The 70,712-nt window shown below is 53.8% G+C and overlaps 1 protein-coding gene across 4 annotated transcripts; it reads right to left on the reverse strand.

Moving 5' to 3' along the window:
• Positions 1 to 3,603: 3,603 nt before the first annotated feature.
• On the reverse strand, positions 3,604 to 57,007 carry HPN (hepsin). Of its 4 annotated transcripts, XM_075907514.1 has the most exons (14): positions 41,431 to 41,601; positions 37,190 to 37,268; positions 33,712 to 33,811; positions 19,635 to 19,736; positions 19,352 to 19,393; positions 18,805 to 18,934; positions 18,350 to 18,472; positions 11,820 to 11,860; positions 9,729 to 9,894; positions 9,256 to 9,446; positions 8,877 to 8,972; positions 6,367 to 6,509; positions 6,118 to 6,282; positions 3,604 to 5,953 (listed from the first exon to the last, which is right to left on the reverse strand). In XM_075907514.1, the coding sequence occupies exons 1-14, from the start codon at positions 41,472 to 41,474 to the stop codon at positions 5,915 to 5,917; spliced, it is 1,461 nt and encodes a 486-aa protein (XP_075763629.1). In that variant the 5' UTR covers positions 41,475 to 41,601; the 3' UTR covers positions 3,604 to 5,914. The 4 variants fall into 4 exon arrangements, with proteins under 4 accessions (XP_075763629.1, XP_075763632.1, XP_075763631.1 ...); XM_075907517.1 differs by lacking the exons at positions 37,190 to 37,268; positions 41,431 to 41,601 and adding an exon at positions 56,708 to 57,007; XM_075907516.1 differs by lacking the exon at positions 6,118 to 6,282 and having other exon boundaries at positions 41,431 to 41,846.
• Between the last annotated feature and the right edge of the window lie 13,705 nt (positions 57,008 to 70,712).

Here is a 70,712-nt window from a genome sequence, read left to right on the forward strand (position 1 = left end):
GGGATCAGGAGCAAAATTGAAGACAAGATGAAGTTTGCCACATGCAGTTTATATCCATCCCTGGTACCTTCCAAGCTAGAGCAGGTCACATGGCCGTTACCTATCTCTGGGTACGTCTAGACTACAGGCTTTTGCTGACAGAAGTTTCTGTAGACAATGAGCATCTAGACTACATCCAGTTCTGTTGACAAAGCAAGCCACTTTGTCGACATGTCAGTGTAGATGCAAAGGATAGAATAGATGCAGTTCTGTCAACAGATCTCTGTCAACAAAAAGAGTTATTCCTCGTAGAATGAGGTTTACAGCTGTCGACAAAACTGCTGAGTTCTGTCAACATTATGTCGACAGAACTCAGCAGCAGTGTAGACGCAGGTATAGTTTTTTTCGACAAAAGTCCACTTTTGTCGACAAAACCCTGTAGTCTAGACACACTCTCTGTGTCCCATGTAAGCAGATATCAGATACTGACTGGTTTGCAGGTTCCAGATGCATTCCTCAGGTATGTATTGAACACCTTGAGAGCCATTGTCCCTGGAACTGTGCTAATTAGCATAGTGATTCATTGGACATTCCTTCTTCAGGTCAGGCCCATCTCTGTCTCAGTCAGAGACCATTCCAGCACCAGCACAGAGCCCATATTCATAACTCCACATGCAGACATCACACAATTATATGAGTAGCACATATAGAATCAGTAGAACATAAGCTTTCATTTGACACCTCACATGGCCCCCTTTTTACAGACTTTGGGGTAACACCACCCCATGAGTGCTGCAGTGACCTGGCTGCTCCCCTTAAAATCCAGTAATGTGACAGAAGGGACAGGGAAAGAGCAGGCAGAGCCCACCTGGTAGCAGGGCAGACTCAGACGTGCTGGGCTGAGGGAGGCCAGATCTACAGGCCTGTCATGGTCATGAAGAATGGCCAGCAGCTTGGGGACTAAGGGGTCAACTGTACCTAGCCAGGTAGCAGTCAACCCATAGAAATGCAGATCTGAGACAAAGGAATTTTTGGTTTTTCCCTCCTTTGTCTCTGAGCCAGTTTGCTCCAGATACTAAAGCGGACAGACAACATGTCCCTATCTGTGACGAGGCAGGCCAGCCCCACACCCCAACGGGAGAACAAACTGGCCTGCTCCAACAGCGGCCCAGGTACAAAAGCCTGGGAGGCAGCTCAGTCAGAGCTGACCTCTGGAGGGGAAGGAGCTACCGCCCAACCACTGGAGCCACAGCTGCTGTTGCTGGAACAAGAACCGCCGGACCAGCCGCCTCCGCTGCTACTGTCCCCTGCCGGGCTCGACCGCAACGCCGGCCACGACGTGCAGCCCACCTACGTGCTGCTACCACACCAGACACCGAGGCACTAGATGCCGTGCTGGCCAATGCTGCAGGTGGGACCTCCGCCGGGTGGGATCTCCGCCGGCCCGTGGACTGGGGTAGGAAGCAACCCAGGGCAGGGAGCAGGAAAAACCCCAGCAGGCTTGGTATGTTTCAGGGAGGACTCCCCACCAAGCCAGTGGTGGGAAGCACTCACCACTGATAGGGCCCTGGGTTGGGGCCCAGTGGAGAGGGCGGGCCCAGGTCCCCCTACCCCTTCTTCCCCAATCCCGGAGAAAGAGCAGGACTAGGCCTCCAGGCTTGGGAGCTAAAGGACTAGGCCTCTGGGCCTGAATGTCAAAGGATGTTGCTTATGTCTGTCCCTCAGGCTCACTCCATGCAATGAGGCTGCTGCTAGAGTCTGGAGAGTGAGAATAAGGCTGGCCCAGGTAAGCGTGGCACAACATGAGTCAGAGACTATAGGAAGATATAGTTCTCTGGCAGCTGGCTGAGTTGACATAGAGCAAAGGGTGCCCAGGGGACCCTGTGCCCTTCCAGATGGCTGAGCTTGCAGCCCCTTCCCCTGGAAGAGCAGGAACTGAGGGGTTAAGGCTTTGCCACCTAAAACTTCTGCCAAGGCGGCCATGGAAGGTTAGGGAGAGTGAGGTGGCCATGGCCCCTTCCCCCTGTACAGGGGCTGGCACTTCTTCCCTCTCTCTTCTGTGATAAATTGTGAGGATCCCTTTTCTCTCCACTCTGCTCATCTGAGGAAGTGGGTTGTGCCCATGAGAGCACATAATATATAGTTAGTCTCTAAGGTGCCACAAGACCACTCCTTGTTTTTAAAGTTACAGACTAAACCGGCTCCCCTCTGAGACCCCTGCCCAGTGAATTTTAGAAAGTTCAGGTCACTTGACACTAGACAAATCCAAACAGGAGTAAGATGGACCTTTGTATGGGCGAGACTGCTACAGCAGTGAGAATGATTAACCTGAGGGCTCTACAGCAAAGGCTAATTCTCAATCAAGATAGGGTGTTTTTCTAACTGCTCCACTCTAGGAATGATTGTGGCCAGGTGCTTGGTTTTGCTGGATTAGAGCAACTTTAATCATGATTCCTGGGGCTACTTAAGCACCTGAAAATGCTAGAGGTTTTGCAGATGACTTAGAAATTAGCTGATAGGGGCACTGTATCAAATTCCTTAATTTTAAAAAAAAATTAATGTTAGGCCCACTCTAATACTATCATGTTCTCACATCTTGTTATTGGTTAGACTTAAAATTATAATGTATTTTCTTGCTTTGTTACTAACTCTTGAATACAACAAATATATTTGTTTCACCTCCAAAACTCCCCCTTTTCTGAATGTAACTTTGGCTGTGAGGGGTGTATTATCCCTAAAACACCCCTCCTCCTGGATTCCTGCTTTACAGACTAGACTTCCAGGTCCTAAATTGGTTCACCAGCCCTTTCTTCTCTCCACCCTGCTTCTGCTGTCAAACAGAGCCCTGACTCCCTGCCCTAGGGCACTGCTCCTTTGCAGGACTGACATGTCACACATATGCCTCTGATCTGAAACTCCTCCCCCACCAGCCCTCCTAAATGGCACTCCTGATTGTGAGGCCCTTCCATAGCCTGCAAGAGGCAGAGTAGCCAGACTAGCTGATTCCAGCTGGCCTTGCACTCTGTGAAGACAGATGTAGTAAACTGAGCAAGCTGTTTTAGGCAGAGCCCAGGACACAGAGTTAGCAAACTGCAATAGAGCCATGGGTGTCATGGGAACATGGCCCAGCTGCCTCCTCTCCATGCCCAACAACAAACTGGGCCCCCACTGGCCAAGGGCTCAGCTCTTAGGGGGGTGGTCTCCTTAACTGCCTGCTAACGAGTTAAGCAAAGGTATGGGGGAGGGAGAATTATGGAATAATGGGTAGCAGGTTTAAAACTAATAAAAGAAAGTTCTTCTTCACACAACGCGTAGTCAACCTGTGGAACTCCTTGCCACAGGAGGCTGTGAAAGCTAGGACTATAAAGAGAAGCTAGATAATTTCATGGAGGTTAGGTCCATAAAAGGCTATTAGCCAGGGGATAGAAATGGTGTCCCTGGCCTCTGTTTGTCAGAGGCTGGAGAAGGATGGCAGGAGACAAATTGCTTGATCATTGTCCTTGGTCTACCCCCTCTGCGGCACCTGGCACTAGCCACTGTCGGCAGACAGGCTACTGAGCTAGATGGACCTTTGGTCTGACCCAGTACAGCCATTCTTACGTTCTTATGAGTCCCAGGCAGGTCTCTAACCAGACTGGTGTTTATTTCTCATTGCAGTGATCACTGTGCACAGATGTACACGGGGAGAGACACTAATGCAAATAACTCATACAGGCAACCCCTCCCCCTGCAAAATCACAGCTTGGTCTCTGCCACGGGGACTGCAATTCTCAGGGATCCCCCCACAGGGCAGGGCTGGGGATTAGCAATGGGCTGTGAATCTGTGAGCCATTGTGTGCCAAGGATGGAGGCAGGGATGGACACTGAGTGGTTGATTGCTCTAGCTGGGTTAGGATGTGTCCCTGCTGCCAGGGACGGCCCTGCTGTGTGTGTCTGAGTGTGTGCAGTTCGCCTCTCTAAACCAGGCTTGGGCAAAATATGGCCTGCAGGCCGCATTTGGCCCCCCCCAACTCACTGGATCCAGCTCGCGGACACTGTGGGGAGCCCCAGGCAGGCTACCTTGCTTGTCAAACAGCCCAGCACACTGCTCAGAAAAGTGGCTGTAGGGCCATTTCTCTATAAAACTGAGAAGTAAAGGCTTTGGGTGTAACTCCCATCCCCAGCATAATCCCATTGGCTGGCTTCTGGCCAGAAACTGGTCAATGGAAGCTGCCTTTTTGAATAATAGGCAGCCATGAAGCACTAGCTCCCTGCTCAGTTATTCACACAAGCACATGGCTGGGCAGCCTGTGCAGGAGCAGGGCAGGCAGAGAGGGTGGCTACTGGCTGAGAAACTTTTTAAGCCCTTACCTCTGCAGGGAGGCAGGCTGGTTGGGCTGCTGCTAAGTATACTGGCCAGACCTGGCCATTGGCCCTTCCCCAACCCTCTGGCCCCCTCCTGCACCCATACCCCCTCCCAGATCTGTCACTCAAATCCTCTGCCCAGATCACAATCCCCTTTCACCCTAGGTCACAAACGAAACCCCTGCAACCTAGTCCCCTGTCCTAGGTCATATTCCAAAACCCTGCATCCCAGTCTCCTGCTCTAGGTTACAAATGCTTCCTTCACGCAAACTCCCTCCCAAACTGCACTCTCTCTCCTGCAGCCCAATCCCTTACCCCAAGCTCCCTGCTGCACCTAACCTCCATCCCAGACCCCGTATCTCCTCCATTAATATCCTGGAAAAGTGCGGCCCTCGACTGCTTTCCAAAATCTTGGGAGTGCCACCCCTCTATCAAAAATTGCCCACCCCTGCTGTAAGCCAAGCTGACCTCCCTGCCTTCCCCAGTCCCAGCATGGGGCTCCCATTCCACATGCCCTCCTCTGAGTAATGCTACGCTGAGCAGGTGTTGCACTAGTTATCACAGTGCTAGCTGGGACATGACCTTCCACAATCTGCCCCCAATATATTGGAATCAACCTGAGTCCCATCATAGACACAAGGAGAGCTCTGGTTCTTCTAAGCACCCCAGGCTGGGGATACTATGGAAGGAAGGATGGCCTGTTGCAGTCCTGGACTGTCTGTGAAGAAAGCTCTCAGGCTCCCCGAGGTTTGTGTGTCTCCTGGGAAAGGGGAAGCCTGGCAGGAGTGGAGGCACTGCTCCCTCCTTCTGGGGCCCTGCTAGTTTGGAGCATCAGCACTGGACCCAGGTGTTCAACAGCCCCATAGCTGTGTATTGGGACTCTCTTCAGGCTGTGGGTCAGTCTACTCCACCCTCACAGCTCCCAACCCCTAAGGGCTGTGCCCTGGTCCCATCCCCAGGCTGAGTCCCAGTTCCTTCTAGGGCTGTGGGACAGAATCTAGTCCCCCATGCCACTGGGGCAGAGCTACTGGTGGGTCTGGTCTCACTCAGAACAGCAGGGATTAAAAACAGACAACTCTAACCGGTTTGGCTTGTGAATGGCAGAGGGTGTGGTGTATGCAGCCACATGCCTTACTGTTAACCATTCACAGATACTCTTCTCCAGACCCCTTCCCCCTTGTCACAGCACGGAAGACTCTAGCAGGTCATGGATTATCCCTGTGCTTCTAGCAGAACCTGTTGGAGAGTAAATGAGCTAGCACTGCATTGCGATTGGTGGAGCTAGAAACCCCCAATCAGCCGATAGGCTCTTACAGAGCTGGTGCAAGTCCACCACTCGTGGGGGGAAGCTTAAAGGGCCAGCACTGCGTTGTGATAGGTAGATCTGGACCATTCTTCCACCCACACTCGCATTCCAGTAAGGCGTTGTAAAGGTCAGAAGTCGAAGGTCATCAGGTCGCAAAGCCCAATGGGTCACGTAGGAAGATCTTCCCCTTGTGGCCAGAATGGAGGGGGCAGCATCTGTTAGGCAGGGTTGAGGGGAGGGGAGGGCTGGCACCAGTGGAATGGTGCAGAACATAGGCAGCAGGGGTCAGTGCTGGGAAACGATCCCGCTGGCCAGGGAGTGAGTCTGCAGAGAGAGAGAGATGGGCATCAAGGGCTGGCCCAGCAGACTGGGAGAAACGGAACCCTGCCCCACCAATGATCCCTCCCACTGCCCGCACCCTGTCCCCGGAGGAACAGACTGAAAGGGACAGTAACTGGGGGACCATCCCAGCCCTCTTCCCCACAAACCTTCATGGCCTGGTGGATCCAGTCATGGAAGGCACCCACCCTGGTGTAGACCCCCGGCTTGTGGGGCAGGGCACAGCCAGTGCCCCAGCTGACCACGCCGCAGAGCCGCCAGCGCGGGGTGCGGGAGATGCCGTCCTCACATACAAAGGGCCCCCCACTGTCGCCCTGCCAAGAGGGAGACAAGAAAGAGTTCAGTGACCTGCCACGCACCTGAATTCCCTCCCATCTCACCCGCCCCAGCAGCCCCACCTGACAGGCATCGGTGCCACCCTCGGCATAGCCAGCGCAGAACATGCGGGGGTAGATCTGGTTTCCGTAATACTCAGGTGAGTTGCACAGCGCGGTGCTGATGATTGGCACGGAGGCCTCCTGCAGAATGCTGGATTGCTGCCCTGGAGAGGAGGTGAGAATGAGCAAGGGGTCCTGCTGCCCGACCAAGATCCCCACCTTAAACCAGCCCTTGGTCCCGAGCCCAGCCTCCTACCCTGTACCACCACCCCCAACCATCCCTGCCCTGTATCCACCCTCCAAACCAGCCTCTGCCCCTTGATCCCAGCCCCCTACCCTGCACTATGCCCCAAACCAGCCCCTGGCCCCTGAGCCCAGCCCCCTACCCTATATCCACCCTCCAAACCAGCCCCCTACCTGCACCATCCCTCAATCTAGCCCCTGCCCCCTGTGCCCAAGCCCCTGCCCTGCATCCACCCCCAAATCAGGCCACATCTGCCCCATGTCCTCAATTGCCTGGCATCCACTCCTCCAACCCAGCTCCTGGCCCCCCGGCTATTGCCCCCCCCAAATCAGAACCCCTGCTCCACATCTGTTCCCCCCTTTCCTCACCTGCTCAGTATCCACTCCCTCAACCCAACTCCTTCCCCCTGGCTCCTGTCCCACCAACCTAGTCCTTCTATCCCCCTATCTGTCCCCCCTCCTACCTCCTAACATCCACTCAAACCCAGCTCCGTTCCCCTCCAAACCCAGCCCCCAAACTCTACCTGCCTTGCACCCCCCCATCCAGCTTCTGCCCACCTGGCTATTGCCCCCCCAACCCCATAGCCCAGCCCCTGCTTACCTCACATCAGTCCTCACCAGCCAGGCATCCACTCACCCACCCCCAGACCTTGCACATCTGACTTCTGTCCCCACTCCAAAACCAGTCCCATCCTGTACTGCCTGCTTAGCATCAACCCCCCTCCCCAAAAAACTGTCCTGACCACCCTGATTCTGCCCCTCCAGACCTGGCCTCAGCCTGCCTAGCATCTGTCCCCTACCTGAATCCAGCCCTTATTCACCTGGTGTACTCCCCTCCACTCCTGCCCACTCAGAATTGATGCCCCCCACACTCAGCCCCTGACTGCCCAGCATCCACTCCCCTTGGCACTGAGCTTCCCACACTGGGCATCTGCCTTCCATCCAAATACTCTCTGTGCTCCTGGTGTCCACTACCCCTCACCCCCATCCTTCCAGCATCCACCTGCCCATTCCTGTCCCATACCAGCCCCACATCCAGCCCTGCACCCAATGTCCACCCACCCCTGTACTTGGCCCACCCGACCTATACCCAGACCCTGCCCTCCTGGCATCCACCTCCCCCCCAGAACCAATCCCCACTTCTCCAGTGGCCACCCTCCCGTGGCCCATATTCAACATGCCCCTAGAGGTCAGGACTTCTGGTCCCTGCCTGAACTCCAGCACCTGTCCTGTCCCATTCCCAAACTCCAGCCCACATCTGCCTGGAATCCACTGTTCCCCACCCCGCACCCTCGCCAAGCCCTGGTGTCTCACCTATCTGGCATCCACCCCGCCACCCAAACACTGGCACCTGCTCCCACAGGGAGCGACCTCCTGGTGTGCTGTGCCCCCATGGGGCAGACTTTCCTGAAGTTGGCTCTTAGGGGGTGGGGGGGGGGGGAAGCTGAGGGTGGAGCCCAGGCTTGCTACCCATCCAGGTTTTACCGGGTTTTGGGTTGTGTGTCCAAGAGCCATTTAGGGTGGCCAGGTGCTTGGTTTTTAGGGATCTGGCAACTGTAAATGGCACCCAGACCAAAAGCCCCATTACTGCGAGATGGCGGGAGGTGCCAGGTCATTAACCCTGCACAGCTGGGCTGCCCCTACCTGCAACCAGGATCCTCAAGATGATCCAGCCAGCACCGTGGGGTTGGGGAAAGAATGGGCAATGGGGGCAGAGCTTGGGGAAGCAGTAAACGTTGGGGGGCTTTGGAGGGAGAAACGGGGCAGTGGGTGGGGCCTCAGAGGTTCAGTTTCCAGGAATTAGAAAGATGGCAACCCCAGCAGAGCCATCCCTAGGTGGACACAGGGTCTGAGGCAACCCCGCACCAGTACCCAGGGGCAGGGCCTGAGGAAACCCCTGTTGCTGTGGTGGAGTGCAACACAGCAGGCTGGAAGAGGGCAGCTTGGCAGGGCAGAGCAGGCTCCCAAGTTGCTCTGGTTCCTGCCACTGTGGTGAGTGCAGAGGGGGGGAACCTGACCCAGCTACTGCCCCATGCCAGGCCTCACCCCTGATAATCCCCCAGGCCAGAATAGCTGAAGTAGCTGCTGCAGAACCCCCCAAAGTTTGAAGCCTATGGTCAAACTTTGACCATACAGGTCTGTTCCAAATGGCCCAATTCCTCCATCCCTGGACTCCCAGCTGTGTGACCCTGATGAGGGCCCTTCCCCTGGTCACTCACAGGGAGAGGCAGGGCCTTGTACTGTGTGCCTGGGCAGAGCCATGTCAGTGGAGGCTGTTGCACACTCACCATAGTACTGGGTGTTACCCCAGCCAGTCACAGTGCACACCTTCCCGTCCAAGAGGGGCTGCCCCAGTGCTGGGAGGCAGACAGGCTGGACGTCCTCTGAGGAGACAGAGTCCGGGCATGAGGCAGACACAAGGGGTACATATCACATGCACACACAATCACACGCACACAGATGGTAGATACACGTACAATGTGCACATACTACAGACACCCCTCACACACATAACTGCTATGCACGCCCAGACTCACTAACACACACACTCATACCACAGATCCACTCACAAAGCCCCAATGGTGTCCTCTTGCAGTGAGTGGGGTGCCCCCCAATCTCTCAGGTGGATGCCCCACACTCCCAGTGTCACCACTCGCCCACACGCACCAGTGAAGCTGAGGGGTGTAGCCAGGTGCACCAGTGCAATGTCGTTGCTGTTCTCCTCGCTGTTGGGATCCAGGAAGGGCAGGTAGCCTGCGTGGTACACTACACCTGTCACCCCCACCTGCTGCCCTCTGCTGGAGACCTGAGAGATGGCGCCTGAGAAAACCCGCCAGCGGCTCACCACCCGGTTCCTTCTGCAGGGATGGATGAACAGAGACAGAGCATCAGGGGGTAAGATGGGGCTGCCAACCCTTCCCCCACCAGGGATGGGCAGAGGGCTGGGAGTCAGGACTCCCATGTTCTCTCTCTGGACAATGGAGTCTAGTGGATGGAATATGGGGAGGGCTGGGAACCAGAACTCCTGGAATCTATCCACAGCTCTGGGAGGGAAGAGGGGTCTAAGTGATTAGAGGTGGGGGGGGCAGGGTTGGAGACGGGACTCCAGGATACTGTCCATGCTTCATGCCGGCACTCACTCAGGGAAGCAGTGCGCGGCGGTGATAACCCACTCGCTGGAGATAATGGAGCCACCACAGAGGTGGGTGCCGTCATAGCGCAGGCTGACCTGCCATGGCCACTTGCCCAGGCTGGCATCCTGGCCCCCCACGATCCGGTCAACAGACAGCTTCCTGCGCCCACAGTCTGCAGGGGACACATCAATCAGTGCTAGCCACACTCCGCCGAACCCCTCCATAGCCAACCCTGGGGCCTTGACACTCCCGGAGTCTGGTACCAGGCTAACCAATGAGGCAGCACCAATGAGCAACTCCCCTTGCACCTTGACACCAAGGGAAGTTTCCAGGTTACTTTGGATGCCACATTTTATCTTGTAGCTTCTGTTTCAGCTAAATTCTCCAGGAGCCAGGAAGTGTCGGTGCAGCAACTGGCACAATGGGGCCCAGAACTCACTCCACCAGACCTACGCTGGGCTCCATGGGCTGTAGCTCCACTGGAATCAACGGGGCAATTCCCAGATGGGGTCAATGGCCCATATCAGCCGGGCTCCATGGGCCATTGCTCCACTAGAGTCAATGGGGCAATTCCCAGCTGAGGTCAATGGGCTGTAGCTCTACTGGAGCCAACAGGGCCAGAATTCAACTGGGGTCCATTGGCTGTAGCTCCACTGATGTCAATGGAAAACTGGGTTTCTGACAAAATGAAATTTCTTGGGAGAATTCTCTGCCCTAGTTGAAAAAACAACACCCCTGTCCCAAGAGGAGAGACCAAAGTGCAACTGAGGCTGTGTCTAGACTACATGCCTCTGTCATCTGGCTAGATAGATTTAAATGATCGCGGCTTCATTTACATTTACATGGCTGCCGCGCTGAGCTGACAAACAGCTGATCAGCTGTTTGTCCACTCAGCGCGCTAGTCTGGACGCTCCCCTGCCGACATCAAAGCCTTTTGTCGGCAGTCCCGTTATTCCTCATGGGATGAGGTTTACTGGGGCTGCCGACAAAGGGCTTTGATGTCGGCAGGGGAGCGTCCAGACTAGCGCACTGAGTGGACAAACAGCCGATCAGCGCTTTGACTGTGCTTCAGAATTCAAATACTTAATAGAGTTTGAAACTTCACTAAAAATGTTATTTTTCATTGGAAATGAAAGAATAAATATTATAACCACCTCTGTTAATGGGCTGATTGTGCTGGGCACTGACCAGAGAGAAAGGGGAATGCATGGGGATAAACTCACAAATAGATATGTGTGTGTACAAGGGGAGTAAACAGGGAGTCTGGGGAGAAGGATGGATGTGAGGTATACAGATGGATAGGTGGGTACATGACTGACTGGTTGGGTATGCAGGTGGGTGGTGGATACTGGGTGTGGAGATGGACGGGTGGATGGATAGTGGCTGGGTGGGTATGGAGATGGGTGGATGGGTGGCTACTGAGTGTGGAAAGAGGTGGGTGGATGGAGTTTGATGGATGGATAGACAGGAGTTTCTGGAATGGAGATTGATGTGTAAAGGTGGAAGGATAAATAAGGGTGTAGAGGTATGGAAATGATGGGTGAATGGGCATGGAGGTAGGGGCATAGAAGGACAGGGCATATGGCATAAAGATGGATGGAAGTGGGGTGAAGATGGAGGAATGCAGGGTATGTGTAACGATGCAGATGAATCGATCAGTACATGATTCGTAAGGTGGGTATAAAGGTGGGTGAATGGAACGGAGATGGATGAAGGGAAGAGATGGAGGGTGTCATTGCAGAGAGGATGGAATGGTGGGTGGCTGCCTGGGGATGTAGGGTGGGAAGGGAGAGTGGAGATGGAAGGATGGATGGGAATAGTCATTGCAGAGAGGAATAGGTCAGTAGGTGTCAGGCTGGAGATGGAGGCAGATAGAAAGGAGTAAAGAAGGAAGGACGGATGGGAGTATTGTTGCAAACAGGATGCACTGGTAGGTGGCTGTCTGGGAATGGAGGCAGATGGACTGGGTGGAGAAGGAAGGACAGACAGGGGTGTCATTGCAGAGAGGGATGGGTCAGTAGGTGTCTGGGTGGGGAAGTAGGTGTGCCTATGGACTGAAAGGTGGTTTGGTTATTACCAGGGCTGAGGACTTCATACCTTGGCAGAGCGTTGCAAGGAACTGGCCCATCGGGCAGTCACTGTAAGACAGAAATGTGAGGGATCAGCTTGGGGGTGGGACAGCAGGGGATATGTGTGGGGTGTGAAGTGCATCTTTACCCCTCCTGAACATGTAGGGAAGGTTCCACTGTCCCAGACACAGCTCTGTATGCACACTTCCAACCCATGTGTATTCACTGACAAGAGACAAGGCTAGATAGAATGAGGGTGTGAGGCGGGGCAGCAGAGGGACAGATACACACACACACACACACAGTAGGGTGTGATGGATGGTCAGGGGATGCCCTTTCAGCACTGGGCAGGATAGGCACAGACACACACACAGCAGGGGGTGGAAAGATACAGATCGACAAACAGCAGCCCTTCCAGCGGGCGGAGGGGGGGAGGGTACAGGCACAGGCACACACACCATAGTTCCCTGTAGGGTTTGTGCTTGCGCAGGCCCACGCAAAGAATTCAAAACCTGCCCTCCTCCTCAGCAGAGCCACACAGTGGCTGTTCAGCTGCTCCATGGCAGGCAGCTGGTCCTCCTCAGGAGCAGCTGGGCAGCCACCATACAGCCCTGGCCCTAATTCCAACCCTTCACCAGTACTGGAGCTGTGGCCAGGGCAGGATGTATGGTGACTGGTGGAGCTGGAGCCGGGGCCTCGGTACTAAAAATAGCACCACGGCCCCAGCCCAGGAGCAGCTGCACAGTGGCCCCAGCTCCTGTCCCAGCACACAGGGCAGTCGCCCACCATGCAACCCTGCCCCAGACTATCCAATAAGTTCTTGGACTGCATTGAAGACAATGTTTTTATTTCCGAAGGCTGAAAAAGCGATGGGGGGGGGGGGGGGGGGGGAAGCTGTTCTAGATTTGATTTTAACAAATAGAGAGGAACCAGTTGAGAATTTGAAAATGGAAGGCCGCTTGGGTGAAAGTGACCATGAAATCCTAGGGTTCATGATTCTAAGCTAAGGCATGATAGAAGGGAGAACAGCAAAATAGAGACAATGGATTTCAGAAGGGCAGATTTTGGTAAACTCAGAGCTGGTAGGTAAGGTCCCACGGGAAGCAAGACTAAGAGGAAAAACAACTGAAGAGAGTTGGCAGTTTTTCAAAAGGTAATTATTAAGGGCCCAAAAGCAAGCTAGTCTTCTGGGTAGGAAAGATAGAGAGCATGGCAAAAGATCACCTTGGCTTAACCAGGAGATCTTGGCAGGAGATATTGGCTACGTCTACATTGGCATCCCTTTCCGGAAAAGGGATGCTAATGAGACGAGTCGCAATTGCAAATCCGCGGGGGATTTAAATATCCCCCGCGGCATTTGCATTTACATGGCTGCCGCTTTTTTCTGGCTTGAAAGTAGGAATAAGAGATCCTCCGTAAAAGGGCTTATTTTCCGGAGAATCACATCTAGACTGGCGCTTTTCTCCGGCATATCCCCAAGCCGGAAAAAAGCGGCAGCCATGTAAATGCAAATGCCGCGGGGGATATTTAAATCCCCCGTGGATTTGCAATTGCGACTCGTCTCATTAGCATTCCTTTTCCGGAAAGGGATGCCAATGTAGACACAGCCATTAAGTTTGCAGATGATAGCAAGCTGGGAGGGGTTGCAACTGCTTTGTAGGATAGGGTCATAATTCAAAATGATCTGAACAAACTGGAGAAATGGTCTGAGGTAAATAGGATGAAGTTAAATAAGGACAAATGCAAAGTGCTCCACTTAGGAAGGAACAAACCATTTCACACCTAGGGTATGTCTACACTTGATTCCTCCTTTAAGGGAGGAATACAAATGTAGACATCTGAAATTGCAATGAAGAGGGGATTTAAATATCCCACACTTCATTTGCATAATCGTGGACTGCCCCTTTTCCACAATAGCCCTATTTCGGGACAACAAACTCGGTCCCTGCGGGGTTATTTCAAGAGAAAACCCTTCCCTCGAAATAACCCTTCCTCCTCAAAAAATGAGGTTTAAGGGTTATTTTGAGGGAAGGATTTTTTCTCAAAATAACCCTGTGGGGACAGAGTTTGATGTCCTGAAATAGCACTATTGCGGAAAAGTGGCAGTCCGCGATTATGCAAATGAAGCATGGGATATTTAAATCCACGCTTAATTTGCAATTTCGAATGTCTACATTTGCATTCAAGGGCAAGTGTAGACCTAGCCCTACAGAATGGGAAGTGACTGCTTAGGAAGAAGTACTGCAGAAAGGGATCTAGGGGTCAGAGTGGACCACAAGTTAACCATGAGTCAACAGTGTGACACTGTTGCAAAAGAAGCAAACATGATTCTGGGCTGCATTAACAGGAGTGTTGTGAGAAAGAAGTGAGAAAGACATGAGAAGTCATTCTTCCACTCAATTGGAATACTGTGTCCAGTTCTGGGCACCACATTTCAAGAAAGATGTGGAGAAATTGGAGAAGGTCCAGAAAAGAGCAACAAGAATAAATAAAGGTCTCGAAAACATGAGCTATGAGGGAAGCCTGAATGAATTCAACTTGTTTAGTTTGGAAAGGAGACGACCGAGAGGGGACATGATAGCGGTTTTCAAGTATCTAAAAGGGTGTCACAAGGAGGAGGGAGAAAAATTGTTCTCCTTGGCCTCTGAGACTAGGCCAAGAAGCAATGGGCTTAAACTGCAGCAAGGGAAGTTTAGGTTGGACATTAGGAAAAACTTCCTGTCAGGGTTGTTAGACACTGGAATAATTTCCCTGGGGAGGTTGTGGAATTTCTGTCCCTGGAGATATTTAAGAGCAGGTTAGATAGACATCTATCAGGCATAGTCTAGACCAGGGCTCCTCAACACATAGCCTGCGGCCCACAGCCCATTTGTTTCTGGCCCATGGTGCAGTTTGGGTTTACGCAGGGCTCAACAAGCAGCCCATGAGCGGGATCCTTTGAACATGGCCTCCAATGGGAACACAGTCCACAATGGCAAGTCAATATAATGATCTTCTGTTGATATGCTTTTTAGTAGTTAAATTCCTGGACTTTCATTGCTCATTAAAAGTGCTGCCATATGAGTGGAAAATGGGTAAATATTGCATTTTATTAATATCAGCAGAACTGACTTAAATTGGGCCTGCATGTTGTGTAATCTTGCATTAATCTTTGTATTCATGATCGTCAGTGTGAAAGAAGTTATTTGCATATAAATTTTCATGTATATGCAACTACACTTAAGTTGTGGCCTTCGGCATGTGCTGTTTCACTGTAGCCCCTGGGGCTTCCAAAGATGAGTAGCCCTGGTCTAGATGGTACTTGATCCTGCCATGAGGGCAGGCGACTAAACTCGATGACCTCTTAAGGTCCCTTCCAGTTCTAGTATTCTATGAGTCTATGTGCCTGGACTAGAGCCCGGGGCCCCAGGGCTATTTTCAGTACCATGGCCCCAGCAGCTGCCACACAGCTCCGGTCCCATCTGGCTGGGCCACATGGAGCCCCATGTCCCTACTGAAGCCCCACTGCGGCCCCAGTTTCAGCTCCAGTGGCTGCCATGTGGTCCAGCTGGCAGGGCCGTGTGGCATACAGTTGCAAAAGTTCTCAGGAGATTGGCTGATCGCTGTCCAGACCCAGGGGGCTGTGGATTGTCTCTGTGAATGCTGCCTGGGCAGAGAGAAGGAGAGATTTAACTAGGAACTTCTCTCCCCATTAGCATGGCCCACCCATTATGAGACACACACTCGTGCACTGTTTTACACTCGGTCATAGGGAGGAATATCAAATGGTCCCTCCCCATATGGGCTGTGCAGAGCCTGGGCGGTGGGATCCTCAGGATACTCTGACCAACAGGAGAAATGAGATGACCTCATGTCCCTGAAGACCATCCGGTGGCCTGATGAAGCATGTGTTGGGGGCTCACTCAGAGAAAGCCCTCCCCCATCCCCCATTTCTCCATGGCCTTGGGATCAGAGATCTGCAAGCAGGCACCCTTGGCAGATGAGCAGAGGAGCTGCGTGTGAGACTGTATTTGTCCAAGATGAAGCTAAAACAGGATTTACCTTGAGAACTGGTAGACTCTCCATCACTAAACTATTTTAAGTCCTGGTTTGACAAAGCCCTGGCTGGGATGATTTAATTGGGGCTGGTACTCCTTTGGGAAGGGGGCTGGACTCAATGCTTCCTGAGGTCTCTTCCAGCTTTACGATTCCATGATTGTTCATAATAGGAGTCCTGACACTTTACAAGGAGCTGGTGCCTGATTTGGAGGAGAGGGGGTAACATGCTGCTGCATCTTGCTTTCTCTGCCATTCTGCATTTAGTGCTTCTACTATTTTTATTTTGTTTAATTTGTTTATTCAACCTCATGCTTGTTTTGTTCTACTGAAGGGTTATTTTGGATTATTTTCTTGGTTGAGGAAGAAAAAGCCATCACCTCTACAATATTGAATCACCCACTCTAAACTCATAACTGTCACTCTACATTTGTGACCCAAACCCATTTCATTTCTGAAAAACTCTCAAACAAATGGCCCCCTTCTAAGGGATTTTGGGACTCACTGGCAAGACAAGACAACCTGCCTACCCCAAAAATGGCAAGGAAAATAAAGCCAGAGAGGGTGCAGATCTATATAAAATGTCTGCCTATAATTTCCCTTCAGTGTCTCCAAGTTCCACCTGCTTCACTAGGTTTTAGAGTTCAGTGACATCCAAGTCAGTTTCCTGCTGTGGGGTCCATATGCTTGGTAAGAAGGGAAGTCACAGTCCCTGAGCTCAAAGCCAGTGTGACCTCTCAGAGCTACCGCTCTGCAGTGGAGCAGCCCACAGTGACCAGGGGAAGGGCCGGCCTTAGAGCTGGGCAAACTGGGCCCATGCCTAGGGCACAGTAGCCAGAGGGTGAGGGGCAACTGGGCATGGGTGTTGCTGGGCAAAGGGGATGGAGGGTACTGGGCAGAGGGGCAGTTTGGCAGGACATACTGGAAGTGCAGGGTGGAGGTTGGGGCACAGCTGGGAGGAAAGTACAGGGGTTGGGATGACAGGGGGACCTTGCGGAAGTTAGGGACAAAGGGGCACAATGGAGGGTTAGTGGTAAAGGGTGCACAGGATGGGGGTGCAGGGGCTGGGGAGCCCATGGATGCAGGAATGGTGGGTGGGTGGTTTTCAGGGTGGGTACTTGCAGGGTCCTGCACCTTGTTAACTATCCATTTTTTAGAATTTTTTCTTCCATATCAATTTAACGTATATGTTTTTTGTCAGTAACTGGTGGGGGCCATGGTGGCACACATCTGAACAAGCACACATGACCTCAATATTGGTTAGGGATATTAAATTTAGATGAATTAACTAATTGAACAGTCAACGGGATTTCTATTGGCTATTCAATTAGCCTATAAGGACGCCTCCGCCTCTCAACTGTAGCAAGAGTTCTTGTACATTTCAAAAGCAGAAGCCCCCAGGGTCTGCGGGGCCAGTGAGGAGTCCCCCTCAGATCCCGTGCTCCCTGTGGGGCTTCAGCTTTTGAAATGTACAAAAGACGTAAGGTATGTCTACACTAGCTCATTAGTTCGAGCTAGGTAGGCAAATGAGGGCAACCGGAGTTGCAAATGAAGCCCAGGATTTAAATATCCCGGGCTTCATTTGCATCTTACCGGGCGCCGCCATTTTTAAACCCTCCTTAGTCCGAACTCCGTGCCTGCAGCTACACGCGGCACAGAGTAGGTAGTTCGAATTAGGATCTCTAATTCGAACTATCGGTACTCCTCGTGGAAGATCCCAATTCAAACTACCTACTCCGTGCTGCGTGTAGCTGCGGGCACGGAGTTCAGACTAAGGGGGATTTAAAAATGGCAGTGCCCAAGAAGAGACAAATGAAGTCCGGGATATTTAAATCCCAGGCTTCATTTGCAACTCCAGTTGCCCTCATTTGCCTACCTAGCTCAAACTAACGAGCTAGTGTAGACATACCCCCACTGAGGCTCTTGTACATTTCAAAAGCAGAACTGAAACAGAAGCGGCATGAGCGGAGACTGCTTCCGTCCTCACTCACATCCTTTCCCCTGTACCTCTACCTCCCCTGCCTGCCGCGGAGATGGTGCTGGGGGGAAACAGCTTTTAAGCTGGCTTCCCACAGCACCAATTTCTGCTCCTCCTCCCTTGCTGCCTCTCTAGTAGAGGCAGCAAGAGGGGGGAAGCGACTAGTTGCATCACTAGTCAACTATCTGATAAGCTTCTGTTTATTGGATAATTGACTAGTCTCTTACATCCCTAATACTGGTGCACAAAAGAAATCTCACTCCACTCACCGATGGGAAATCTTAGAGGGAACACTCACTCACTCAGGCATGGAAGAACACAGACAGACAGACAGCAGTGCCTCCAGCAGGGGAACAGGACACACGCACACGCATAGCAGGACAGACACACACATGCACTGGTCCCACAAAATGCACCTGAGCCAATATAAGAGTAACAGGGTCCCAGGCATACAGCAGCACAGCTGGGCTGCCCACAGAGTTCCTCCTCGCCCCCTCCTAGCAGCATGGTGCCCTCTGCTGAAACACCCGCCCTGTTCCACGCACCAAATGGAGACCACCTCACTGAGTCTCTGGGCCAAGGGCAGGCGAGACTCATCCACACAGAAATATCCTGATGTCCCATTGGCACCTGCAAGCTCCACATCCAGCTCTGAGTGCCAGAGAGACCTGATGAGGAGACAGTGTCAGTCCCGTGCAGCCAGCCCCCACAGAGAACTGCCCCCACATAGTGTCCCTCAATCCCACCCTGCAGCCCCAGCTAACCCAGCCCTTGCCTCCCCACCCTGCCAGTGCCCCTCATCCCTTGCCAGCCCAGCCCTATTCCCCCTGCTCCATCAGTGCTCCTCACTCTCACCCCTGCAAGCCCAGCCTTGGCCCCTCCCGTTCTGCCAGGGCCCCTCACTCCCACCCCACAGCCCCTACCAGTCAAGCTCTACTCCCCCAGCTTTGCCAGTGCCCCTCACTCCCACCCCGCAGCTGCTGCCAGCGCAGGCTGGTACCTGACGAAGCCCATCTCTTCACAGCTCAGCGCAGCCACCAGGGCGTTGGAGGGGGTGGAGCAGATGAGGCGCCATTTTCCCTCACTCTCGTCATACAATGTGACCCGGAGGTCACCCGAACTAACCTGGACTGTGGCATGGGAGGAGGCAACTCTGAACAATGATCAAAGAATCTCACCTGCCACCACCCCCTGCCACTAGTGCCCCGGGTCAGCCTATGTCCATGTCTCCTGCCAATGGTCACTCTCAGAACTACAGCAGCTATCCCAGGGCTCCCAGCACCAAACAGGGGTCTGGGCTGTTCCCAGAGCAGCCAGTTTCCTGCCAACACCTGCAGAGTGGCAGGGGATCCAGGGAATGAGGGCTCTCCACTGGAACCGTGGACTCCTGGGTTCTATTCCTGTCTCTCAGGGGTGGGGGTTGAAAAGAGGGATTTGGGTCCAGTTCTGGTATGCATTGGGATAGGGGGGAAGACCGTCAAGTCCTCATCATGAAGGGGCCTAAGTTCCCAGTCATATGGACCTGAGCTGTGGGCTACCCCACTTACCACCATACAGCCCTTCACTGTTGCTCCCCAGCACAGCTGTCACTGCAAGAGAGAAGAGAACCTTAGCCTACATGCAGAGCACATCATGCCCAGCAGGGGGCAGCAGGATGGGGAGCTTCAGGTGCACTCATGGATTGGCGACTGGGAGGAATGGGGAGATGGCATCAGGGAATGTTAGCAGAGGGGCTGCAGGTTAGGAGTGAGGGGCACTGGACAGCTGGGTGTAGGGAGCCCAGGGTTGGGACAGCAGGGGTTTAGAGGTCCTAAGGGACCAGGCTCTTACCTATGGCCCACACGCTGGCTCCGATGCCGGCTAAAAGCAGGAAGCCACCAGTCACAACAGCCACAACCTTGGGCAGCGACCAGCATGGTACCGTAGGGCCCCCTGAAACAGGAGGGGGGTTAATGGGGTTGGGAACAACCCCTTTTCCTGGTCCTTAGCACAGGCTGTTGCATTGAGCCCCCTAACTGGTCAGGACCCTCATCTCAGCACATGGCTCTGGGGCTGACCCCAGTATCCTGCAGCCTCAGCCTGGGAACCTGCCTGCCTGTGGCCCCCTGCCTCCCCCTCACCCATTCAGCCAGCTCCAGGAGTGCTGTGGTGACAGAGGGACGGAGAGAGGGGAGGGGAGACAGGCAGATGAAACAGGGGCCTGTAGACTAGAGGGAAGCTCCAAGTACCTATCCCTGTAGCCAGTGGAACACTCCCTTCCCCCCTCCAAACACACACTAGAACCCTGGTGTCCTAACTCCTAGGCCCTTCTCCTCTCCCAGAGCTGGTCACCAGAACCTAGGAGTCCTTTCTCTCTGCTCTACCCACAAACCCCCCCCCATCCCCCACCACCACCACCACCACCACCACCACCACCTACACAGAGCCAGGCACAGAACCCTGCAGTCCTTGTTCCCAGCGCCTCCTGCTCTACCCACTAAAACCACCCCACCACCATCCCCACCTGCCCAGTGCCTGGCACAGAATTCAGGAGTCCTGGCTCCCAACCCTGTGGTGAAGAGTTAATGTGAATTCTGTATACTGCAGACTGAGCATAGCAGAGTGGGGGTTGGTCCAGAGAGACTTTGCCCTTAGGCCGGGTGCAGTGACCTACACGGACACAACGCCAGCAAGTGCCTGAAGGGACTTTTCCCATCATTGGATTCCCCACCCCCACCCTCCATCCCCTGGGCACAGCATGGTCACAGGGAGAGACCCAGTAGGACAGTGCCACTGACAGGCACAGCCTGCCCCGCAGCCCAGCAAATGGACTCTTAGAGACTGAGGGTATGTCTACACTACAAAGTTAGTTCGAACTAATGGATGTTAGTTCGAACTAACTTTAATAGGCGCTACACTAGCGCTCTGCTAGTTCGAATTTAATTCGAAATAGCGGAGTGCTTAGTTCGAACTAGGTAAACCTCATTTTACGAGGATTAAGCCTAGTTCGAACTAGCTAGTTTGAATTAAGGCCTGTGTAGACCCTTAATTCGAACTAGTGGGAGGCTAGCCCTCCCCAGGTTTCCCTGGTGGCCACTCTGGCCAACACCAGGGAAATTCGTCTGCCCCCCTCCCGGCCCCGGACCCCTTAAAGGGGCACGGGCTGGCTACGGTGCCCGTGCCAGGTGCAAGCCTGCCAGCACCCAGCCAGCAGACCCTGCACCTGGCACGGATCGAGCCAGCCACCCGATGCCCCCCAGCCCTCTCCCTCTTCCCGGGACCAGGCTGGCGGCTCCCGGGAGCTTGCCCGGGACCGCAAGAGGTGGGCACCTGCCTGGGCTAGTGCGGACATCGTGGACCTTGTCCACGATCTCCGCACTAGGCACAGGAAAGTGGCCGGCTTGGGCAGGAGAGCTGCCGGCCTGGCCACCCAGGAGCAGGTGTGCATGAAAATCAAGGGGGTCCACTGAGACCCCCGACCCTGAGCCCTGAGCTTACAATGGCCATCCTGGGTCAGACCAAAGGTCCATCTAGCCCAGTAGCCTGTCTGCCGACAGCGGCCAACCCTAGGGACCCTGGAGGGGATGGACCGAAGACAGTGACCAAGCCATTTATCTTGTGCCATCCCTCTCCAGCCTTCCACAAACCTTGGGCAGGGACACCTCTCCTACTCCCTGGCTAATAGCACTCCATGGACCCAACGTCCATGACTTGATCTCACTTCCCTTTAAACTCTGTTCTAGTTCTAGCCTTCACAGCCTCCTGCAGCAAGGAGTTCCACAGGTTGACTCTTTGCTTTGTGAAGAACAACTTTCTGTTACTAGTTTGAAGCCTGCTACCCATTCCTTTCCTTTGGTGTCCTCTAGTCCTTCTTTATGGGAACTATTGAAGAACTTTTCTGTATGCACCCTCTCCACCCAATTCCTGCTTTTAGAGACCTCTATCCTGTCCCCCCTCCGTCTCCTCTTTTCTAAGCTGAGAAGTCCCAGTCTCTTTAGCCTCTCTTCATATGGGACCTGTTCCCAACCCCTGATCATTTTAGTTGCCCTCCCCTCTCCCAGCCTCTCTCTTCCCCTCTCCCACCTTCTTTTCCCAGTCTCCCCCAGTTTTGTTCAATAAAGACAGATTCCATTTTTTAACACAATTGTCCTTTATTTTGTACATCAAGAAAAGGGGCTAGGGAAGGGTAAGTGGAAGGAGGTGAGGGAGGAATGGGGCACGAGCCCCCGATGGGGAGGACTGGGCTGGCTCTGTGGACTTCGGGGGGGGGGGGGAAACTCTCCTGCAGCTCCCCAATTGCCCCCTTTCCCCAGATGGCAGCCTGCGGCAAGTGCAGCAGGGCTGATGGCCGAGTGCTGTGATGTGCCCAGTGTGGGCACTCCGGGCACTCCAAGCCAGGACTGGTTTTCAAGCGGGGCACCCCTGAGAACTGTCTGTCCGGGGTGGGGGTCGGGTCCCTTTAAGCACAGCCCTCGGCTAGCCTGAGACAGCATCTCCATGCTCTAAGTCCTCCTCTGATGCCCTGCCGGCACTGCTTCCGGCCATCCTTAAGCCCTGCTCAGGGTCCACTTAATGTGGACATGCTAGTTCGAATTAGCAAAACGCTAATTCGAACTAGTTTTTAGTTCCAGACGCGTTAGTTCAAATTAGCTTAGTTCGAATTAACTAATTCGAACTAAGTTAGTTCGAACTAACTCTGTAGTGTAGACATACCCTGAGTTCCCTGTGTGCCCCTACACGAGGCACTGTGTTCCGGTGGCAGGTTTTGTAGGGGGCTCCATGCTCTGGAGCTGGGAGCTCTGAGAGTATGTCTACACTACCCCGCTAGTTCGAACTAGCGGGGTAATGTAGGCATACCGCACTTGCAAATGAAGCCCGGGATTTGAATTTCCTGGGCTTCATTTGCATAAGCAGGGCGCCGCCATTTTTAAATCCCCTCTGGTTCGAACCCTGTGCCGTGTGGCTACACGCAGCACAAACTAGGTAGTTCGAACTAGGCTTCCTAGTTCGAACTACCTAGTTCGTGCCGCGTGTAGCCGCGTGGCACAGGGTTCGAACGAGCGGGGATTTAAAAATGGCGGCGCCCTGCTTATGCAAATGAAGCCCAGGAAATTCAAATCCCGGGCTTCATTTGCAAGTGCGGTATGCCTACATTACCCCGCTAGTTCGAACTAGGAGGGTAGTGTAGACATACCCTGAATGGGGTTCCATGTTGCAGGGAGCAGGACTTGTTTTGCCCTCACACATCCCAGTGTGGCTCTGGAGATAACTGTATTCCTGGCAGCACCATTCAGTTTAGTTTACTGACTCCCAGCCCCCCTGCTCTAATCACTAGATCCCTCACCCACACTCTCCGAGCTGGGACAGAAACCAGGAGTCCTGGTGATGCATGGAGGTTCTGGGGGTGTGCAGTTCAATCTAGCCCATGCCCAGTGTAGGGCTGAAGGGTAGCAGTGCCAGCCATGTGTTGGGCTTTGCTCCAAGCACAGGGACATCTGGGAGAGGCTGAGGATGCTGTGCAGGGCCAGACAGGGAAGGGGCACAGGATGGGTGTTTGGATCTCCTCATTCCTGGCCTGGGAGGATCAGCAGCCTGGCTTAGGTGGGGGTAGGGGCTGCCAGCCTGCAACTGGGAAATGGGAATCAGTGGTGAGTAAGGGTGGGGTAGTCCAGGACCTGGCTCAGCCTCATGACTGCTCCACCACAGGGTGAGCACTAATCTCTGAGGGTATGTTTACACTACAGCGCTAATTCGAACTAACGCATCTAGAACTAAAAACTAGTTCGAATTAGCATTTTGCTAATTCGAACTAGCGCGTCCACATTAAGTGGACCCTGAAGCGGGGTTAAGGATGGCCGGAAGCAGTGCCAGCAGGGCATCAGAGGAGGACTTAGAGCGTGGAGATGCTGTGTCAGGCTAGCCGAGGGCAGTGCTTAAAGGGTCCCGACCCCCACCCCAGACAGACAGTTCTCAGGGGTGCCCCGCTTGCAAAGCAGTCCTGGCTTGGAGTGCCCAGAGTACCCACACTGGGCACATCACAGCACTCGACCATCAGCCCTGCTGCACTTGCCGCAGGCTGCCATCTGGGGAGAGGGGGCAATTGGGGGGCTGCAGGAGAGCTTCCACCCCCAGAAGCCCGCAGAGCCAGCCCAGTCCTCCCCATCGGGGGCTCGTGCCCCATTCCTCCCTCACCTCCTTCCACTTACCCTTCCCTAGCCCCTCTTCTTGATGTACAAAATAAAGATAACGTGTCTTCCAAAATGGAATCTGTCTTTATTGAACAAAACTGGGGGAGACTGGGAAAAGGAGGTGGGAGAGGGGAAGAGAGAGGCTGGGAGAGGGGAGGGCCACTAAAATGATCAGGGGTTGGGAACAGGTCCCATATGAAGAGAGGCTAAAGAGACTGGGACTTTTCAGCTTAAAAGAGGAGATGGAGGGGGGGGACAGGATAGAGGTCTCTAAAAGCAGGGGTTGGGTGGAGAGGGTGCATACAGAAAAGTTCTTCATTAGTTCCCATAAAGAAGGACTAGAGGACACCAAAGGAAAGGAATGGGTAGCAGGCTTCAAACTAGTAACAGAGGGTATGTCTACACTACCCTCCTAGTTCGAACTAGGAGGGTAATGTAGGCATACCGCACTTGCAAATGAAGCCCGGGATTTGAATTTCCCGGGCTTCATTTGCATAAGCGGGGCGCCGCCATTTTTAAATCCCAGCTCTTTCGAACCCCGTGCCACGCGGCTACACGCGGCACGAACTAAGTAGTTCGAACTAGGCTTCCTAGTTACTTCCTACCGTTACTCTTCGTGGCTGGGTGCTGGCAGACTTGCACCTGGCACGGGCACCGTAGCCCGCCTGTGCCCCTTTAAGGGGTCCGGGGCCGGGAGGGGGGCAGACGAGTTTCCCTGGTGTTGGCCAGAGTGGCCACCAGGGAAACCTGGGGAGGGCTAGCCTCCCACTAGTTCGAATTAAGGGGCTACACACCCCTTAATTCGAACTAGCTAGTTCAAACTAGGCTTAATCCTCAAGGAATGAGGATTACCTAGTTCGAACTAAGCGCTCCCTTAGTTCGAATTAAATTTGAACTAACGGAACGCTAGTGTAGCGCCTATCAAAGTTAATTCAAACTAACGTCCGTTAGTTCGAACTAACTTTGTAGTGTAGACATACCCAGAGCGTATGTCTACACTACCACCCTAGTTCTAACTAGGGTGGTTAATGTAGGCAACCGAAGTTGCAAATGAAGTCCGGGATTTAAATATCCCGGGCTTCATTGCATATTGCTGGGCGCCGCCATTTTTAAAGCCCTAGTAGTTCAGACTCTGTGCCCGCAGCTACACGCGGCACGGAATAGGTAGTTCGGATTAGGTGCTCTAATCCGAACTACCGGTACACCTCGTTCTGACCAATAGGAGCTAAGGATTGGGCTGTAGGCAGGGTGATCACACAAAGCTTCCCCCACTCTGCAAAGTAGAGAGCTCCACGGACTGTGCTTTAAACCACACAGCTGCATGTACCTGAGGGTCCTGGCAGGGTGGTCCATGAGCTGGATCTGGTAGGTTGGCAGGCTGGATCTGACCCCCAGCCCTGCCCTAGGGTCACATGATGGGGATGTGTGCATATGCATATAGTCTCTGTGTGCGCGCGTGGGTACAGTCACCCTAGGGTCACCCGATAGGGCGACCCCTTTGTGTGATTCCTCCTCCCCCGCCCCAGGGTAACTGTACACCTCAGCTGGACTAACTCTTTTGGGGACCCAGGGCTATTACATTTTCTGGGCCCCTTAGGCTCCAAGTTGGGGCCAAAAATGAGGGGGCTATGAGTTAAGGTAGGAGGGGGTGAGGACTCTGGCTGGGGGTGGGGCAGGGAATGAGGCATTTGGGGTACAGGAGGGTGTTCTAGGCTGGGGCCAAGAGATTTGGATTGTGGGAGAGAGCTGAGGGTTGAGGTGGGGAGTCTGGGGCTAGGTGGGGCCATGTGTGCACATGTACAGTCACCCTGTGGAGGCTCAGCAGGGCCATGTGCGTACACGTAGTCGCCCTAGGGCAGGGATGGCAAAATACATCCCATGGGCCACATCCAGCCCACTGAATCTCTAGATCCAGTCTGTGGACATGGCAGGGAGCCTCAGGCACTTGGTTGTACCCAGTAAAGCCCATGTTCCTTCTTGGCAGAGGTGGCTGCTATTTCCCACGGCTTGTCTCAAACTGCATTTCCATGAGTGCTGGGAAGCTCTGGTCCTCTGCTGCCCTCCCCACAGCTCCTATTGGCCAGGAATCATGGTCAATAGGACTTGCACAGGTGGTGCACAGAGTAGAGAACACTTAGTCCCCTGTTCCCTGACCCCCAAAATAGGAGCTGCCCAGGTAGGCACCCTACACCCCAATCCTCTGCCCAAACCTGAGTCTCCTCCTGCCCCTATATCCCTAACTCTCTCCCAGACCCCACAACCCAACCCAGAGTCCCAGCCCTGAGTGCTCTCCTGCATCCTAACTCCTGCCCAGACCTCCACTGCCGCAACCTCCTGCCCTGAGCTTTCTCCCACACTCCAAAACCCTTGACCCCAGCCTAGAACACCCTCCTGTACCCTAAATGCCTCATCCTTTACCCTACACCCCATCCTGAGCCCTCACTCCCCCTCCTACCTCAACCCGCAGCCCCCTCCTGCACACTGAACCCCTCATTTTTGGCCTCACCTTGGAGCCTAAAGGGTCCCAGAAAATGTAATAGTCCTGGCTCCCCAGAAGAATTAATCTAGCTCTGGTGAACTCTTTGAGGGAGGAGAAGCTCACACACACGGATTTAAGGAGTGCCCAGCACAGCGCAGCCCTAATCTTGGTTGAGGTCTTGGCAGTGCCAGGCACTGTCCCCTGTGCTTACTGCCCCAATGTGGTCATTAATGAATGTAACTGTCCCTGCTATCACTCATACCTTTCTGTTTGATGAGAAACAATTGCATTCCAGGCACATCTCATTATCCTGGCACAACCAAATCTTGACCTTGCTTTAAGTTATGATAAGAGGAAACTGCAGACCAGATTTGGTGGTCCTAGATCTTACCATTTGGGAGGAGTTCTTGAACAGACTCACCAATGGATGGATGGATGGACACCCTGACAAACTGATGCACAAATTCTATCAAATATATAGTAGATTACAAATATAGATGAGCAAAATTAGATAGGCCAAGGCACAAAACAAAATTAAACTAACTAGACACATAAACAATAAAAATAAAACATTCTGCAAATACATTAGAAACAACAGGAAGACCAAGGATGGAGTAGTCCCATTAAAAAATGAGGGAAGAGGGGGAACAATAACAGACAGTGTGGAAATGGCAGAAGTGCTAAATGATTTTGTTGTTTTGGTTTTTACCAAAAAGGTTAGTAGCAATTGTAGGTCTAACATAGCTAATGCCAGCTAAAATGAAGTAAGATCAGAGGCTAAAATCGGGAAAGAATGAATTAAAAATTACTTAGACAAGTGAGATATCAACTTAGTCAAGTGAGATATCTTCAGGTCACCAGGGCCTGATAAAATACATCAAGGAGCTGACTGAGGAGGTATCTGAACCTTTAGCTATCATCTTTGAAAAGTCATGGAAGATGGGAGAGATTCCAAATGACTGGAAAAGAATAAATATAGTGCCCATCTGTAAAAAGGGAAATAAAGGTAGCCTGGGAATTACAAACCAGTAAGCTTAACTTCTGTACCTAGAAAAATAATAGCACAAATAATCAAGCAATTTGCAAACACCTAGGTGGTCATGAGTAAGTGATAGTCAGCATGGATTTGTCAAGAGCAAAATGTGTCAATTCAAACCAGCCTAATAGTAGCAGGTCCAGGGCTGGGGGAGAAGATCCTTCCCCACCTTAGCCCTGAGCGCCCGTGTGGTGCTTCCTAGACTGACATGCAGCTGCTCAGCTTTGAAGGAACTTAGGTGGCAAGTGCTTGGAGGAGAGGGTCATAATTCAAAATAATCTGAACAAACTGGAAACATGTTCTGAGGCAAACAGGATGAATTCAGTAAGGACAAATGCAGAGTGCTCCACTTAGGAAGGAAGGAACAATCAGTTTCACACATAGGCTATTTCTAGACCACATGGCTCCGTCGACAGAACCATGTAAAATAGTTTCTTCAGCACAGGCAAAGAAGAGGGAATTTAAATAATCCCCGCTTCATTAAAATAAAAATGGCTTCTGTGCTGTTCTGACGATCAGCTGATCCGGCACAGCAGGGCAGTCTAGACGCAAGAAGCCTTTGTTGACCGCTCCGGTAAACCTTGTTTCATGAGGCATACTGGAGCGGTCGACAAAGACTTCCCTTGTTGACCGCGGCACATCTAGACTGCCCCACTGTGCCGGATCAGCTGATCATCAGCACAGCATGGTGGCCATTTTAATTTTATTATTTGCCTATCCCGAATAAACTATTTTACATTTTATGTAGTCTAGACATAGCCATACAGAATGGGAAGGAGTACTTCAGAAAGGGATCTAGGGGGCATAGTGGACCACAAGCTAAATTCGAGTCAACAGTGTGACACTGTTGCAAAAAGAGTAAACATGATTCTGGGATGTATTTACAGCAGTGTTGTGAGCAAGACATGAGAAGTCATTCTTTCGCTCTACTCCACACTGTTTAGGTCACAACTGGAATATTGTGTCCAATTCTCGGTGCCACATTTCCACAAAGATATGGAGAGATTGACAAAGGTCCAGAAAAGAGCAACAAAAATGATTAAAGGTCTAGAAAACCTGATCTGTGAGGGAATTTTGAAAAAAAAAATGGATTTGCTTAGTCACAGGAAGAGAAGACTGATAGAAGACATAACAGCTTTCAAGTACCTAAAAGGCTGAAAACCAAGAGGACGGTGCTGTAAGAGTGATTAAGCACTGGAATAAATTGCCTAGGGAAGTTGTAAATCTGTTAAAATTACTCCATTGGAGGTTTTTAAGAGGAGGTTTGACCTGCCAGGGATGGTTTAGTTAGTATGAAGTACTGCCATGAGTGAAGGAGACTGGAGTAGAAGACCTCTCTATGTCTCTTCTAATCCTATACTTCTATGATTCTATGTGGGCTGGCTGGAGGTGGGTGTATGTGGAGGTGGATGGATAGATGGATCTATGTGGGGATGGATGGGATGCATGTGGAGACGAGTGGACAGAATGATGGAGAGCTGTATGTAGGAATGTATGGATGCATGTAGGACTAGCTGGAGATGGAAGAACAATGGATGAAGAGGTATTTGTAGGAAGAGGTGGATGGATACATGTGAGGATGCAAGGAATGCATGTGGAGATGGAGAAAGGGGCACATGTACTTATTATATAACTATCAGCTCACTACATCTCCAGGCACCAAGAAGAAACCCTAAATTGATAACACCTGTGAGTAACACTACTTCAGCGACCATTTGACATTATCGTATCTGTTAGTAAATATTCACCCTTTTCACCCTTAACTTTCTGTATATTTGATTCATTTCTATAGCAACTATGCTTATGATATTAACAAAAGAGATGTCTGATAGACACTAGGCCTTGTCCTTTGAGTAGCCCTAGTCAGGAATTATGTGTCAGACTCTCTCATAATCTGTGGTGACTCCATGCCTACAGAACTCCAGATATTTCCTTAATATAGAGGTCGGGCTAACATAGGCACACATGAATCCATAATTGATGGGAGGGGATGTGATGTTTCCTAGGGGAGTCACTCAGGGAGAATGAGGATGGGAGATTGTCCTGGACCACCTTGGTCCTCTCCACTGTGCATAACCTCAAACATCAATCGGGTCAAGTGAGAATGGCTCAGACAGAAAAATCCCATCAGAACAGATGGTTCTGGGCCAGGTGGCTGAAACAGTGTGTAGAGCAGGGGGCTGAGAGCCACTGAAGCAAACTAAACCCTGGATATAATGAAACTGCTTCACACCCAGCATGCCTAGCTCTGAGCAGACTTTGGGGTGGAGGTCTCTATGTCTAACAGCCACAGAGACCCCCATACCCATAAGATAGAGCATGAAACTGCACACCCTACCAATTGCAGTGGAGAAGGGAGACAGCTGCTCTGCCCCTCTACCTGGCATGGGGCTGAATCTGTTCTTTCTACACCGACCTCCAACGGCAAATTCCAGCTGAGTCTCTTAACTAGCCATCTCAAACTGCCATTAACTTCAGCCATGCAATAGCATCGCCTGCTCCGATCCTCATAGACATCTCAGGGCCCAGCTCTGAGCACCAGCTGCACAGCTGAGGACAAAATCCCAGCAGGTTTCTGTGTTTCTGGCAACCAGCCCTCAGGCACACTAAGGGTATGTCTACACTACCCTCCTAGTTCGAACTAGGAGGGTAATGTATGCATACCGCACTTGCTAATGAAACGAGGTGTACCGGTAGTTCGGAATAGGCACCCTAGTCCGAACTACCTAGTTCGAGCCCCGTGTAGCCGCGCTACACGGGGTTCGAAGCAGCGGGGATTTAAAAATGGCGGCTCCCCGCTTATGCTAATGAAGCCCGGGAAATTCAAATCCCGGGCTTCATTAGCAAGTGCAGTATGCATACATTACCCTCCTAGTTCGAACTAGGAGGGTAGTGTAGACATACCCTAAGTTCCTCGGCAAGAAGACCACACAACCCTGGGCTGTACATGGAGGAGAGCGATGAGCAGATTTCCCCTCTGCATAGAGCACTGGTGAGACAAACACTGAACTCCTCTGTCCAGTTCCTGAGTTAATCAAACTAGCCACTCCCCCTTGTACAGATCCGAATGTAGTGGAGTCACTACACTAGACTCTACGCTACAGTACTGGGTACTGGAAGGAAGATGCCCTGGAAGCAGGAGCAGTGACTAAAACTTTGCCATGTGAGTTGGGGGCAGAACAAACACAAACCAGAGACCAGTAGAGATATGGACAAAGCTAAGGCCAACTCTCACCAGGCCTAGCCTCAGCAGCACAATCAAGATGAGACTGGGAATGGGTCTGAGCAGGGCCTGTCCGGGGCCCAACAGCGGATCCAATGGGGCTGAAGAGAGCCCAAAATACGGAGACGAGAAGTTCCCTGGACAAACCCCAAATATGAGGGAGTCCAAGAGAGAGAAGCAATGACACTGCCTTAGTCTGCCAAGAGCATGCGCCCATCACTGGAAGAAGGGGGAGCTGCCCTGAGTGTGACTGACCTAGTGGGTGTGTCTAGACTACAGGGATTTTTCAAAAAAAGTGACCTTTTAAAAAAAATCTTTACCTGCATCTAGACTGCTGCCACATTCTTTCGAAAGTAAATCGAAAGAACGCAGCAGTTTTTTCAACTGCAGAAAACCTCATTTTATGAGGAAAAATGCATTTTTTCAAAAGTGCTCTTTCGAAGAAAGGTGCTATATAATGCAAACTGTGCTTTTTCGGAAGAGAGCATCCAGACTGCTTGGGTGCTCTCTTTTGAAAAAGCGACTTGCTTTTTCAAAAGTACTGGTTGTAGTCTAGTCGCTCTTTTTTGAAAGAGGTTTGCAGTCTAGACATAGCCACTAGTGATACTGCCTGAGGGTATGTTTACACTACCCCGCTAGTTCGAACTAGCGGGGGTAATGTAGTCATCCGCAATTGCAAATGAAGCCCGGGATTTGAATTTCCCGGGCTTCATTTGCATGAAGCCGGCCGGCGCCATTTTTAAATGCCGGCTACTTCGAACCCCGTGCCGCACGGCTACACACGGCACAGGGTTCGAACTAGCGGGGTAGTGTAGACATACCCTGAGTCTGCTAAGAGCTGGAGCCAGGGAAGAGCTGTCCTGAATGTGACCTATACATTAACACTGCCTGAGTCTGCCAAGAGCCTGAACCTGTTCCTCCCCAGCCAGCTATGCACCAACTCCCTGCTTTGACTGAAGAATTGTGTCCAGTTTGTGCCCATTACAGAAAGGATGTGGACACATTGCAGAGAGTCCAGCAGGGGGCAACAAAAATGATTGGGGGGGCTGGGGCACCTGACTTACGAGAGGCTGAGGGAGTTGGACTTGTTTAGTCTGCAGAAGAGAAGAGTGAGGGGGGATTTGAGAGCAGCTATCAACTATTTGAAGGTCCAAAGAGGATGGAAAGAGACTGTTCTTAGTGGTGAAAGATGACAGAATGAGGAGCAGTGGTCTCAAGTTACAGTGGGGGAGATCTAGGTTGAATAGTAGAAAAACTATTTCCCTAGGAGGGTGGTGAAGCACTGGGATGGGTTCCCTAGAGAGTGGGGGGAATTTCCATCCCTAGAGGTGTTTAAGTCCCGGCTTGACAAAACCCAGGCTGGGATAATTTGGTTGGGGTTGGTCCTGGTGCTGGACTTGATGCCTCCTGAGGTTTCTTCCAACCCTAATCTGTGATTTCTATCCCAATTCCCCAGCCATGTGCTAAATCCCTGCTCCAATCTCTGCCAGCTAACTCCCTTCCCTCTCTAGCCAGGCACCAGCCTCCCCACCCCCTCCGGGCCTGTTCTTTCTCCCCAGACTGCCCTTCTGAAGTGGGTTGGGGGAGGAGACTAGAATGGGGGGCAACAGGCAGCTCAGCTCAGCCAGCATGACTCTCTCATATCCTCTGCCCAGGCCTCTGGCACAGTTAATGATCAACTTCTGCTACAGTTTGTGGAGTGAAGGGCTGGGTCAGAAAAGGGGCATGGTTTGGGGAGGGCAGTGTAGGATTGGGAAGAGGCAGAGGGGTGTGGTATGCAAGACTGAGAGAGGGGTGGGATTGAGAAGGGGTCAGGGTGTAAGATATAGAACTAAGGGAGGCAGTGGTGGAGGAGTAGAGGTGTGTGAGATGAGGGTTTGGGGAGGGGAGGGGAGGGGTGGAGATGTGGGATATAGAACAGAGGGAAGGATGGGATCCGGGACTGGGAGGGGTGAGCGTATGGGCTATGGGACCGGGAGAGGGAGGAGGTGGGACCCAGGTTTGGGAAGGGGTGAGCGTATGGGCTATGGGACCGGGAGAGGGAGGAGGTGGGACCCAGGTTTGGGTAGGGGTGAGCGTATGGGCTATGGGACGAGAAAGAGGGAGGAGGTGGGATCCGGGTTTGGGGAGGGGTGAGCGTATGGGCTATGGGACCGGGAGAGGGAGGAGGTGGGACCCAGGTTTGGGGAGGGGTGAGCATATGGGCTATGGGACCGGGAGATGGAGGAGGTGGGACCCAGGTTTGGGGAGGGGTGAGCGTATGGGCTATGGGACCGGGAGATGGAGGAGATGGGATCCAGGTTTGGGGAGGGGTGAGCGTGTGGGCTATGGGACGAGGAAGAGGGAGGAGGTGGGATCCGGGTTTGGGGAGGGGTAAGCGTGTGGGCTATGGGACAGGGAAGAGGGAGGAGGTGGGATCCGGGTTTGGGGAGGGGTGAGCGTGTGGGCTATGGGACAGGGAAGAGGGAGGAGGTGGGATCTGGGTTTGGGGAGGGGTGAGGGTGTGGGCTATGGGACAGGGAAGAGGGAGGAGGTGGGATCCGGGTTTGGGGAGGGGTAAGCGTATGGGCTATGGGACAGGGAAGAGGGAGGAGGTGGGATCTGGGTTTGGGGAGGGGTAAGCATGTGGGCTATGGGACAGGGAAGAGGGAGGAGGTGGGATCCGGGTTTGGGGAGGGGTGAGCGTGTGGGCTATGGGACAGGGAAGAGGGAGGAGGTGGGATCTGGGTTTGGGGAGGGGTGAGGGTGTGGGCTATGGAACAGGGGAAGGGTAATTGGAGACTGGGCAGGAGTGAGATACTAGAGATGGGAGAGTTGGGTCAGGGAAAGGAGGGACTGGGGAGAGGGCATGGACATGGGTGGGATCAGGGATTGGGGGGCTGTGTGGCATAGGGGATTGCAGGGGGTATGGTACTGGGCGAGGGCACTGACTTGGGACAGGTTGTGGTGAGATATGGGATTGAGGCAGAAGCAGCCCCCTGCCCAGCTCCCCTGCTACTCACCGTCTTTCTCAGCCATCTCCTTGCTGCGGTTAATGATTGACTGGGGCGCTGGGCCGGGCCAGAAAGGCCCCGCTCCCTTGGCACTGGGCCGGCCTGCACTCTGGGGACAGAGAGCACAGTAGGGCGGTGACCACAGGGCTCCCAGGCTCTGCCAGAGACCCAAACCACTTGCCTCCCCCAGAGCGGAGAGACAGCCATCTCAGACAGGGCAGCTGGGGAACAGCCTCACCCAATGCCGCGTGGAGGTGGCCAGCAACTCTGCCCTCTGCTGCAATCTGTTATGAGCCACCTTGGGGGGAGATGACCACAGCATCCAGTCAACCATGGCCAAGCCTTCCCTGTTGCCTTGGTTAAAATGTCCCCCTATGGACCTCCCCATCCCTCCCCAACAGCTCCCCACTCCATCCATTTCCCCCCACCCCACTATCTACCCACCCATCCCCCCACAAACACTTCCATCCCACCATCCCCCCAACATCCCCCACTCCTCCATCTCATCCATTCCCCCCACTCCCATTCACCCCAACATCTACCCACCCAACTCCCCACAAACCATTCCATTCCACCCTCCCCCCAACATCCTCCACTGCGCCATCCCTCAACCCTCATGTACTCCCTCCATCTACACACCCATCCCCCCATGCACTCCCTCACCTCTCCATCCCCGCAACATTCTCCCTCCCCAGGCACCCCACCATCTACCCACCCATCCCCCCATGATCCGCTTCATCCTAACATCCGCCAACCCATCCATCCATCCCCTCACCCCCATGCACCCTTCCATCTACCCCACCTCCCCATGCACACCCTCACCCCAACATCCCTTCACCCCATCCATCCCCTCACCCACCATCTACCCACCCAACCCCCATGTGCCCCTCCATCCTACCATCCACCCCACCCATTCCCCCCAGTGCCATGCACCGCGCCATCTATCCACCCATCCCCCTACAAATCCTGCCATCCCACCATCTCACAACTTCCTGCCAGTCCTCCATCCAACCATGCATCCCTACACCCCATGCATCTCTCCATCCACCCACCCATCCCCCAAGCACCCCCTCACTCGTACATCCCACAACATCTCCCACCTCATCCATCCTCCCATCCCCATGCACCTCTGCATCTACCCACACATCCCCCACAAGGCGACCCGGACAGGGAAGAAATACATCCTGGTAGTGGTGGATTTTGCTAACCACTACCCCGAGGCCATGGCTCTGGCCTCCATGGAGGCAGACACTGTGGCAGACATGCCGCTAGCCATTTTCAGCAGGGTGGGGTTCTCCAAGGAGGTCCTCGTGGACCAGGAGTCCAACTTCATGTCCACCCTGCTCTAGGGCTTGTGTGAGAAGTGTGGGGTCGGGCTCTCCTGGGCCTCAGAGTATCACCCCCAGTCCAATGGACAGGTGGAGGGGTTTAATGGGACACTAAAGCAGATGCTCAAGACCTTTATGCATCAGCACCCACAGGATTGGGACCAGTACTTGCCACACCTGCTGTTCGCATACAGTGAAGTGCCCCAAGAGTCCACAGGTTTTCCCCGTTGAAGCTGATGTACGAGAGAAGGGCGAGGGGACTCCTGGACTTACTGAGAGATGAATGGGAGGGGAAGGCCTCCTCTGACAGAGAGTGGGTGGTGGAATACATTCTGGCTTTCTGGAAAAGGCCTGCTGAGCTCATGGGCCTGGCCAGAGAGAACCTGGGTAGGGCCTAAAGGAAGTAGAAGGTCTGGTACGACCACAACGGATGGGCCTGCGCTTACACCACTGGGGACCAGGTGATGGTTCTCATTCCCGTGCAGAAGAACAAGCTGCAAGCAGCCTGGGATAGCCCCTTCAAGGTCCTCAAGCAGCTGAATGAGGTGAACTATGCCGTGGAGCTGTCCAGCCAGACACACGACCAGCGGGTGTATCATCAATATAATGAAGCCATAAAGGGGCAGGAAGAACTGGGTGCTGGCCATGTGCAAACACTGGCAGGAGCAGGGAGAGGACCCCCTGGTGGGCCTGTTCCCTGGGACTGGAGTGGACTCTTTGCTGGAGTCAATTCCCCTCTCGGACCAACTCACCCCCACCCAGCAGGCAGAGATCCAAGACATGCTGCGCTCCTACCAGCAGCTGTTCTTTGACAAACCCAGTCTCACCATCCTGTCTGTCCATCGGGTAGAGATGGGCACCCACCCCCAGGTGCACTGCTCCCCATTCAGCATCACAGGGAAGATGGCCCTGGACCTAGAAAGAGAGGTCCAGGACCTGCTGGCTCTACGGGTGATTCGACAATCCTCCAGCCCCTGGGCCTCTCTGGTGGTGCTGGTCCCCAAGAAGGACAGGTTGATCTGGTCCTGCATGGACTATCGGAAGCTCAATGCCATCACTGTGTCTGACACCTATCCCATGCCTAGGCCTGATGAGCTCCTGGACAAGCTGGGGTGGAGCTCGCTACCTCACCATTGTGAACCTCACCAAGAGCTATTGGCAGGTGCCGCTGGACCCCAAGGCCAGGCTGAAATTGGCATTTATGACCCCGGTGGGCCTCTATGAGTTCCTGGCCCTTCCCTTCAGCCTCAAGGGGGCACCAGCCACCTTCCAGCACCTGGGACCAGCTGCTGCAGGGGATGGAGAGCTTTTCCCTGGCTTACATCGACAATATTTGCATCTTCAGCCAGACTTGGGAGGACTATGTGTCCCAGGACAGTCAAGTGCTATGTGTCCCAGGACCAGCTGCAGGGGGCTAGGCTGACTGTCAAGGCTGGTAAGTGCAAGGTGGGGATGGCCAAGCTGTTTTACCTGGGCCATAAGGTGGGGAGTGGCTGCTTAAAGCCAGAACCAGCCAAGGTGGAGGCCATCAGAGACTGGCCAGCCCCCCAGACCAAGAAGCAGGTCCAGGCTTTCATTGGGATGGCGGGGTATTACCGGAGGTTTGTGCCCCACTTTAGCTCCCTCACTGCCCCGATCAAGAAGCTGTGCAGGAAGGGGTGTGGGACGGTGCTTATGCTGGTGAATGAGAAGGGGGAGTGACACCCCATCGTGTACCTGAGCAGGAAGCTGCTGCCTCGTGAGCAAAGCTATGCAGCCATAGAGAAGGAATGCCTGGCGATGGTATGGGCCCTTCGAAAGCTACAGCCGTATCTGTTTGAGCCGCATTTCACAGTGTACACCGACCACTGCCTCCTGACCTAGCTGCACCAAATGAAGGGAACCAATGCCAAGCTCCTGAGGTGGAGCCTGCTCCTGCAGGATTATGACATGGAGGATCCATGTTAAGGGGTATGCCAATGTCATAGCCGAAGCGATATCCTGTAGCAGGGGGCCTGAATTTCCCTTGGCCACAGGCTGAGTGACCCTGCTCAGTTCAGTCTCAAAGGAGGGAGAGATGTGACATAGTGGGGGTGTTGTGTGTGTGGCTGAGCATGATTCACTGCAGATGTGTATTGGGCTCAGACACATGAGGGCCAGACATAGGTGATAACTCTTACCTGGAAAGAGAGACAAAGGATAGGCAGGGCTGCAACAGGCTGGGGGTAGGGACAATGAGAAAAGTCAGTCTCCGCTGGGCTAGGATGAAAGATGAGGCTTAGAGCATGAAAGGGGGGGTGAAGGACCCCAGAGCCCCTTCCCCCTCCCCCCCCCCCCACCCCAAGAGGAATAAGGCTGCCTGTTCTCAGGACCTGTGTTACAGCGAGCCTATGCTACTCTGTGTCCTTCTGACAGAAGTTCTACTTGCTGGCTGAGAGTCACATCTGGCTCTGGATGGGGGTGCAGAGTCAGAGACTCACCGATACACTGCTAGACATGCACAGTGAGTGACAGGGTGGGAGAGATCTGGCCCATGGTGCACAGTGAAGAAAAGGGTGGGACAGGACTGGTGCATGATGCACAGTGAGAGAGGGTGGCAGGGATATAGAGCACAGTGCACAGTAAGGGACAGGATGGGAGGGATTTGGCGCAGGGTGCACACTGAGGGACAGGGTTGGAGGGATCTGGTGCACGGTGCACAACAAGGCACAGTTCAGGAGGCATATGGGGCATGGTGCAGTGGAGATGAGGGGCAGTATCTAGTGCATAGTGAACAGTGGTAGATGAGGTGGAAGGTATCTAGTGCATAGTGAATAGTCAAAGAAAGGGGAAAGGGATCTGGTGCACAGTGCACAATGGGGGACAGGGTGGGAGTATTATGTCCAGTTCTGGCTCCCCCACTACAGAAAGGATGTGGACGCATTGGAGAGGGTCCAGTGGAGGGCAACCAAAATGATTAGGGGGCTGCAGCACATTACCTAAGAGGAGAGACTGAGGGATTTGGGTTTGTTTAGTCTGCAGAAGGGAAGAGTGAGGGGGGATTTGATAGCAGCCTTCAATTTCTTGAAGGGGGGTTCCAAAGAGGATGGAGAGAGGCTGTTCTCAGTAGTGACAGATGCAGAACAACGAGAAATGGTCTCATGTTACAGTGGGAGAGGTCCAGGTTGGACATTAGGAAAAACTATGTCTCTAGGTGGGTGGTCAAGTACTGGAATGGGTTCCCTAGGGAGGGGGTGGAATCTCCATCCTTAGAGGTTTTTAAGTCTTGGCTCAACAAAGCCCTAGCTGGGTTGATTTAGTTGGACTGGTCCTGCTTTGGGCAGGGGGCTGGACTTCATGACCTCCTAAGATCTCTTCCAGCTCTATGATTCTATGAGGGGCAGTATCTACATGGTGAATAGTAGCAGATGAGCTGGGAGGGATCTAGTGCATGGTGAACAGTTGAAGAAGGGGTGGGAAGGATCTGGCACAGAGTGCACAGTGGGGACATGGTGCATGGTGCACAGTCGAGGACAGAATGGGAGGGATCTGAGGCAGGGTGCACAATGGGGACAAGGTGGCAGGGATCTGTTGCACAGTGCACATAGGAAACAAGGTGGCACGAATCTGGCACACAGTGCACAGTGGGGAACAGCGTACAAGAGATCTGGTGCACAATGCACAGTTGGGAACAGAGTGGGCGGGATCTGGCCCACAGTGCACGATGGAGGAAAAGGTGGGTGGGATCTGGTGTAGGGTGCACAGTGCGGGACAGGGTCAGAGGGATCTGGCACTGGGTGTACTGTTGAAACAAGGTGGGAGGGATGTGATGTATGCTGCAGAGTGGGGGAGACAATGGGAGGGTTCAGACTCAGGGTGCACACTTGGGACAGGGTGGGAGGGATCTGGCATAGGTTGCCCAGTGAGGTACAGGGTGGGAGGGATCTGGCATAGGATGCACAGTGGGGGACAGGGTCGGAGGGCTCTGTAACAGTGCACAATGGGGGACAGAGTAGGAGTGATCTTGCACATCATGCACAGTGAGGAAAGGCTGGGAGGAATCTGGTGCAGGGTGCACAGTGGGGACAAGGTGGTAGAGATTTTGCCCACAGTACACAGTGGGGGAAAGGTTGGGAAGGATAATGCACATGTTGCACATTAGGGGACAGAATGGGAGAGATCTGGCACACGGTGCATATTGGGGGACAGAATGGGAGGGATCTTGCACATAGTGCCCATTAGGGGACAAGGTGGGAGGCATCTGGAACACAGTGCACATTAGGGGACACGATGTTAGAGATCTTGCACATGGTGCCAGTGGTAACAAGGCGGGAGGGATCTGGCCCCCGAATGCACAATGGGCACTGGGTGGGAGGGATTTGGCGCAAGGTGCACAGTGGGGAGAGAGTGGGAGGAATTTGGTGCAGGATGCACAGTGGGGGACTGGGTGGGAGGGATATGGCGCAGGGTGCACAGTGGGGGACAGGGTGGAAGGGATCTAGCTCAAGGTTCAAAGTGGGGACAAAGTGGGAGGGATCTGGTGCAGGGTGCACAGTGGGGGACAGGGTGGGAGAGATCTGGCGCAGGATGCACAGTGGGGGACAGGGTGGGAGGGATCTGGCGCAGGGTGCACAGTGGGGGACAGGGTGGGAGGGATCTGGCGCAGGATGCACAGTGGGGGACAGGGTGGAAGGGATCTAGCTCAAGGTTCAAAGTGGGGACAAAGTGGGAGGGATCTGGTGCAGGGTGCACAGTGGGGGACAGGGTGGGAGAGATCTGGCGCAGGATGCACAGTGGGGGACAGGGTGGGAGGGATCTGGCGCAGGATGCACAGTGGGGGACAGGGTGGGAGGGATCTGGCGCAGGATGCACAGTGGGGGACAGGGTGGGAGAGATCTGGCGCAGGATGCACAGTGGGGGACAGGGTGGGAGAGATCTGGCGCAGGGTGCACAGTGGGGGACAGGGTGGGAGGGATCTGGCGCAGGGTGCACAGTGGGGGACAGGGTGGGAGGGATCTGGCTCAGGGTGCACAGTGGGGGACAGGGTGGGAGGGATCTGGCGCAGGGTGCACAGTGGGGGACAGGGTGGGAGGGATCTGGCGCAGGGTGCACAGTGGGGGACAGGGTGGGAGGGATCTGGCGCAGGATGCACAGTGGGGGACAGGGTGGGAGGGATCTGGCGCAGGATGCACAGTGGGGGACAGGGTGGGAGAGATCTGGCGCAGGGTGCACAGTGGGGGACATGGTGGGAGGGATCTGGCGCAGGCTGCACAGTGGGGGACAGGGTGGGAGGGATCTGGCTCAGGGTGCACAGTGGGGGACAGGGTGGGAGGGATCTGGCGCAGGGTGCACAGTGGGGGACAGGGTGGGAGGGATCTGGCACAGGGTGCACAGTGGGGGACAGGGTGGGAGGGATCTGGCGCAGGGTGCACAGTGGGGGACAGGATGGGAGGGATCTGGCGCAGGATGCACAGTGGGGGACAGGGTGGGAGGGATCTGGCACAGGATGCACAGTGGGGGACAGGGTGGGAGGGATCTGGAACAGGGTGCACAGTGGGGGACAGGATGGGAGGGATCTGGCGCAGGGTGCACAGTGGGGGACAGGGTGGGAGGGATCTGGCGCAGGATGCACAGTGGGGGACAGGGTGGGAGGGATCTGGCACAGGGTGCACAGTGGGGGACAGGGTGGGAGGGATCTGGTGCAGGATGCACAGTGGGGGACAGGGTGGGAGGGATCTGGCGCAGGGTGCACAGTGGGGGACAGGGTGGGAGGGATCTGGCGCAGGGTGCACAGTGGGGGACAGGGTGGGAGGGATCTGGCGCAGAGTGCACAGTGGGGGACAGGGTGGGAGGGATCTGGCACAGGATGCACAGTGGGGGACAGGGTGGGAGGGATCTGGCGCAGGGTGCACAGTGGGGGACAGGGTGGGAGGGATCTGGCGCAGGGTGCACAGTGGGGGACAGGGTGGGAGGGATCTGGCGCAGGATGCACAGTGGGGGACAGGGTGGGAGGGATCTGGCGCAGGCTGCACAGTGGGGGACAGGGTGGGAGGGATCTGGCGCAGGGTGCACAGTGGGGGACAGGGTGGGAGGGATCTGGCGCAGGGTGCACAGTGGGGGACAGGGTGGGAGGGATCTGGCGCAGGATGCACAGTGGGGGACAGGGTGGGAGGGATCTGGCGCAGGGTGCACAGTGGGGGACAGGGTGGGAGGGATCTGGCGCAGGGTGCACAGTGGGGGACAGGGTGGGAGGGATCTGGCGCAGATTGGCCTGTGAGAGGTCTGGGCCCAGGAGTTTTGAGATGCGGTGGTCAGTGAAGTGTGTGTTGAGGCATTTGAGCATGATGCTTGGAGGAAGAATGTGCATGGGGCGGGGCCAGGGGAGGGGCCGGGCCGGGATTATTGGGGCGCGGCGCCCAGCGCCCGAGCGAAAGGTCCTTACCGGTGATACGTCCCTTCCTTGCCGGCTAGCGGGTGGCTCCGCATGCGATTGGCCGGGCTCCCGAAGCTAGGCGGCTGAGCACGGAATGGCCACCATGCAGGGCACCGGCCAGGGCAGCAACTCCGTGGTGCTATGGTTCACCTGGGGCGGAGCGGGCAGGGCCGGGCCAGGAGGGGAGCGCAGAGCTAGGGGAGGGGCCGGGCAGGGCTGCCCAATGGCAACGGCAGCTGCAGAACACCTGGGCACGCCCTGGGCTGCCCCTGTGGAGGGGCTGGACACTGAGGGGAGGCTACAGCAGCGGTGGAAGGGAAGAGGTAACTCGAGGGGAGTGGGGTTTAACGGTTAGAGCGGGCCGGGCTGAGCGCCAGCACTTCTCGGTTCTCCGGCCACCTGGAACCTGGGGCCAGGACGCTTGGATTCCATCCCCGCGCTGGGAGCAGAGCCTGGCCAGGAAGTCCCTCCCCTCGTGCCCCCTCCCTTTTCCCGGCAATGTCGCTTCCCGCGGCCGCCTCCCTTCGTTCAATGGGGCTATTGTGTCTGTGCCCCTGGGGGGCTCCCTGTCGCCTGCGCACGAGCCGAGAGCAGAGGAAGTGCGGCCGAGGGCAAACCTGCCCGGGCTGAATCCCGAGCTGCTGGGAGGAGCCGCACTCCATTGTCCCGCTCCCGTCCTCGCAACCCAGAGTAAAGGGGAAACTGAGGCACTGTCTTGGCTCCCATTCTCTACTCTAACACCAGATCCCTACATCCGAGGCGCTGGCAGCTGAGGCGAATGATTTGCAGGCCTGGAAAGGCTGCACTACAACCTATCTTATCGATAGCCTGATGTAAATCAGTAGTGACCCTACTGAAATCCCTGGGGCCAAATCCCACCTCATTGACCCTGGTGTGAAGCAGGAGTGATCCCGTTGAAGTCTCAGGGCACAGTAACTCTGGTGTAAAGCAGGTATAACCCCACTGCAATCACATGGAAGAACTCTCCACTCACTAGTCTACCCTGCAGGTTTTGCCGGCATCGAGTATGCAAATGAGTTGCAGATTAGCATATCACCGTCCTCATTTGCATGATTTATGCAATGCGTTTTTGTGGAAAAAAAAGTTCTGTGGACATTTTATTTTTGTGCAAAACCCCTTTTCCCACCAGATCCTTATGCCTCAAAAAAGGAGGTTCGCCGATCTGGCGGGAAAAGGGGTTTTTGCACAAAAAGAAAATGTCCACAGTATTTTTTTTCCACAAAAACCCTTTGTGCAAAAATGCCTTGCATAAATTATGCAAATGAGGCATTTCAAGAGGGATAAGGGATCTTTCGGAAAAGGCTTTATTTTCCGAAAGATCAGCGTCTAGACTGGCGCTTTTTTCCGGCAAAGCTCCGCGCAGAAAAAAAGCGGCAGCCATTTTTATGCTAATGAAGCTGGGGAGATTTAAATCTCCGTTTCATTAGCAATTGCGATACGTCTAATTTACATCCCTTTTACGAAAAAGGGATGTAGTCTAGATGTAGCCCGAGTGCTCTCTTTTGTAAAAGTGACTTGCTTTTTTGAAAGTACTGGTTGTAGTCTAGATGCTCTTTTTCGAAAGAGGCTTGCAGTCTAGACGTAATGTGGGAAAAGCTGAAATACTCAATGTTTCCCCCACTCCTTTCACACTAAAGGGTTTGCTCCCAGGCAGCTCCACTAGGCAGCTTCACAAAGAAGTGAGCAGCCCATGGTGGAGAAAGGACAGGTTAAGAAAATTTAGAAAAGCTGGACATACACAAATCCATGGAGCCAAGAATGCTGAGGGAGTTGGCAAATATCATTGCAGATCCTTTGGCCATTATCTTTGGAAACTCAGAGATCAGGAGAGATCCTGGATGATTGGGAAAAGGCAAATGCAGTGATCATCATTAAAAAAGGGAAGAAGGACAATCCAGGCAACTATAGACTAGTCAGCCTCACCTCAGTCACTGGAAAAATCCTGGGCTACGTCTATACTGGCATGATTTTCTGGAAATGCTTTTTTGCACAAAACAAATCTCAGCTGTCTACACTGGCCCTTTTGCACAAAAAAGACTTTTGCCTGAACGGGAGCAGCATAGTATTTCCGCAAAAAGCTCTGATTTCTTACAGTAGGAAGTCAGTGCTTTTGTGGAAATTCAAGCGGCCGGTGTAGACAGCTGGCCAGTGTAGACAGCTGGCAAGTTTTTCCGGAAAAGTGGCTGATTTTCTGGAAAAACTGGCCAGTCTAGACACAACCATGGAGCGGATCCTCAAGGAATCCATTTTGAAGCACTTAGAAGAGAGGAAAGTGATCAGAAATAGTCAATATGGATTCACCAAGGGCAAGTCCTGCCTGACCACTCTGCTTGCCTTCTATGAGGAGGTAACAGGCTCTGTGGACATGGGGAAGGCAATGGACATGATATATCTTGACTTTAGCAATACTTTGGATACAGCATTCCATGGTATTCTTACCAGCAAGGTTAGGAACTATGGAGTGGATAAATGCACTGGAAGGTGGATAGGAAGCTGGCTAGATTGTCGGGCTCAACGAGTAGTGATCAACAGCTCGATGTCTGGTTGGCAGTTGGTTTCTAGTGGAGTGTCCACTGGTCGGTTCTGGAGTTGGTTTTGTTCAACATCTTCATTAGAGACTTGGACGAGGGGATGGGTTGCATTCTCGGCAAGTTTGCAAATTACACTAAGCTAGGGAGAGAGGTAGATATGTTGGAAGGCAGGGATAGGGTCCAGAGTGACCTGGACACATTGGAGGACGAGGACAAAGAAATCTGATGAGGTTCAACAAGGACAAGTGCAGAATTATAGGCTGGGGACCGACTGGATAAGCAGATTAGCAGAAAAGGACCTGGGGATTACAGTGGATGAGAAGCTGGATATGAGTCAAGAGTGTGCCTTAGTAGCCAAGGGTATGTCTATACTACAGTGCTAATTCAAACTAACTTATTTCGAACTAGTTAATTTGAAATAAGCTAATTTGAAATAACGCATCTAGACCCAAAAACTAATTCAAATTAGCGTTTTCCTAATTTGAAATAGCGCGTCCAAACTGATTGGATGCTAGGTTGCATTTAAGGGCAGCTAAAACCGGTTCCAGCAGAACATCAGGTCAGTAGTTGCTTTGTGTGGCTGCTGCCTGGGGCTATCTGAGGCTCGTGCTTAAAGGGACCCCCCTGGACAGCCAGTTCTCAGCTTTTCGCTTGCTTGCCTACCTCACCGAGGGACAGTGAAGCGTTTTCCTCTCCGTCTGTCTGTGTCGGTGGTTACCATTGGGGATGCCGCTGCAGTTGGCACCATGGAGCCACAGCTCACCCTGGGCATTCTGCTCCAGTTTTTGGACTTGCTGCTGCAAGCCTGCCAGCAATGGCTGGAGACTGCCTGACACCATCTGGTGCACATCAGCCCCCTGTCCCTCCCCCTGGCCTCCCTGGAGGCCGTGGAGGAGCCGCAACACCGCCCGGACACCAGCGTGCCCCGCCGCATCTGGTGTCTGGACACCAGTAGTGACTGGTGGGACCGTATTGTCCTGGAGGGATGGGAAGACCTCATAGCCCTGTATTTTGTTTCAGCTACACCAGCCTAACACGGCTACATTTCTATCACTATTCAACAATGGACCCAGTACTTCAGGATGAAGGACACCTTCCTGGAGCTCTGCGAGTGGCTCGCCCCTGCCCTGCGCAGAAGGGACACTCGCATGAGGCCTGCCATACCCCTCCAGAAGCGTGTGGCCATTGCCCTGTGGAAGCTCTCCATGCTGGACAGCTACGGATCTGTCAGGAACCAGTTTATCGTGGGGAAATCCACTGTCAGAGCTGTGCTCATGGAGGTACAGCACTCACCGGCCACTTGGCCGGAGGACGAGGGGGGATGCAAGGAGGGGATGGGCCACCCCAGGGAAAACAGAGCAGGAGGAGGCAAAAGTGCCCTGCATGGGAGGATTCGGTTTGTCCCAGCTGTACTACACGCCACCCGGGGGGGTTGCTTCTGGGAGTGGGGCGAGGGGTAGTGCCAGGGAACTAACACTCCCAGACACCCCACTGATTCACGCTTTGCTGTGTCTCTCTGCAGGTGGTCAAGGCCATCAACAGTGTGCTCCTCCACAGGGTGGTCTGCCTTGCCGACCTGGATGCAGTCATCCAGTGGTTCGGCGCCCTCGGCTTCCCCAACTGCGGGGGGGGGGGGCATCCCATCAACAGGACGCACATCCCCATCTGTGCTCCAGACCAGGCCTCCCTGTATATCAACCGAAAGGGGTACTTCTCCGTGATCCTGCAGGCTGTGTCTGACCACCGGGGCCAGTTCACAGACATTAATGTGAGCTGGTCCGGCAAGGCACACGTCACCAGGGTGGTCTGCAACTCCTCCGTGTGCCAGAGGCTGCACGCTGGGACCTTCTTCATCGACTGCCACATCGGGGTCGGGGACGTGGACATGCCCATCTGCCTGGTGGGGGATGCGGCCTACCCCCTACAGCCCTGGCTGATGAAGCCCTACACGGGGCACCTCAACCCCTCCCAGCAGGCCTTCAATGCCAGGCTGACCAGGGCCCGGATTGTGGTCGAGGGGGCCTTCGGCGGACTGAAAGCCAGATTTAGGTGCCTCCTCACCCGCCTCAACCTCATCGAGCACAATCTGCCTCCCATTGTCACAGCATGTTGTGTGCTGCACAATTTATGCAAACGGAATGAGGAGGCTTTCCTGCCAGCCTGGATGGCTGAGGCTGACCGCGTGGCTGGCCAGTACACACAGCCCAGCCTGCAACCCGGGCTGTCCAGATCCGGGAAACCCTGCGGGAGAGCTTCCATGTAGAGGAGGACTGAATTCTCCCTGCATGCCCCACTGGGGCCTTATTCCACCCTCCCCTCCTTCCCCCTCCTTGTGATGGCGCGTTGGGGTCCCCCATCTCCTGCACCCCGAAATGGCACAGACTCCACCACCCAGTAGAATTGAGGGTGGTTTATTGCTCCTCCAGGATACAGCATAGCACAGATGTAATCTGGTTACGGGAACTGGGGGCTAAGAGGCCTCAGTGCCCCCCTTGAGATAGGGGAATCCCAGCCCCTTCTCCCCTGCTTTCCAGCCAGGAACTCACTCACTCTCCTCCAGCCCTGCCCCCCAGCCAGGGCAGCATTCCACCTTCCTGTGTTCCTCTCCATGGGGGTCAGCTGGCCAAACTAGTTGGGATACCCTCTTTGCATAGTGACTCATCGCTTGTCTGCTTGGTGGAACTACAGACAGCAGCCAGAGAGTTAGCAGGTTACCCCCCCCCCCCACTACGTCACACTCCTTAACCCCCCTTCCTAATGTCAAATAAAGACACCTGTTTTGGCAAAAAAAATCTCTTTTTATTTTACATAACTGGGGTGGAGAGAGGGAGGACTGAGGGTGGGAGTGGGAAGGGGGAAACCTGGGTGGAGGGAGCTGGAAGGGGGAGAAAGGGAAGGGAAAGCTCAGAGTTGGGGGTCCTGCTGGCTCTTTCATCTCACCGCACTGCGGGTGCAGGAGAGTCAGGGGGGAGTGGGTGTGGAGGGTGGGGCAGGAGGGATGGGGGGTGCAGAGGAAGCAGGAGGGGGAGCGAGAGCTGGGGTGGCAGCAGGGGCTAGAGCAGGAGGTGGCAGGAACCTGTTCACCAGGGTCTGGAAGTGGCTGCGGAGGGCATGGCCCTGCTCCTCGAGCACATCCAAGCTCCGGTGCCGCAGCTGCAGGTCCTCCCGGACCCAGTGGTCCTGGGTGCAGAGCTGGTGCTCCAGGAGCCGGAGGTGCCGCCACTGGTATTCCTCCAGGTTCCTGGTGTGCCTGCTGGCCCAGGTGCGGGTGGCTGTTGCAGGCGGGGTGGTGCTCCCTGCAGGCCCAGCTGCTGCAGCTGTAATGAAACAGGAGCAGTGGTCAGTTCTCCCTGGGAACACAGTGGGTGAAACCCAGCCCTCCCCTCCAGACCGAGGTCAGCATGTGGGGAACCGGCCAGGGCCCCTGCATAACACCCAGCTGCTGCTCCATTGTGGGCAAGGTCCAGGCGCATAGTCCCTGGGCTCCCTGTCCTCCCACCCCCCGCATACACATAAGGGGAGCATGATGGTATTCACATGTGGAGCCCTCCCCTTCCTCGGACGACACAGCCGATGTGCTCTGTGGGATGCCTCTAGGGGGACATTGTGGGTGAAACCCAGCCCCCTCTGCAAGGCGAGGTCGGCGTGTGGGGAACGGGCCAGGGCCCCTGCATGACACCCAGCTGCTGCTCCATGGTTGGCAAGGCCCAGGCGCACTGTTCCTGGGCTCCCTTTCCCCTCCCATATACATAAGTGGAGCAAAATGGCACTCATATGTGGAGCCCTCCCCGGCCTCAGACGACACGACCGGCTTGAAACAGCACTCGCCCACGCTCTGTGGGATGCCTCAGGGGTCCTGGGCAGGCTCCTTGCAGGCTCTTGGCTCTCTGCATCCTCCTCCTCCTCCTCAATGTCAGGGACGGGTCCCTCTGCCCCGGGGTCGATCACCACCCGGGAGGCATGGACTCCATGAGCCCGCAGGATGAGGTCCAGGGCATCCAAGTGTGGGTACACCTCTGGGTCGGCCCCTGACTGGGAGGCCCTGAAGTGGGCCTGGCGCAGGACCTTGATCTTGCAGCGGACCTGCTCCTGGGTCCGCATGTGGCCTCTGGTGACCAGGCTGGCAGCCATGCAGCTGTAGACGGCTGCATTCCTGTGCCTAGTGCGGAGATCGTGGACGTTGGAGCCCTCCCCTCAAACCTCAATGAGGTCCACGATCTCCGCATTAGACCAGGCGGGCACCCGCCTTTTGCAGCCCCGGGCAGGCTCCTGGGAGCCACCAGCCTGGTCCCGGGAAGAGGCGGAGGGCTGGGTGGCAGCAGGTGGCTGGCTCATGGTGTGCCAGGTGCAGGGTCTGCTGGCTGGGTGCTGGCAGGCTTGCAACTGGCACAAGCACTGAAGCCAGACCATGCCCCTTTAAGGGCTCCGGGGCTGGGGGGGGGGGCCGAAGAGTTTCCCTGGTTTGGCCCAGAGTGGCCACCAGGGCAACCTGGGAAGGGCTAGCCTCCAACTAGTTTGAATTAAGTGGCTACACAGCCCTTAATTCGAACTACTTAATTCGAACTAGGCGGTACTCCTCGTAGAATGAGGTTTACCTAGTTCGAATTAAGCGCTCTGCTATTTCGAATTAAATTTTGCATGTGTAGCCCCTATGAAAGTTAATTCAAACTAACAGTTGGTAGTTTGAAATTAACTTTGTAGTGTAGACATACCCAAAGAAGGCTAATGGCATATTAGAGTGCATTAGGAGGACCATTGCCAGTAGATCTTTACTCGGCTCTGATGAGGCCACATCGGGAGTATTGTGTCCATTTCTGGGTCCCCATTACAGAAAGAATGTGGTCGCATTCAAAAAAGTCCAGTGGAGGGCAATAAAAATGATCCCGGGGCTGGAGCACATGACCTATAAGCAGAGGCTGAGGGGGTTGGGTCTGTTTAGTCTACAGAAGAAAAGAGTGAGGGGGGATTTCATAGCAGACTTCAGCTTCCTGAAGTGGGATGCCAAAGAAGATGGAGAGAGGCTGTTCTCAGTGATGGTAGGTGGCAGAACAAGGAGCAATGGCCTCAAGCTCCAGTGGGCAGGGGCAGAGATGCTAGGCTGGATATTAGGAAGAACTGCTTCCTTAGGAAACAGCACTGGGATGGAATCTCTACCCCTAGAAACTGTAACCCTGTGAGCCCAGAGCACTTTGGTTGGAAATGACCAAGGGTCGGTTGCTGGAGATGTGCAAGGACCAACCCGACACTTCCCCTTCATGACTTGTCAAGGCTGTTTCAGCTCCCAGTGCAGGTAAGCAAACAGCACCAGGCACTGCCCAGCCACCAACCAAGATCAGAGCTCTGCTTTGCTGGGTGCCCATGCTCCCAGTCTAAACAGGCACAAGCTGGGAGGGGAATCACAGGCTTGGAGCTGGGAAATGACTGCAGATGAAGGTGGGAAATGGACTGCAAGCAGCCTGTTTACCAGGGCAGTGCCCCAGACACTGACCCATACTGCCTCCCAGAGCACCTCCTGGGAAGCGGCTCCTCTGGCTCCCAGGCACATCACTTGGGAAGGTTGGGGGAAGAGGAGGAACTCCCCCCTCCCCTGGCCACCAGTGGTGGGAAGTGGAGCAACACAACTGAGAGAATATAGAGCAGACCAGGTTGAGGCCGGGTCTCTCTGCTTCCTGCCCCTGCTTCCAGTGCCCGGACTCATGCCAGTCACCCAGGCCTCGTGGCTCACAGGAGGGGATTTGAGGGATGGGCTGGAGTGGGGGCAGGGTGGGAAGAAACAGGGTGGGAGCTAAGCAGGGGTGTCTTTGGGCCCATATGGCCTGGTGGACACACCCCGTACTGGGGGTCAGCCAGGGGATGGGGCTGGCTGCCTGAGCCAGAGGTGCCACATATGCAGCGCACAGCTGCATAGGGCTGTGACAAGAGTGGAGGTATTATCCACTCTTCTAGTCCTGTGTTCACTCAGTTGTTACATTCATTCTTTGCTGTATTGTGCTGTATGTGTGTGTGTACCTCAGTTCCTCCCTCCTCCCCTCAATTCCTCCCTCCTCGCTGCATGAGGAGGGAGAAGCTGGGCACAACTCACTGCAGGTGTGTATTGGGCCCCTGACCTGCCATCTCTGTGGGCAAAGGGCCACAAGCAGACTCAGTGCCCCAAACCCCAGGACAAGCTCCACAACCTGAGACTTTCCAGGGTTAACTGGGTGGGGCTGGAGGAGAAGCAAGCCGCCCAGTGGCAGGGGCTAGCAGGCTGCCCTCAGCTCAGGTGGGGGAGGCTGCTCAGGGCAGCTCATCTGGGAGACCTGACATTCCCGAGGCAGGCTTCTCCCTGTACTGGGTGGGAGCAGGGCGGCACCCTGTGGAGAGAGTGCCTCATGCCCCTCAAGGTGGATGTCAGGAAGGTTCTGGTTACTGGGACACAGGGGAAGAGATGACGTTGGCCCAACCCAAGCTAGTGGCCCCAGACTGCATGGTGCCCAGCACCCACCTGATCCTGATGGCCATAGGCAGGATGCTGTTCAAGGTGCCTGTGGCGCAAGTGCATCTGAAATGGGGGAGCTAAGGAGGGCCCCAAAGAAGTGAGGTTGCACCAGCACCTGCCTACTGGGGTGCTGATGGGCTGGGACCTTGAGGACTGACCAGAAGGACATCACAGTGCCCTGGTCACTACCTGTAGCCAGAGCCACCGAAGGGCCCATGGCCCTGACCCCAGGGGAGGGCATCCTGCAGGGGGCACAGGTCCTCATCCCAGCAGACAAGGAGCCCCAGGGGGCCAGGCTCAACAGAGCTGGGACCCCAGACACAGGCAGTGGCAGGGAACAGTCCCTTCCCCAGCTGCTTGATTCCAGGTCAAGGTGCAGGCAGATCCCTCCTTGGAGATGCTGAGAGACCGGGCTGGCCTCCGCGCAGCTCAGCCCCTGGAGGAGGCTGCCGGGAGAGGTTCCTGTGGGAGAGGGAATTCCTGTACTGGGAATGGCTCCCCGCAGGGAAAGTGGAGTCAGGGGCGGGGGTCCAGCGGCAGCTGGTAGTTCCACAAAAGGTATCGCCACAGGCTGCTGCACCTGGCCCATGACGTCCCATTCTTGGGGCACCAGGGGATCTGGGGCACCCAGCAAAGGCTGCTGCAGAAGTTTTACTGGTGGAGGTCCTGCACCGCCTACCAATGGGTGGGGAATGCCCGAGATAGGCAGTGGCCTCAAGGCAGCTTTCTTCCTATCATAGAGAAGTCTTTCCAGAAGATGGAGATGGATCTAGTGAGGCCCCTTGTCAAGGCGACCCGGTCGGGGAAGAAATACATCCTGCTGGTGGTGGATTTCACTATTCACCACCCTGAGGCCATGGCTCCACCCTTCTATCAAGGCAAACATTGTGGAAGACGTGCTGCTGGCCATTTTCAGCAGGGTGGCATTCCCCAAGGGGGTGCTCAAGAACCAGGGGTTCTACTTCATGTCCACTCTGCTCTAGTGCTTGTGGGAGAAGTACAGGGGCGGGCTCTCCTGGACCTCAGCATATCATCCCCAATCCAATGGACATGTGGGGAGGTTCACAGGACACTAAAGCAGATGCTAAAAACCTTTATGCACCAGCACTCACAAGCCCAGGACAAGTACTTGCCCCACCTGCTGTTTGCTCACAGACAGGTGCCCGAAGAGAAGTGGAAGGGCTGGTACAACAGCAGCGCATGGACCCACACCGGCACCCCTTAGGAGGGTCTCGTCCCTGTGCAGAAGAACAAGCGGCAGGCAGCCTGGGGAGGCCCCTTCAAGGTTGCCAAGCAGCCAAACAAGGTGAAACCTGCTCCTGCAGGTTGCCGCCATGAAGGGTCCATGCTAAGAGGAGCACCAATGTCACAGCTGATGCTTTATCCTGGCAGTAGGGGGTTGAACTTCCCCAGGACACTGACAGAGTGACCCTGCTCCATTCGGTCTGGAAGCGGGGAGAGATGTGACATACTGGGGTGCTGTGCTTAGACTGGCAGGATTTTCCAGAAATGCTTTTAACAGAAAAGTTTTCCATTAAAGCGTTTTCGGAACAGTGTCTACATTGGTACAGACGCTTTTCCGCAAAAGCACTTTTTGCGGAAAAGCGTCCGTGGCCAATCTAGACGCGCTTTTCCACAAAAAAGCCCCGATCGCCATTTTCGCAATTGGGGCTTTTTTACGGAAAACAAATCTGAGCTGTCTACACTGGCCCTTTTGTGCAAAAGTTTTGCACAAAAGGACTTTTGCCCAAATGGGAGCAGCATAGTATTTCCGCAAGAACACTGACAATCTTACATGAGATTGTCAGTGCTTTTGCGGAAATTCAAGTGGCCAGTGTAGACAGCTGGCAAGTTTTTCCACAAAAGCAGCTGATTTTCCAGAAAAACTGGCCAGTTTAGACACAGCCGGGTTGTTATATTCACTAGCAGGAGTTCACATGGTGGTACTCTTTGCTGTATTATGCTGTATGTACATGTACCTCAGCTCTGCTCCTCCCCCCCCCCCCACACACACACACACTGCAGCACCCTCTGCATGAGGTGGGAGAAACTGGGTATGACTCATTGCAGATGTGTATTGGGCCCAGACACCTGCTCCCCAAGAGGAATAAGGCTGCCTGCTCTTGGTCCCTGTGTGACCATCAATCCTATGCTATGTTGTGTCCCTATGAACCAATTAACCTTCTGTTCTACCTGCTGGCTGAGTCTCACATCTAGCTGCAGATGGCGGTGCAGGGTCGGGGACTCCCCGATGCTCTGTGACAAGGGCACCTCAACAAGTGTCATGGTGCCCTTCAGGGCTACATACATTGTATATGGGTAGGGTTGGAACTACCTAAATACCTCTGAGATCCATGCTGAAGTTTTTGTCTCGTCAGCCTACAAGCTCTTGGTCACACCCTGACCCTGTTACTTAGGCTGAGGGGCACCTCACCCCTGTGTAGGGTCCTAGGTGATTCTCTGTAAGCTGGATGCTCATGCACCCACTCAGCAGAGATTCCAATGCTGTGATTAGCAGAGCTCCCACAGCGAAGTTTTGTGTTGCTACTGGTGGTGTGCATTCACACTCGCCTCAGTGCACATAACATTTATTCTGCATACGGATGGAAAAGATTAAAGAGAACATTGATCACCAGGTGCTAGAGTGGCCAGATGTCCTGTTTTGACCACAACACACTGTTTAAAAGGGATCCTGGAGGCTCCAGTGTCATTAAAAGTCCGGTTGGTGCCACAACAGGGGTCCAGGGCAAAGGCAGGGCTCCATGTGACTTTGAGAAGCAGCTCCCAGTTTCCCGCAACCCCCCCCCCCCCCCCCCATAGCACATGAGAGGCCAGAGAGGCTCCCCTCCCTCCCCACTCCCAGGCTACGTCTAGACTGGCAAGTTTTTCAACTTACCAGCTGTCTAAACTGGCCACTTGAATTTCCGCAAGAACACTGACTTCCTACTGTCTGAAATCAGTGCTTCTTGTGGAAATGCTATGTTGCTCCTGTTCGGGCAAAAGCCCTCTTGCGCAAATGCTTTTGTACAAGAGGGCCAGTGGAGACAACGCGGTATTGTTTTGCGCAAAAAAGCCCTGATGGTGAAAACTGCAATCAGGGCTTTCTTGCGCACAACCGCATCTAGATTGGCACGGACACTTTTCCACACAGAAAAAATTGGCATCTGTGACAATCTAGACACTCTTTTCCGCAAATGCTTTTAACAGAAAATCATGCCCGTCTAGACATAGCCACACAGTTTCTGCTTCAATTGCTAGGAACCACAACCAATGGTTTCTGTGGGGATGGTGCCTGTGGGTGTGAGGGCAGACCACAGAGCCGCCCTGGCTCTTATCCCTCCTACACAGCAACCCTTGCCCCAGCTTCTCATGAGTGGGAGCATCAGATGCAGGGGTATGGAGCGAGTGGGAGCGGGGCTTTGAGGAAGGGGCAGGATAGGCATGATCAGGTTTGTGGGATTTGAAAGTTGGCAGTCTGTTGATAGTGCGGGAAGCAAGTTGACCTTTGTTAGCTTTGTGCAAACTGTTGCTGATGATGATTCTCAGCAGGCAGGTTTGTATTTCAGCCCGCAGGGACCCTGGTTTCTCTAAGCCCAGCTGGTTGGGTTTTGTTTTTCTTTCCATTGTGTAACCATTTTGATTGCTCTTTGGCACCATGAGACCTGGCATGGGTAAAACTGAGGCCCCTCTTCTTTTTATTTGCTCTGCCAGTGTCTTCCTTTTAATGTTCCAGTGCTGCTAACATGCCCCAGGGCCTATGGAAAGACACAATCAGGTTGCTCTGTGCAGAGCAGGAAGTGTCATTAACAACCCGCCAGGCACTGCCCAGAGTCTGACAGCTCCTAGCCACTGTGCATCACCAGGGACATCTTCTGGCCATTCTCTGTAATTCAGTTTGTTTCTCATGGCACAGCAGTGACACTAGGTGGCAGGTCCTGGCAGTGCACAGTGTAATGGTTCCCTCTTAACATTTCTGCCATCACTGTCACTGTGCTAATTTGGGCATGGGCTCCCCAATCCATTGGACAGGCACTGGAACTGCTCTGTTGGCTCCAGTCTTTGGTGGGCTCCTATAAACTGTACAGCGGCTGATGTGAAAGATCTAAACACCCTCAGCAGAGAAACTGTAGCAGACCTGAGCCAAGGTAGCCCCTGAGCCCTAGTCCTCTCCTAGCCCCCCCCCCCCCCCCCCCAAGATGAAGGTCTTAAGGACTGCTCAGGCCATCTGACTGGGATTGCTCTGCCCCAGCTCATTGCGCTCCTCCTAGGGTCAGTGCAGCTGTGTGTCACTCATTCCTTCCCATGCTGTCCTGCTATCGCATATGCATACCTGTCCCTGCATCCCTGAGCCCTCCTGCTGGCTTCAAACTATGTCCCCAGGGCTGTCCTTAGCCATAGGCAGAATAGGCAGTTGCCTAGGGCACCAGTATTTCTGGGGCACCACTCTGCTGGGATGGACAGGAAGCAGTGGAGCATGTAACAGCAGGTCTGGATCCTAGGGAGAGCCGAATGCGCTGCCTGCAGCACAGTGTAAGGGAAGGGATTGGCTGCTGGGGTCTCTGGGAAGGGGGGGGGGGGGGGGAAGGAACTCACCTGTGAGTGTGACTCTTTCCCCCAGCATGAGGTGAGGCAGGCGGGGCAGCTCTGGCAGTATCCTTTGTTGCCCCCCATAACATACATTCTTCTCCCCCGCCAGACGGAGCACCCCCATCTTTCCCCCTCCCCTCCAGCAGGGCTGGGTTGGGTTGGGTGAGGTGCTGGGTGGGGGTGGAGCTGGCTGGCTGCATGCTGAGGAAATGAAAGCTAAAGTGACTCACACTTCACAGCCTGCTCAAGCAACAGGGGCTGGCTGGAATTATCACACACAGCTGGCTGGGCTGGGGATAAGGTGCCAGATAGCATGTGTGGAAAATCAGGACGGGAGTTGGGGTAGGGTGACCTGATGTCCCACTTTTATAGGGATAGTCCCAATTTTTTGGTCTTTTTCTTATACAAGCTCCTATTGCCCCCCACCCGCCTGTCTGATTTTTCACACTTGCTGTCTGGTCACCCTAGGTGGGGGGTAATTGGTGCCTATATAAGACAAAGCTCCAAATATCGCAACTGGCCCTATAAAATTAGGACATCTGGTCACCCTAGCTGGGGAGCGTGTCTCTCTCGCCCTGGGTTGGCAGGAATCCATCTCATCCGGGGGGAGCTGCGCAAGGTAGGATGAGTGGGTGCCCCGTCCCTGAGATCAGATGCTGTGCTAACTTCGCCATGGTCCATGGTGCTGGCGGCGATGCCCAGTGGTATGTGATCGGACCCGAGGATTTGCTGCTGCTGTTTTCACTCTGCTCCCCACGAGGTGAATTTTGGGATCCTGCAGCTTTCCACCTAGCTCCTCCTCTACTGCAGCTGTTGGACCAGCAACCTGGGGGGTAAGCCAGGCATAGAAGCAGTACTGTGTTGCCATTTAGATTGTCATTTAATAACTTTGTTTGCTAAAAGTGCTTGCTAACAATCCTGAATCCAATTTCAGTATTTTTTTTAAAATCAATATCTTAGCCAAAAACAGAAAATTAAGTTGTTGACAATTATTTGTGACAAGTTTGGCTTGGGGCAGGGAGTGGGCCGGTTTTTAAATCAGAGACACAAAAAATATTGACTGGCTTTCCTATAGCCCTGTTACCACTAAATAAAGCCCTCCAACAACTGTAATATGCTAATCTCCTTACTAGTGTATAGAGTGACCATATGTTGTACTAAAATTCTCTTGCTTTTTTCCCCCCAGTGAGTCAATATAGCTTTTGCCAGCCAGGTGTTGGTCTCTGCCCTCTTTTCTTTGTCTCCCTCCCTGGGAGGCTGAGCCTGGGTGTCTGGGTGAGAATCTCCCATCACAGCGCAGGGGGACCCCAGGTCACAGAGCAGACAGCCCACTACACCACAGTATAACAGGGTCATTTACTGTTAAAGTCCCTAAAAGGTAGTGTAACGTTCGGATCCGCTTGATAGGGGCGCTTAGTCACATTCAGCTGTCTCGGTCCCACTTAGTCCTTTGGTTACCGACCTGGGCGCAGGGGGACCTGGGCTCGCCCCCTCTCCAGATCCCAGGACCCTAAGGGTGGGCATCCGAAACGCACCGCCCGACCAGGGGGGCTATGGCTGCAACTCACTGGTCCCCGGGGATTTCCGAACCCATCCTGGGCTGCTTCCTCCGACCCCTTCGGTTCCGCCCTGCCGCGCTTGGCTCGGCAGGACGCCGGGTAAGACTCACCCTCTCCGGCCACGGGGCCTCCGCTGCCAATCCTGGAACGTCTGCCGCCCAGCCGGAGCTCCATCTCCCCCTCCTGCTCACGGCCGCCCGGCTTTTTGAATCCGGCGCCCCTGGCCTGGGACGCCTGCGCCCTGGGCCGCCGGAAGCTCTCTGGGGTCGGGCGCCGGGGAGTCTCTCGCGCCTGCGCCCGCAGCCGCTGCAGAGCAGGCGCGGCAGAGCTGCTCCGGCTTCCTGGCGGCAGTTCCCCGCGGCGCCCAAGTGCGGGGCGCGGGGTTGAGGCTCGCGTTCCCCGCCGCCCGGTCACAGGTAGCTATCTCAGTTTAGAGGAAAATTTCCTGTTCCTGTTTGAAGCATTCTAGACTCGCCTTTCACCTGTGATACTTGTAGATTACTGAAGAAAGTTGCGCAAAGACTTGAATATCAAAGGTTTAACTCAGTGTTTCTCATTAAAGAGGTCATAACTGAAACTGACGTATCAGGAAACACTGTGATTAATGTAGACCGCACTAAAATTGTCCAGAATTGAATGAATGTTTTCTGAGAGGAAACTGTTCCTAACTGTAGTATGGTTACAATAGCTTTACTAGAGATAAGAGGCAAAATATATTATTTTTAACTAAAATATACATGTTTGTAGCGTTTCATTACGACAGAGGATCAAGCAATCAGTGTATTTACCTGCCTTTTGAGGTACCTCGTGTTTCTATTTCAAAATACCGACAAACAAAATCCATATGAGAGGACAGCGACATACAGCGGATTTAACAGCAATTTAGAGCAACTGGAGTTATCAACCTAAAGTCACATGAAGGAGGTGTGCTTAATGTAGCATTGTACAAAAAGCTCAATAGTTTTTGAGGCAAACGGAATGTTTTGTTGAAAGTTGCCCAGAACAAAGTTTCAGGTATTTTATGTCAGCTAACAAATTCTAATTAAAATGAGGTTTCCAGGGGAAAAATAGTTCTTCTTAAACAAATCCCTAAGGACTAACAGAATTTTGTGTAGTCCGACGGGAAGCAATGTCCTGTGAGAAATTTATTTCTTTCCGCTAAAAGTGCCCTAACACCAAAATGTACATAAGACTAGAGACGTGTAGGCTTTAACTGCGTTCTTAAGAATATGGAGTATTCTTGTTAACTACAACTACCAAAAATTGACATGTGGGCTGTTTTATACTGTAGATGATTCCACAATGGGACCAAGTTAGGTTTGTGGAAAAGTGCTTAAAATGCCCCAGAATCGAAAGTTACACGAGATCAGTGCATTAGTGTAGAACGTGTCTTCAATGATGTAAATGCACTATTAACGCCAATGTTGTACATAGGCTACAGTTTTTTTCTAAACTATGTAATTGCGTCCTTGCATGATTTAGCACCATCAGTGATGACAAGCTTTAACGTGGTTGATGCAACTGGGGAAAATGCTACCTGAAAACGTTTAAGACTGCTTGTATTGCCCGCCAAATTGACGCCACTGCTATAAGTTCCGCCAATGTAGACATGCAATGTTCCAAATTTTGTAATGCACATGCTGCAATCGCTTTCTAGTTTTTTTCATGAAATTATCAACTAAAACTAATATGAACTTCCTGCAATCATATATATAGTAGCCCAGTGTCTGTAATGCCAAAATGCTGCCCATTCCCTCTGGGCAGCCCGTGCTGCATGGGGAGTGCGGGGCCCAAATGGCTGCTTGCACCGCTTGCTCCCCTGTGGCGGCCTGGCTGAGTGGCGCAGAAGTCAGCCAAGTGCCACGGCAGGAGGGGAAGGGGGGGGGCGGGGCGGTGACGTACATGGCAAGAGGGCGGGACATGGCCATGTACGTCACCGCCCCGCCCCCCTTCGCCTCTCGCCGTGGCGCTCGGCTGACTTCTGCACCGCTCAGCTTGGCTGCCATGGGGGAGCCCAAATGACTGCATGCGCCACTTGCTCCCCCACGGCAGCCCAGCTGAGCGGCGCAGAAGTCAGCCGAGTGCCACAGCGAGAGGCAAAGGGGGGCAGGGCAGTGATGTGTGGCATGACAGCGGCTCCAGGCCCTGCCCCCTGGCTGTGAATGTCTCCGCCCCGCCCCCCTTCACCTCCCACCGTGGTGCTTGGCTGACTTCTGCGCCACTCAGCCGGGCCGCTGCATGGGAGCAAGTGGCGCAAGCGACCGTTTGGGCTCCACAATCCCCATGCAGCACGGGGAGTGCAGAGCCCAAATGGCTGTTTGGGCTCTGTGGTCCCCCAAGTGAGAGGCAGGAGGGGGAGGAGAAGAGAAAGAAAGAGACAGAGAGAGAGGCAGCAGGCAGAGGAGAGCTGAGAGAGAGGGGAAGGCAGTAGAAGGAGGAGGAGAGAGACAAGAGAGACCGGAGGCTCAGGAGAGAAGACCACAGGAGAGACCTGAAAATCCCATCTTATGACGGGCTAATTGTCTAGTTATACAATATTGACTAACAAAGGTGTTTATGAGAAGACACTGAAGTTATATAAAATGCTGTCACATGTATTTCTTCAAGAATTGTTGTTTGCAAAAATGTCCCACAAAGTGAAAAAAGACGTTTTATTTTCTTCGTGTGTTTTTCTTTTGCTTGTGATTGATAAATATGGCCAAATAAAAATCAGTCATAAGATCTAGGGTCATATATTCACTTTCTGTTTCTAGGATTACCTACCTATCAGGTGACACGAAATATAAAACGCCAAGGCCCTTTCAAAAGGAAAAGGAAAGACATTCAAAATGTGATTTTCAACATTTGGTCTAGCAGCTTCCTCCAACCAGTACTGTTGGTGCCGGTGGATGAATCACACAGTACAGCTGCTGTTTAAGTATTACTGTTAAAAAGAAATAGGATACATAGTAACGAGCCTCCATTTCTCTGCTCCAGCAGCGCCAATGTAGTTTATCAGCAGATGAGTGAGGAAGGGAATGATTTTCCAACTCCTACAGTATATGACTGAAAACAAGAAATATTGAGAAAATAGCCTTATTTCAAAGGCTTCAACTTTTGTGTGCTAACATAGTACTCGGGGCAGTTTAAAAAAGGTTAAAGTTAAATCTACAACTAGATGAAAATGTTGGATACAATGGAGCCTAATATTAGTATACTAGCCAATTAGCCAGTCATAAAACGGGATTTTCAGGTCTCTCCTCTACCTCAGTCTTCTCTCTTGAGCCTCTGGTCTCTCGCTCAGTCTCTCTCTCCTCCTCCTACTTCCTCCCCCCCCCCAGCTCTCCTCCTCCTGCCTCTCTCTCTGTGTCTCTCTCTTTCTCTTCGCCTCCCCCTCCTGCCTCCTCTCACTTGGGGGACCGCAGAGCCCAAATGGTCGCTTGCGCTACTTGCTCCCATGCGGCGGCCCAGCTGAGCAGTGCAGAAGTCAGCCGACCGCTGCTGAGGGAGGCTAAGGGGGGTGAGGCAGTGACATTCATGGCCAGGGGCAAGGCCTGGAGCCGCTGTCCTGCTGCATGTCACCGCCCTGCCCCCCCTTCGCCTCCCGCCATGATGCTTGGTTGACTTCTGCGCTGCTCAGTGGGGCCACCACGGAGGATCCCAAACAGCAGCTTGCTCCGCTTGCTCCCCCATGGCGGCTCGGCTGAGCAGCACAAAAGTCAGCCAAGCACCACGGCGGGATGCAACAGCACCACCCAGAGGGAACAGCCAGCGTTTCAGCATTCCAGACTCTCAGACATTGGGCTACTATATATATGACTAGCCAATTAGCCCGTCATAAAATGGGATTTAAAGGTCGCTCTTTCATGTGGGTCTTCTCTCCTGAGCCTCCAGTCTCTCGCTTCGTCTCTCTCCCTCCCCTCCTTCTACTGCCTCCCCCCTCTCTCACTCAGCTCTCCTCTGCCTCCTGCCTCTCTCTCTGTCTTTCTCTTTCTGTTCTCCTCCCCCTCCTGTCTCTCACTCGGGGGACCACAGAGCCCAAATGGTCACTTGCGCCACTTGCTCCCATGCAGCGGCCCGGCTGAGTGGTGCAGAAGTCAGCTGAGCGCCTCTGTGGGCTACTCTATATGATTAGAACCTACATTGGGGGAGAGGCAGAAAGAAATACAAAAACCTACCAAGTGCTGAAGGCAATAGAGCAGTTCCACTGCCTGTCGCATGTAAACCCGGATGGTAGAAATGTTAAGAATAAACCACTACACTGTGCTTTACCAGGGCTTGCCACCTGGTGGCAGTGCTGTGCCATGGGAAGCACACCGTGAATTACAGAGTATGACCACAAGATGTCTTTGGTGATGCACAGTGTCTAGGACCAGTCAGATCCTGGGCAGGGCCTGGCGGGTTCTTAATGACACTTCTGGCTCTGCAAAGAGAGACGTGATTGTGTTTTTCCATAGGCCCTGGGGCATGTTAGCAGCACTGGAACATTAAAAGGAACCTTGTAGGTTACCCAGAACCCAGCTGGGGCCAGGGAACCAGCAGAAGAGCCCGGAGCAGATGACACTGGCAGAGCTGTGTTGGAAGAGCTTGGTAGCAAATGAAAAGAAAAGGAAGCTGGGGGGGGTGGGAGGTTTCAGCTCAAAAGTGCCAGCCTTTGAGTCACTGCTCATGGTGCAAGGGAATGCTGTGTGGATGTAGAGCAACTGCTCCTGCTGGTGGGGAGAGTCACACGGAGAGGGGGATTTCTCCCTGGGAGCCATGTGGCTGATACTGCACTGTGATGGCACCAAAGGGCACCATGGAAGGGAGGAAGAGGCTGCCAAAGGTCTTTCCCCATCTGGGCTGGGCTGTTAGCCGCAGCTCTCCTGCCTACCCTGTAAGCAGTCCAGGAAGGACAAGTGATCTGGCTGCGGCTCATGCCCCTCAGGACAGCCTCTAGGGATGCATGGGCTGTGTTGTGGGGGCAGCAATGCAGCTGCTCTGTGCAGCCAGGTCACTAGCCCAACATGGGAACATGGCTTTGGGCATCTGAGGATCCCACTGGGCCAGGGGCAAAGGTGCCACACCTGCAAGAGCCAGAGGCATGTAATCTAAGTTTGCCTTTTTCCTAAGATCAGCCTTGGGTGCCCGAATGCTCTGTCCAGCCTGTGCGGAGTGGCTGCCCTCACCCAGAGTCAGCAGACCTAGGGAGCCTGGGAACCTGGATCTCTTCTGCTACAGGAATTGATGGAGTTCCTAAAGCCGGTTTCTGTCCTTCCCCAGGGAACCCCAGGAGGTGAAACAGGAAGGGAGCTTCAAGATGGTATCTGGGATTTCCAGGATACAGCACAACAGGGCCCTGATCTCAGTTTTAACCATGCCAGGTCTCAAGGCGCCAAAGAGCGATCAAAATGAAAAACAATCAAAAGAAAAACCCAAGGTCAACTCGCTTCCTGCACTATCAACAGGGCTTCCAGCTTGTAAATCCCACAAACCCGATCACCCCGCCCCATCCCTTCCCCAAAGCCCTGCTCCCACTCGCTCCATCTCCTCACAACGACACACCCACTCATACGAAGCTGGGGCAAGGGTTGCTGTGTGGGAGGGGGTAAAAACCAGGGAGGTTCCATGGGCTGCCCTCACACCCACAGGTGCCATCCCTGCAGCACCCATTGTTTGGGGTTCCTAGCAATTGGAGCAGGAACATGGTGTGTGTGGTGGGGAGGCCTCTCTGGCCTCCTATGTGCAGCTTAGTTACAAAGGAGAGCAAAACCCATTTTAAATGCACAGCCATCAGATCCCATTTCCCAAACCATAAAACAATAAAACGTAATAGATTTATCTCAACTTTATCCTACTTACAGAAGAGTGAAAAGTCTATTCCTGGAGGGAGACATTCTGTCTGACTCTCTCAGTTTGAAATTCCTATCTACATTCCTATTGGATGAATCTACCTGACTTAGGTAAGGTTAACCCCTTAGTTCCCAGGCTGCTGGCTAACCCTCATGATCATGACACACCCAGTCTCCTACCCTGCCCTGTGTGCCAGAACCCTCCTTCTGGTCCTCCACGGTACAACTGTGTGCCCCAGATTCTTCCCACACTATCCCCCACTGTGCACCTTGCCCCATATTCCCCCACCTTGCCCAGACAGTGCCCCATGCCACATATCTGCCCCATGGTTCCCCACTGTGCACCATCACCTAGATACTGCCACCATATCCACCATTCATAGAATCATAGAACCATAGAGCTGGAAGAGACCTCAGAAGGTCATCAAGTCTGACCCCGTGCCATAGGCAGCACCCATCCCAACTAAATCAACCCAACCAGGGCTTTGTCAAGCTAAGACTTAAAAATCTCTGAGGATGGAGACTCGACTACTTCCCTAGGTAACCCATTCCAGTGCTTCGCCACTCTCCCAGGGTATGTCTACACTACATAGTTAATTCGAACTAACAGATGTTAGTTCAAATTAACTTTGCTAGGCGCTACACAGGCAAACCGCTAGTTCGAATTTAATTCGAACTAGCGGAGCGCTTAATTCGAACTAGGTAAAGCTCATTCTACGAGGACTAATGCCTAGTTCGAATTAAGTAGTTCGAATTAAGGGCTGTGTGGCCACTTAATTCGAACTAGTGGGAGGCTAGTCCTCCCCAGCTTGCCCTGGTGGCCACTCTGGGCACCACCAGGGAAACTTGTCTGCCCCCCTCCTGGCCCCGGACCCCTTAAAGGGGCACGGGCTGGCTACGGTGCCCGTGCCAGGTGCAAGCCTGCCAGCACCCAGCCAGCAGACCCTGCACCTGGCACAGCTCGAGCCAGCCACTCGCTGCCACCCAGCCCTCCGCCTCTTCCCGGGACCAGGCTGACGGCTCCCGGGAGCCTACCCAGGTCCGCAAGAGGCGGGCTCCCACCTGGTCTAGTGCGGACATCGTGGACCTCATCCACGACCTCCGCACTAGGCACAGGAAAGTTACCATCTAGGGCAGGAGAGCTGCCAGCCTGGCCACCCAGGAGCAGGTCTGCATGAAAATCAGGGTGGTCCAGTGAGACCCCCAACCCTGAGCCCTGAGCTTAGAATGGCCGTACTGGGTCAGACCAAAGGTCCATCTAGCCCAGTAGCCTGTCTGCTGACAGCGGCAAAAACTAGGGACCCTGGAGGGGATGGACCGAAACAATGACCAAGCCATTTGTCTCATGCCATCCATCTCCAGCCTTCCACAAACAGAGGCCAGGGACACCATTTCTACCCCCTGGCTAATAGCACTCCATGGACCCAGCCTCCATGAATTTATCTCACTTCTCTTTAAACTCTGTTCTAGTTGTAGCCTTCACAGCCTCCTGCAGCAAGGAGTTCCACAGGTTGACTATTTGTTTTGTGAAGAAGAACTTTCTTTTATTAGTTGAAGCCTGCTATCCATTCCTTTCCTTTGGTGTCCTCTAGTCCTTCTATTATGGGAACTAATGAAGAACTTTTCTTTATGCACCCTCTCCACACCACTTGTGCTTTTATAGACCCCTATCATATCCCCCCTCAGTCTCCTCTTTTCTACGCTGAAAAGTCCAAGTCTCTTTAGCCTCTTTTCATATGGGACCTGTTCCAAACCTCTGATCATTTTAGTTGCCCTCCCCTCTCCCACCCTCTCTCTTCCCCTCTCCCACCTCTTTTTCCCAGTCTCCCCGAGTTTTGTTCAATAAAGAGAGTTTCTATTTTTGAACTCACGTGTCCCTTATTTTGTACATCAGGAAGGGGGGCTAGGGAGGGGTAAGTGGAAGGAGGTGAGGGAGGAATGGGGTACGAGCCCCCAATGGAGAGGACTGGGCTGGCTCTGCGGGCTCCTCGGGGTGGAAGCTCTCCTGCAGCCCCCCGATTGACCCCCCCCCCCTCGGATGGTAGCCTGCAGCAAGTTCAGCCGGGCTGATGGCCAAGTGCTGTGATGTGCCGAGTGTGGGCACTCAGGGCACGCCAAGCCAGGACTGCTTTGCAAGCAGGGAACCCCTGAGAACTGTCTGTCTGGGGTGGGGGTCGTGTCCTTTTAAGCACAGCCCTCGGCTAGCCTGAGACAGCAGCTCCACGCTCTAAGTCCTAATCTGATGCCCTGCCGGCACTGCTTCCGGCCATCCTTAGCCTTGGTTCAGGGTCCACTCAGTGTGGACATGCTAGTTCGAATTAGCAAAATGCTAATTCAAACTAGTTTTTAGGTCTAGATGCACTAGTTCGAATTAGCTTAGTTTGAATTAACTAATTCGAATTAAGTTAGTTCGAATTAGTGCTGTAGTGTAGACATATCCCTAGTGAAATAGTTTTTCCTAATATCCAACCTGGACCTCTCCCACCACAACTTGAGACCATTGCTCCTTGTTCTGCCATCTGTCACTACTGAGAACAGCCTCTCTCCATCCTCTTTGGAACCTCCCTTCAGGAAGGGAGCTGCTATCAAATTCCCCTTCACTCTTCTCTTCTGCAGACTAAACAGACCCAACTCCCTTAGCCTCTCCTTGTAGGTCATATGCTACAGCCCCCTAATCCTTTTGGTTGCCCTCTGCTGGATACTCTCCAATGCATCCACATCCTTTTTGTAGTTGGGGGGCTCAGAACTGGACACAATACTCCAGGACTGTGTCTACATTGGCACCCTTTTTCGGAAAAGGGATTCTAATGAGATACTTCGGAATTGCAAATGCCGCGGGGATTTAAATTTTCCCCGCGGCATTTGCATGAACATGGCTGCTGCTTTTTTCCGGCTCGGGGCTTTGCCGGAAAAAAGCGCCAGTCTAGACAGGGATCTTTCAGAAAATAAAGCCTTTTCCAGAAGATCCCTTATTCCTGATATTAAGAGGAATGCAAATGCCGCGGGGAAAGTTTACATCCCCGTGGCATTTGCAATTCTGAAGTGTCTCATTAGCATCCCTTTTCCGGAAAAGGGTGCCAATGTAGACACAGCCCAGATGTGGCCTCACCAGAGCCAAATGAAGGGGAATAATCACTTCTCTGGATCTGCTGGCAATGCTCCTCCTAATGCAACCTAATATGCCATTAGCCTTCTTGGTTACGAGGACACACTGTTGACTCATATCCAGCTTCTCATCCACTGTAATCCCCAGGTCCTTTTCTGCAGAATTACTACTTAGCTGGTTGGTCCCCAGCCTGTAACAATGCTTGGGATTCTTCCGTCCCAAGTGCAGGACTCTGCACTTGTCCTTGTTGAACCTCATCAGATTTCTTGTGGCCTAATCCTCCAATTTGTCTAAGTCACTCTGGACCCTATCTCTGCCCCTGAGTGTATCTACCGCTCCCCTTAGCTTAGTGTCATCTGCAAACTTACTGAGGGTGCAATCTATCCCCTCATCTAGATCATTAATAAAGATATTGAACAAAACCGGTCCAAGAACCGAACCTTGGGGCACTCTGCTAGAAACCAACTGCCATCCTGACATTGAGCCGTTGATCACTACCTTTTACCCAACCTTTTACCAGATTCCCCCACCTTCTGCCCCCCCAACTGTCCACAATCTACCACATCCCTCCCCGCCACCCTCATGCACTATTTCCCATATGGTTGGGTTGTGTGAATGGAAGGGTGTGAGGGAGAGTGGGGGATGGGTGGATACAGGGGGTGAGGAGAATTGGCTGTTGGGTAGATGGAGGGTGTGAGGAAGCATGAGGGTTCATGGAAATTGAATGCATGGAGTTTGCAACAGAAAGTGGGGTTGTGTGGATGGAAGACTGAGGGAGAACAAAGTATGATGCATGGGGGTTGGGTGGATGGAAGTGTTTGAAGGAGATTGGGAGTTCGGTGGTTAGAGCGCGTGAATGAGAATGCTGGCTGGATGAAAAGAGGTGTGAAGGAGAGCTGTAGGGTTATGTGGGCATGAAGGTGTGATGGATAGTAGGTCTTAGATACATGGAGGGGGTGAGGCATAGTGGAGGCTGGATGGATGGAGGAGTGTGAGACAGAACAGGGATTTGATGAGTGGTGGTTGGATGGACAGAAGGATCTGCGGGACAGAGTTGGGTTTGGAGCATGCGATCTATGAGGAAGAGTGGGGGATGGGTAGATGGAGGTATGCATGGCTGGAGGGTTTGAGGGAGAGTGGGGGGTTGATTCCTGTGGTTGGGTGGATGGACTGGTGTCAGGGACACTTTGTGTTGGTTCCAAGGAGGATGTGAGAGAGAGTGGGAGGATGAAGGGGTGTGAGGGAGGTGCAGGTTGGATGCATGACAGTTGGGAGCATGGGATGTGTGAGGGAGAGCGGGGATAGGCTGGACGTAAAAGTATGAGAGTAGGGGTTGGGTACATGGACGGTGGGGTAGTTGGCGGTGTGAGGTTGGGTGGATGGACACTGTAAGGGAGAGTGGGGGGTTGGAGGCATGGAGGGTGTGAGGGATTATGGAAGATGGGTGGATGGAGGAGTATGGGGGAGAAAAGGGGTTTGATTCCTGGTGGTTGGGTGGATGAACCAGGACACTTTGTGTTGTTTTCAAGGAGGACATGAGAGAGACTGGGGGATGGGTGGATGGAAGGGTGTGAGAGGGTGTGGGGGTTGGATGCGTGGGAGATGGGTGAGTGAGGTGCAGGTTGGATGTGTGACTTTTGGGTGCATAGGGTGTGTGAGGGAGAGTGGAGGATGGGTTCCTGTAGGGTTGGGTGGATGAAGGGTGTGAGATATAATGGGGCTTTGCAGCTTGCTCATTGAGTGGATGGAGGGTATGAGGGAGAGTGGGGATTAGGTGGATGGAGGGTGTGAGGAAGAGTGGAGTTAGGTAGATAGAGGGGTGTGAGGGAGCTCAGGAGTCGTGTGGATAGCAGGTGGGAGAGCATGTTGGGGTTTTGATGGATGGGTGTTGGGTGGCTGGGAGGGTGCGAGGGAGATTGGGGGTTGCATGGATGGAGGATTATGACGGAGACTGGGGTTTTGATTCCTGGTGGTTGGGTGAATGGACGGGTGTCAGGGACACTTTGTGTTGTTTTCATGGAGGATGGGAGAGAGAGTGCAGGATGGGTGGATGGACGGGTGTGAGGGAGAGTGGCTGTTGTATGCATGGGGAATGGGTGAGGGAGAGTGTAGATTGGATGCGTGAAGGTTGCAGCCATGGGGGGTGAGGGAGACCGGAGGATGCAGTGATGTACAGGTGGGTAGATGGCGGGTGTGAGTGAATGGGGCTTTGAGGATTGCAGGTTGAGTGGATGGAAGGTATGAGAGAGACTGAGGGGTTAGGTGGGTGGAGGGGTGTGTAGTTGAGTGGGGGTTGGATGCATGGAGGATTGATGTGATGGAGAGTATGAGGGAAACTAGGCTTTGGCTGGAGGGTGTGCAGGAGAATTGGAGTTGGGAGGTGTCTGAAGGAGAGTTTGGGTTCAATGTGTGGGGGTTGAGTGGATGCAGCATATTAGGGAGAATGGGGATTGGGTGGATGGAGGTTGTGAGCCTCAGGCAAGGGCCCAGAAGAACCGGTTCAGTCAGCAGGGCCCAGCAAGGGTCCCAGGGGGTCTCAGTGAGTCCTCGGGCCATGGGACCATGGGACCAGTGACCCGGACCAGTTGTCAGGGGCTGGCAGGAGTCCTGGTGCTCCAACCCAGTCCTCCCATTGGGCTTCGCAGGTCCTTTTTTGCAGGAGCTGGGCCCGAGCATCTGGCTGTCAGTCCCCGTAATACACGAGGTTCGAAGGGATGCCGGAAAGGATGAGACCACAACTGGGGGTTTCAGAAAGCACAAACTGATTTTATTTTGATGACACCAGACAATCATCAGAACAAAAATTAAACAGATTGCCAGACAACACAAAACAATTCCCTGAGGCTTTTCTAAATCACAATAATTCCCAATAACTGCCCAGGGGTTAGGAACAGTTGAATTAACACTGGTATTGTCCATAGGGCTAATTATTTACACAAGGAAACAGTAAAAAACCTAAACCACAACTATTTATAAACTAACTTAGTAACTTTTTAGCCACTGTCACTTGACAAGCAATAAGGACAACTAAGAAATCAATTAGGATAGGGATGATGGCGGAGGAGGGGGGGGGTTATACCAGTTCTGGAGACAGCAGGAACATAAGTACTGGTCACACGCTCATAAACTGTCTCCACTCGGGTCGACCAACTCGGAGTACACTCAGTAAGACTCGAGAGCGGGGGGGTGCAAGGCGTCTGGGTGATCAGGCCAGGCGTTCACTCGATGCAAATCCCCAGTGAGAGAGGGGCTGCCTGCCTGTTTTATTGCCCGTGAACTTATCACCCCATAGGTTGGTTTTTGCTGCAGTGGGTGGAGTAGCAGGCCTGAGCACAAGTCAGCCCATTGGCTGATCTTTCACTGCAATGGGTGGAGCGAGCAGGGGAAGATTATTAATTTACATGCCCTTATATGGAAAACACTCCACCTCACAGACAGAGCCCCCTATACCAGCCTTAGAGGTATTACAGGCTATGGCTCCCTGCGATGGGCAGCCATTGTTGTAGTTCTGACTCGGACACTGGCCTGTTCAGCTGCCAGGCTCCAATTGTGCTCTGAGCTCTTATACTCCTGTGTGTGGGGCTGGGTGAGCCTGGACCCACCCACGAGGAGGTCTTAGGGGGGCCCTTCCTCTTCTAGGAGGACATGTTGCTGTCCTCAGTTCATTACCGGCAGGCATTGGGGACAGAGGTGAACCTCACAAAATACAAGCCCATGCTCATGGTTCCATGAAGGAACCGCCAACTGAAGTCCCCGATGGGCTGTGGGATCACGTTAGAATACATACTGACCGAGTGGGATTCCTCACATTCGAGAGGTGTTAGGTAGTCCTGCCACTTGGTATCGGGGCAGGACACAAGGATGAGGAAATGCAGCATGTGGAGCATGAACATATACTGATGTTCCGAGGCGCAGTTTGCCAGGGGTCCATGTATGGGGGAGAGTCGCAGAAGAGGTCCCCAAGAAAAAGGGATGGAGGGTTTACAGTGAGATGGAAATCTTGCAGGCCTGCTGCACGGCATCCCCCCTAGGGTGCGCAGGCCCGCCCCCGAGGTACACGGCGCATGTGCGGCCCGGATACAGCTGCTGGCGCACAGCCCGGGGCCCGCCCCTGGGGCACACAGAGCATGCACAGCCCAGTCCGGCCCGGCCGTTACTGCTGGCGTGCGGGCCAGGCTGTGTAGGGCCCCGCGGCCGTGGGGGGAAGAGCGTTTCTGGCCAGCACCGTGGGGATGTGGGCAGGCTGGCGCTGCGGGAGCTAGGTGCACAGCGCCTGATGGCAGCTGTAAGGGGCGCGTGTGCCCCTTACAGCTGCCATCAGGCGCCCCCCCATCAGTTGGCGCCCTGGGCAGCTGCCCGGCTTGCCCATGCCTCCGTCCGGCCCTGGCTGCAACAAAGCTGCCTTCAGCTTTTGGAGTATGCGCAAAGGCGTTTGGAGGGTGCAGAGAAATCCACCCAGTACACCCAATCATAGTCCAGAAGTTCTCTGACTCTGGTGGTTTCTGCCAGGACCAACCTCCAGCTCACTGAGGGAGACTCCGCCACCTGCATACACAAAGCTGGATTGTGAAGCAGGGGCTCTGTGAGGAGGTCTGCTCCTTGGGTCGCCACCGCGGACCTGGTTGCTGCAAACACTTTCCAGGTCTGGAGGAGTTGCTGGTAGAACTCCGGTAGCTCTGAGAGGTCTCATGGAAGACCCCCCTAAGGTGGAGAAAAAAGAACTGCCGGTCCTATTCATGGTAGGCATGCACAAGGGTGTCAGGAGCCCTCAGAGGTGGTGGAGGCAGGTGTGCCCCAATGTGATCTACACTAGGTTACCTGCACTATACAAGAGTCTCTGCAGGGCTCGGAAGCAGAAGGTCTGCACCTGGTTGCACATTAGACCAGGCCCTGTAGGGGGAGACAGAGGACCCCTGCAGAGACCCAATGCAGGGCTAGCTTCTGGAGTTGGTGCAGGACCTCCAGGGCTGGGCTCAGGGTGTTGAGATGGTGCCAGAGCATGGACAGGACCAGTTGCTTCAGCAACAGCATCCTCCCTCACAGGGAGAGACAATGGAGTAATCTTGCCACTCTACAACCACTCACCCATCCTGGCTTCCAAACCATACCAGTTATCCAGCAGGGAGGGGATGAATGCCAGATAGAAAAATACCAGGATAGAGCAGTGGATCCGCACAGCACCTGATGGACTGAAGCGTG

Source organism: Pelodiscus sinensis, chromosome 24 (assembly GCF_049634645.1).
Source record: "Pelodiscus sinensis isolate JC-2024 chromosome 24, ASM4963464v1, whole genome shotgun sequence".
In the NCBI taxonomy this organism is placed as follows: domain Eukaryota; kingdom Metazoa; phylum Chordata; order Testudines; family Trionychidae; genus Pelodiscus; species Pelodiscus sinensis.

Bases quoted from the DNA above. Each gene is read 5' to 3' on its own strand.
- HPN (XM_075907514.1), bottom strand. From the start codon at position 41,474: ATGCGGAGCCACCCGCTAGCCGGCAAGGAAGGGACGTATCACCG. The intron at 33,812-37,189 runs GTAAGAGTTATC...CTCTGTCCCCAG, and splicing joins TCCTTTGTCTCTCTTTCCAG to AGTGCAGGCCGGCCCAGTGC. The intron at 18,473-18,804 runs GTACCAGCCTGC...TCTCCTCATCAG, and splicing joins GAAGAGATGGGCTTCGTCAG to GTCTCTCTGGCACTCAGAGC.